The sequence below is a fragment of the Hipposideros armiger genome, unplaced genomic scaffold (genome assembly GCF_001890085.2).
Source record: "Hipposideros armiger isolate ML-2016 unplaced genomic scaffold, ASM189008v1 scaffold_240, whole genome shotgun sequence".
Taxonomy (NCBI): Eukaryota; Metazoa; Chordata; class Mammalia; order Chiroptera; family Hipposideridae; genus Hipposideros; species Hipposideros armiger.
The window spans coordinates 2,398,488-2,462,514 of NW_017731590.1; the positions used below are offsets into that span (position 1 = coordinate 2,398,488).

General features: G+C 41.4%; 1 protein-coding gene and 1 pseudogene across 1 annotated transcript; both read left to right on the plus strand.

Moving 5' to 3' along the window:
• The first annotated feature begins 30,345 nt into the window (after positions 1 to 30,345).
• LOC109389708 (cytochrome P450 2J2-like) lies at positions 30,346 to 60,431 on the plus strand. The gene is made up of 9 exons (XM_019655494.1): positions 30,346 to 30,646; positions 39,197 to 39,359; positions 42,854 to 43,003; positions 48,621 to 48,781; positions 49,943 to 50,119; positions 51,895 to 52,036; positions 54,494 to 54,681; positions 56,147 to 56,285; positions 59,918 to 60,431. Exons 1-9 carry the CDS (start codon positions 30,368 to 30,370, stop codon positions 60,094 to 60,096), a joined length of 1,578 nt encoding a protein of 525 aa, XP_019511039.1. The 5' UTR covers positions 30,346 to 30,367; the 3' UTR covers positions 60,097 to 60,431.
• LOC109389696 (oxysterol-binding protein-related protein 9 pseudogene) lies at positions 32,706 to 33,971 on the plus strand (annotated as a pseudogene).
• Positions 60,432 to 64,027: the final 3,596 nt, after the last annotated feature.

The window sequence follows — 64,027 nt, forward strand, 5'->3', positions numbered from 1 at the left end:
TATTAGTTACTATGTTAGGAGACAGTTTCAGGGATCTGGAAGAAGATCAAAAAGCGTGTGCTAGATACAAAGATGGAGAGAAAAGTCACATTGACTAAGCTCCCACCATACACATGACATCCTTCTCGGCACTGTACACACATAACCTGACCACTGCCACAACCCAAAAGGTAGATGTGATTATGTCCATCTGACAGGTGATGGAACTGAGGGTCAGAGGGGCTCAAAAACTTGCCTGAGATCACGTAATTTGTAAATATGAAACCTAAGACTGATTCCAAAATTCTGGTTCTTTCCACAGCACCAGAGATTCAAAAGAGCACTTTTTAGATGGAAAGTACATTGACCAGAGAATTGAGATTTTGTTTCTTTCAATAACTATGTTATATTTAATAGAAAAGTAAGTAGGAAGAGTAAGAGTAAGTACCCAGGAAGTAAAGGTAATCCAATTTTAGGTCCATCCATACAATGACATGAAGCTGGATAGAGGAAAAGAGCCTCTCATTGATATGATCAGAACACACTCCCATTTTATAAAGAACAGTGGACGATGAGTTAGAAAACTTGGACTCATATTTTGAATTCCCAATTTCTTATCTTAATGGCAAGGACAAATCAATGAACTGTCTCAGCCTTGGTCTCCTCAACTGGAAAGTGACAGTCTATCTTATGTTGCCTCTTCAGTAAGCTTCAAAAGGTCTGGAAAGGCACATCTATAAGAAGCATATAAGAATATAGAAGGGAGTACAATTTGTCAGTGGTAAAGTTCTGTGGTGTACTAGATGACATTTTCATTTCTGTGCCTGCTTACAACAAAATGCTTATCTGCAACAAGATAAGGAGCTTGTGTCAGTGTATAAATCTATGCAATGCTTCCTTCTTTGAGAATATCTGGCTACAAAAAAAATATTAGTGGAGCTAAATGCTGTGCTTAGTGATGTAGTTAATTTACTTCATCACAGACTATGGGCAAATGGACGCCAGTCTCTGACCCACACATTGAGTCCTGTTATCTAGAGTATTGAGGAGAACAGATGGTGTAAGTATTGAAGTCTCAGCTCAATGCTTATGAGCACTGTGTAACCTTGATCAAGTTATTTAATCTCTCTGAACCTCAGTTTCCTCTTCTATAAAATAGAGTTAACAATACCAAACTCACAGCGTGGTTGTGAAGATGAAGTGAGCATACATTTGATTGTGTAAAACAGGGCCTGGGACACAATAGGCAGTGAACAATATTATTCATTATCATCATCATCATCACCATCATCAACCTAAATCATCTGTCCTACTGGTCTACCACAGTATGTTCAGTCCCAACTAGAGGTTTTATTTTGGTCGTCACAACTCAAGGAGACTGGTGTTACTGGCATCTAGTGAGCACAAGCCAGCGACACTGCTAAACATCTTACAATTCACAAGACAACCCCCCACCACAAGGAATTATCCAACCCAAAATGTCAAGAGAATCTTGCCTTAGAGTCATTTCTTTGGATTGAGGTTCCCTGTCATCAGATCAAAATTTATTAACAGATTTGAAGCTTTACCTAAACTTATTTCTTAGCATGTCAGCCCTAAAGACCTTTGATATTGTTTGGTCTGAATACCTGTTTTACTAAAAGCAAGCCTCTGAGGAGCAAGGACTTGCCTTGTCCCTCTCCTGTCCAGGGGTGAAAATGGTATTTCTGTTTCTTCTGTCCTTCAGCCCTGCCTCCTGAAAGCACACTTCTGCAGATTGATTAGAGAGACACAGTGTCAATGTCACTAGGCTGCCAAGTGAGAGAGCTAAAATTGCACTCCATGTTTCCAGGTCCAGTGGCTGAGAATCTCAAGTAGGGAGAAGTCAGTATAGCTCAGGGCACCAGCAGCTCAGAGACAAGGCTTTTGCATCTCTTGACCCCTCAGCCCCACATTGCCTGCTGCAGAGGAGGGGGATGTGCAGGAAATAGTGTGGTAGTATAAAGCACTGGACTTGGAGTCAGACTTGGGACTGAGTCCTGCTCTCCAATACTTTCTCTGTGTTGTTAGCCAATCATATGAAGCCTAGAATATTAGCACTGAAAATGTCTTCAGAACACTTCAGGCCCAAAGTTTGCAAAGTTCATTCTCTCTCTCTCTCTCTCTCTCTCTCTCTCTCTCTCTCTCTCTCTCTCTCNCTCCCTCCCTCCCTTCCTCCCTCCCTTTTTCCTCCCTCAGATTCTCCACTAATAAAATAATGGGATCAAAAGTGTGAGTATCATCAGCAAGGCATTTTCCTAATGATGGTTAAGAGTACAATTATTAGCTGTATGACCTTGAGGAAGTCACTTAACATTACTATGCCTCACTTTCCTCATCTCCAAAATGGGCATAGTAATATTATTTCCTATCTCATGCTATTGTATACACATGACTTGCATTCATCTTTTGTTATTGGTATATGTTGTTACAATTTTAATACAGTTTTTTTCTTTCTTAAAATGTGTATAAATTTTTTTGGCACCCTCTCTCTATATATATTATAGAAGTTTGTCTTCTGCAATGACAAGAGGTGCTCAAAGTTGTTACCATCAGCATCCAGACATTTCTGATTATGGTGAACTACTGCTTGAGCATAGATAACATCTCTTAAAACATGTATGCATTTTTTGGCACCCCCAGTATGTGTGTGTGTGTGTGTGTGTGTAAATATATATATATATATATATATATATATATATATATATATTACTTAGAACACTACCTGGCACATAGCTAGCTTTATGCAGAGTGTTAGCTAAGACTATAATTAACCATCCTTTGCACTTCTGGTTCTTCCTAGTGAAATCTAAGAGCCAACCAAATACAATGTTACTAAGTAAATCATGGAACTCTACAACAGCCAACAAGAAAGCAAGTTTCTTCCAAACTCCATGATATTCACCTTCCTGCCAAATCTATATTTCAAGATTAGGAGACAACGGCTCCCTCCATTGCCCAGAATTGAAACAGCACCATCATCCCCCCTGACAGCTTCATTAATATTCTGTCCTTCCTGCCCTGCCAATCCTGCCTCTTGAAAATGTGCTTCCCAGACTGATGAAATTGCTGCTATGTACTAATATCATCAGTAAGGCATTTTCCTAAGCAGCTGACTCACGACTTTTTTTCAATCAAAAGGAACCATCCTTCTAGGCTCCAGTTAGAATTTGAATAGCTGCCTGTTCTCCAGTTCCCATTAGGAAGCAACGCTCTGGAGCCTCAGTCACTGAAGAGGGTATTCTCCCCACTGGGAAGGAAGCAGCGGAATTGGAGCGTTATAACAAATCGTTCCCATCCAGCAATCACTTTGTAATGTGACTGTTTTCAAGGTAAACTCATTCGTCTTGTTGAACAGATGGCAAAAGAAAAGAAAAGAAATAAAAAAAAAGCTCCACTGTTGCATTTCTGACTCCCTTCAGACAAACTATCCCAGAGTCAGATGTGCACAAACAGGCTTTCCTCACATGGGTCCCCTGGTCTGAGTAAAATGGGACAGGATGCTCGTATTTCCTCAGAAAGAAGGCTAGTGTTCATTGAAAATCTACTATGCTAGACAATTTTATGTTTTATCTTTCAACAGCCTTGTAAGCTAAACTTTACCATGCCCAGTCATAGATGCAGGAACTAAGGCTTTTAGAGGTTCCGGAATGTGGGTCTGAGGTCACTTGACTGGTATATGCTAGAGTCAAGGATTTGAGCTATTTTCACTATATCACACTATCTCTCAAAGACTCAAAATCATTCTTGGAAAACTGTAGCCTGCAAGTTGGTGAGATAACACCAGAAGCGGTCGGGAAAGAGGCGCTCTCCAGGTGTGGTTTGGAGGGGGTTCCCCTATTCCTCTAGTCACAAGGAGTTCTCCAGGGCTTCAGGTGGTTCACCCCTCCCAAACCCCCCAAAATGAACCTCATTTATCCTGGGGCTGCCTACAATACGAAAAACCTTTAAAATGATGGAGTCTATTGGAAAAGTCTACCAAACATTTAAGCAAGCAATAATATCAATTTACATAAATTCTTCTAGAATATAGAAGAGGAGAGAACACTGTCCAATTCATTTTTAAGATTATTCAGATACCAAAATTAAAGACATTACAAGCAAAGAAATCTACAGACCAATATCCCTCATGAATATAAACTCAAAAATCCTTCACAAAACACTAGCAAATCAAATCCAACAATATGTTAAAAGCATAACACCAAGTGAGTTTTATCTTGGGAATGCAAGGCTGGCTCAACAATCAAAAACGCAATCAATGCAATTCATCCTATCAACAGACTAATAAAGAAAAACTATACATTCACCTGAACAGACATAGAAAAGGAAGGGGTCCAACCCTGGTGTTCTCCAGAGGAGAAGCTTCAGGCCCAGAATGGAGAAAACACATTCCCAGTGTTATGTTACTGACAAATCCGGATTTAGAATCCAGCTCTCCAGACCTCCGCTGTGTGGGGCTATCATCCCATGCTGAGATGCAGAGATGTCCTTCAAGTGTAAAGAGGCAGTAACCCAGATACTTCATTCACAGTTCTCACGTGACTAACTGAAGTGGGAGAGGGAACAAGCTAACTCCAGCCCACTCCACACAGGAAACTGCCTGAGGTTCATATTCATAAGCACAGAATCATGGGAGCACTGGGTTGGTGGGGAGGGATTATGTGTCCCCTGGAACTTTCCAAAAGAGGTTGAAATTGTAACTGTTGAAAATGTGATATATATATATATATATATATATATATATATATATATATATATATATATATAAAATCCACTTTATAATTTGAGAAGTATGAGACATAGTTATATTTCTTTTGAAACAGAGTTTGTTAAATCACCAATTTTCATTAAGATAGAAAAAAAGGCTCCGGACACTTTGGTGGAACTGAAATGACAAGAACCCTTTAATTGTACCATTCCCACCCAGCTGGGGTTAGCTCAGTGACCATCACCAATGCTCACCTTTTTTCAATATCCTCCATCAAATCATTTGGTAAAAACTTTCTTATTCTTCTTCAGTAATTTAATGTCTTGGTCACAGTCACAAAGCTGGTAGTTTCTTTACAACAGGTTGTGATTATTTGAAAATAATGTCAAAACCAAAGTGTCTTTTTTTTTTTCTCCAGGTAAATTCTCAGTTGTTCTGTCCCTGGAAAATCCTCTATCTGTCTGCCATTCTCCTCTCGAAAATACACACACACAATACACACACACACACACACACACACACACACACACACACACACACACACATACATATGTATCTCCCATCTCTGCCTCTTTCTCTACCTGGTCCAGAACCCATGGGTGAGGTTAATACAAAACACTCGTGTCACCAGGGCAATGATCAACAGCAAACTAGCCTCAGTCTCAGCTCTTTAAAGTGAAACAGAAATTGGATGTGCCTTTGCTCTTGGCATTTCCTCTCATGTGAGACCCTTTAAGTTGATTTGGGTTGTTTTTGAGCTTTAAAATGTAATGCTCACAGTTATCTCATAACCCCAATTTACAGACAAGGCAAGTGGAGCTCAGTGGGGAAGGCAAGTTTCCCCCATTTTCCCAGTTGTGTATGACAGGAGCCATGAGCTCGCACCACACTGCTGGGTATACACAGGTACTATGGCACTGACCTCACGGAGCACACAGTTTCCTTGGTGGCATCAGGCAAGTATATAAATAGTGACTTTAATAACAGCAACCATTTAATGAGTTCTTACTGTGTTCCGTGCACTGGGCTATACATTTTTTTCCTCAGTATCTCATTTCATCCACACGGCTGCCCAGTGGAGTATGTAGATGTCACCATACTCATTTCAATAATGGATGAAATGAAGCTAGGAGCTCAATTATTGGGTTGTCAGAAAAGTTATGACGCATTTTTGCAAGGAAAAACAGAAAAAGTACGTCATGACTTTCCCGACAACCCAATAATACATAACAAGTCCAAAGTTATACATAACAAGTAAATGGCAAACTCAGGACGTGAACTTGGGCCTAAGGCCAAAGCCCAGGCTCGCCACTGCACTTGGCTGCCTCTTGCAAAGTCAAGGGTTTCAAAAGAGATGCAAACAGTTATGTTGTAGGGTTGAGTGTTCATGGGAAGTGGGCGTGTTATGGAAAGGGTTTATGATTGAGAAGCAATCGCATTTACTTGGGGGAGGGTATATCAGAGAAAATTACATGACAGCTAAGAGCTGTGTTGATTATTAACCAGATTTGAAAAGGTAGAAACAAATGAGAGGACATCAGGCTTCTAGACAGATGCAATGCTGCAAACAAAGGCTCAGAGGTACGAAATGTGTGCCTTGTATGTAGATAATAATAATCCTGCTTGGAGGGAGGGCACTTGCTGCCCTTACCATGCGTGGGGGTGTTTTGCAAAAAGTGTGATACCAATAGTAAGGTATGGACATTCTATTTCATGTAATTTTTATATAAATTATAGTCAAAATCATACCTGTAAATATCATGGTTCTCGCACTTGAGAAACATGCCTCCTGTTGGGGAGATAAACAGCTAAAAATTCAATTACAGCACAGAGTGGTCCTGCCAACTCGGACTTCACGAAGGCATGCTAGAGTGTGAGGTCCAGGCTGAGAACTGAGGGATGTGTGGGCATTACCCACACGACAAAGGAGGGTTCCGGACAGAGGTCACAGCTGGTGTGAAGGCACATAGCTTGTGTGGGAGGCTGCAGGTGTTGAACAAAGCCGAAGAGGAGAGAGCAGGTGGGAACTGATAACATGTGAGACCAGAGGGGCCTACAAGGGGTCAGCTCATGATGAGACCATGTGCTGTGTTAGAGAGAGTATGGGGTAAGGTGCCCTGGCCCAGCGCGGGCATGGGCTGGCTTCCCAATTCAGTCAGCAAATCAATTACGCCCTCCACCGACTTTCGCCTTGTGTATTTAGAATGCATGGAGTTAGCCTGCCAAACATCTGCTCTCGCTATTAAGTATGCCATGGTAACCATTGCACTCCCGTGCGTCAGCACCACCAGGATTGGTAATAATCACAAGTGTCAAAAATGAGAAAGAATGGAGAAGGAAAGCTGTGCAAAACCCAGCGGCAAGATGATTGGGCTGGCGGCTCCACTCTGGGGCCCCGCCAGCTGCACCTTCTGCTGCCCTTGTTGGGGGCAGGGGAATTGATGCGGCTCTGGCCTCCTCTTGCCCCTTCTGTTGATCCCTCTCCCTGTATTATTCATCCACTGCTTCTACCCACATTGGAAAATACGCCTTGTCTTTGCCAGAACAACATATGTGCCCCTGCGTCATTGTGTGTGATAGATAAACCCGCCAACAGTGCGCCAGACCCTGGGACCCTCTGGGTGAAGACCCCACATTGACACAGGCAGGCAGCATGGTGTCCTGGCAGGAGTACAGCTCGGAAGACAGACAGACCTGGCTTAGAATTGCAGTGTTCCGACTTCATAGTCTTGAGAACTTGGGCAACTCTCTAGTACTCCCTCTATACCCTGCTTGCCTCTTTTGTACAATCAGAGTAAGAATGCTCACCTCGAAGGGTTGTTTGGGGGCTTCGAGATAATGGATGGGAGATGGCACAATGCCTTTCACAGAATAAGCATTCAAGGTTAGCTGCTACAATTTTTGTAAGTTGAGCTCTCAAAAAAAAAGAAAAAAAGAAAAAATGCTAGGCACAACGCTGAGCACTTTATTCAAATTCTTGGCTCTCTACAACAACCCTGTAAGGCAGACATCATTAGCCCCGTTTTGCAGATAAGAGGACTAAGGCTAAGAGAGGTTATGCGATTTATCCAAGTCATACAGCTAGGGAGGGCAGGCCAGAGGGTAACTCAGGGCTTCCTCCACAACCCACACTCTTCCTGCTTAAACCATGCTGCCTTTCACATGCACGGAGATCTTCATGTGTTGAGCTGAAATCTTTTTCTTGATAAATATTATTTGTATATACCAGTTCCACTACTAAAGCCACATACAATAAACCTCATCTCTCTTCCAAACAAAAGCCTTTCGGAAATGCAGAGCCAGCTGCCGTCACTCCCCAATCTTCTTTTCTCCAATCTGAAAGGTCCCGGGCCTCTCAGCCAGTTTTCATACAGCCTGGTTCGCATTTGGTCTTTTTCCATGCTGGCCACTGCCTCTCTCAAAGGTGGGCCCAGACCCCAAGCTCCGGGGGGCCCACATGGAGTTTATATCCTCCCTAAGAGTCCCTGCATATAGAGGTATACACGGAGTACCTGAACCTAGAGCTGGCAAGGCTAGTGCCATCATCTGGAACACACCCAGATCGCTTTTTTGCCTTTCCCTGCATCCTAGTCTCCATCCAGCCGACAGCCCAGTAACATGGGCTCCAGCGCCCTCTTGTGTAAAGGGAGAGAAATCTGCAGGAGATGAACACAGGATCCAGGAGGAAGAGGCTGTAAAAAATAAAATAAAAATTTTTAAAGCTGCCTAGCCCACCCCCGCAGCTGCTATATGTTTGTGTCTCTGGCTTGAATGTCCCACCAGGTTACTGTGAGATGGGGAATTACCCAGCAGGGGTCCTTACATAAGCCTAACTCCTCTGATGATGCCAATCTATCAGGAAAGAGGCAAGTGTGTCCCCCATGTTCCCTGTCTTTAGTACAATTTCATTCAAACCCCTACCCGCAGTGTCCTCTCAGCTATGCTAAGGGACGTGTGGCCACACGTGGGCCCAAGCATCTGAAGTGGAGAGACCCACCTACCTGGGAAGTAGCAGCAGTAAGAGATTTGGGCCTGAGGAAAGGTATATCTGAGGCAGTAATGGGGAGTAATTAAGAGCAATGGGGAGCTCAGGTAGCTCCTGGAGCTGGCTCTCTTAGTTGCTGATCCCAGCAACTGTTCCTGTCTCCTGTTTTCTGTAAATGTTATCTGGAAAGGTTTGCCTAGTAAATGAAGCAACCATTTCTTTCTCTACCAAAATCTCACTGAGGGTCATTGGGCAAGTCACTTCTCACCCTCTGGGCAAGGTGGTGTCAGAAGTTCCTCAGTTCTAATATTCCACAAGCACTAACAGAATCATCATCAGATCAATTACAGCCATCTAACAGATTCCTGAGAGATGGCATCCCAGGATTACTTGGTTTTTACAGTGAAATAAAAAGTATAGAACACATTTCCATTGCACACAAACTATCATCCAATATTTCTTGAGCAACAGTACTCAATAGATACAGTGTTGATGGCATGATTTTCTGCCTTCAGAACCTCTCAGTCTTCAACAAGCTGAAAATGAAGAACAACAACAACAGAAGAAAATGAAGTTCTTTTTATGGCTTTCTTTCAGCATCCTTGACCCAAAGGTGCTTACATACAGAAATCGAATTCAGTCATTACAGTTGTCTTAACTCTCATACAGAGGGTTAGAGAACATCAGCTTTTCCTGATTAAAGCTTTCTAATGGTTATAATACTTTTTTTAAAAAAGATTTTATTGGGGAACAGCGTTGGGGAATCAGGGAAGGGGAACAGACAAGTTGCTGTCCTTTTGTTCTTCAGTCTAGTTGTGGAGGACGTTGCTCACTGGCCCATGTTGGCACCATCATTGCGCTCTTCCCAGGTGAGGCAGATCAGTCGCTGGCCATTGGATGGCAGCTCACGGCGGCTCATGGCAGCTCACAAAAACGCATGCCAGCTGCCGGCCAGCCTCACTGCAGCATACACTGTCGCTGGTGACTGATGGCAGCCCAGCTCCAGGTCAAGCTGTTGTTCACCATCTTAGCTGTAGAGGGCGCAGTGTCACTGGCCCTAATGGGGATCTGAACCAGGACCCTGCTGCTCAGAGCTGGCGTCCCAAGCCAACTCCTAACCAACATGCCACTCGACCAGCCCATGGTTATAATACTTTATAAACATAGCTAACCCCACTGAGATACAGCCTTGGATGAAGTGGCTGGGAGAGGCCCATTACAAAGATGGCACAGAACTGCTGTCTTAGTAATTTACATGCACTGGCCCCCCTAGTTGTGCCCCTCAGACTTGTTCCCCATCCCCATAGCTGCTTTCTGACTGGTGCTGTCACTGTCCATGGAACCACACTCACTGGCCTTGTCCATGCAGCCAATGGCGACAAGATGAACTGGGGCGCCCTGTGGTTCTGCTAGGTATCTCCATGAAGAAGACATCTGGAGTGACAACTAGCACCCAGCTGACCCGCTCAGGCTGTGCCACTCCCCCCATCTCTCCTCCTTGGGACTCCAGGCTTTCCAAGCACCCCTCCAGCTGGCCTCTGCTAGGAGGACCCACACGCTTACTTGTAGGGGACAACTGGAACCAAGAGGAGAAAGGAGTGAAGTGGGGATGGGAAGACAGAAAAGAGAGAGAAGAGCAACAAAGGAAAGGAGAAAGGGGATCATGAAAAGGCTGTGTTATAAAATAATTCCAAAGTGTCATCAGATTCCACTCGAATAATCCCACCTCTTATTTGATAAGTTTGAAGATCTTTTTTAAACAAACTTTTTTTGGAGGAAAGAGGGGTAGGCGCCACAGGTTTTTATTGAGAGCTACAGCATTGGTTTCAAATAAGCCATTTCTGATTCTTCACCATTTCCTTTAATGTTATCATCTGCAGGTGGAAATCTCAGGGAGTGCAGACTTAACCTGCATCACTTTTAGTTCACATTCCACTCATTGAGGAGGGCAGAAAAGAATTATTCTTGCAATAGGTTTGTGATGCCACAACCCAGGGGCTTCCTGGGAATGTGAGACACACAGAGCTGGCCTGGCTGCTAGAGTGTCCAGCAATTTATCTTTTCACATACAACGAAGAAGACTGAGTCTTTGATCTTGAGCTCTAGACACAAATAATTCAAATTTCAGATTTATAAAAATACTAATAAAACGGTATTATACTATCCCAAAAGGCCAGTATTACATTACTTAAAAATAGCAATGGTATGGCATAATCCCAGCATGCCTACACCCACTACAGCCCATTATTCTCATGTGATAAGAAAATAAAATGAACCTTGCCCTATTACTTAGACACAGGAGGCAGAGCCTGTGTTGACTGTGTTTCCATCTCATTCAGGATTAAAGCTCAGAAAACCAGCCTCCCTCACAGATACATGCTCCAAGATGGCACACACAAAGGCAGGTCTCCTCTGCAGGAGACAGATAACAAGGCAGGTGCAGGCAAGCAGAGGCCACTGCAGCCTGGGAAGGAAACGCCAGCCCACAGAACACGCTGGTATCAGAATCCCAGTCTCTGTGGCTCCATTAGCCCATGTTACCGCAGCTAAGGGTTCTTTTCTCCTTTAAAGAATAGGTCAGAGTTTCAAAGCTCATCTTCTTCTAGCCTGCAGGCTCATGTTTCCCCAAGCTCTGGTAAACACTGACTCATTGGAAAGGAACAGCCCTTTCAAAGAGGAACTTGGGTGTATATGTGGGTAAAGCCCCTTTAAAAAGAGGTTTGCATAAGCCCCTTGTGATTACAGGGCCTGGAGGTTTGTTCCTGGCTTTGTGGCTCCTCAGCAAGAGCTCTCTTTAGTGGTAATCTCAGCTCCTTCTTGAAACTTGTGTCAGCTTTTCTATTTGGAGTTCTCAACCTCAACTGTGAAACTACATCTGTTCAAAGGCTACCTGGTTCCAACACAGGGGCAAAGGTCATCTTTCAACAGGAGAAAAAGGTGGGGGTGGGGAAGCTTGGAGGTACATTATAAATGCAAAAGGAATGGTTTGGGGAGTTGTTTTGCCTCAAGAGATTAGATTCCTCTGATCTAAACAATTCATTGTGCCTTTCAACCACCCACCAACAAGCTATCTGAGCCATAAAGCCCATGATTTCATGATGCATAAACAAACACCCAGAAAGTAAAACACTGAATGATAGGTGTTAGATTTGGTGATATGGGGGAAAATGTATAATATTTACCTTTTTCCTCCAAAGTGAATTCAACCACATTTGGGTTTTTTTTTGTTTGTTTGTTTGTTTTTTAGCTGAGCCATCCTGCCACCTGTTGGCAGCTCAATGGCTGCTCAGCTCAGGCTGGGCCTCAAACCGCTGTTGCTCAGAGCTCAAACTCTTGAGCGAGCTCTTAACCAACTGAGCCACTCGGCCGGCCCTCAACCACATTTGTTGGTGTGGATAGATACTCACACCTGGGGTCTTCATCTGTCATCATCACCACTCGTGTTTTTGCAAAGATGTTTCTACTAAAGAATTGCAACTCTTATTTTAGGTTTTGTTTTTTTCCTGTTTGTTTGTGTTTTGTTTTGTATTTATCAGCTCCACCTACATATTTCCTGGAAAAATATTCAGTCATCGCCAGCAACCTTTAGCAGGTTTGTTCTGTATTTGTACTTAATATATAAGATATGTCATTAGGCAAAAGGCAGTGTGATGAAACAGAAAGAATCTGGACTTTGGAGTCAAACAGGCCTCTGTTTGGCTCTCCATTCTGCATTTACCAGCTGCATGATCTAATTCAGCCTGTTTTCTCATCTGTCAACTGGGAATAGTAGGAATGAAAAAAAATTTTCTATATCATAGCATTGCTCTGATGATGCAATGAAATGAAAGAATAAATACTTCTGCGGTACCCAGGATGTAGCAAGTCTTTCGTACATGTCTTCATGAAAGGCTATAACTAAAGACTCTGCAGGAAAGCCTTTGGACAGAGGTGAAGATGAGCATGGAGAAGAGTGCTCTAATGACATGTTGAGGCATCATCATATGAAGACTGGGCTGAGCTTCCATGGCCACAAGGCTGAGAGTCAGGCTTATCAATATTATTTCTATCTGCCACCATATTGCCTCTGGGCCAACTAATGACAAGACATGGAAGGATTCACTGTATAAATCAGAAGGTAACATCAGATCTTCAACAACCCAATGCTTCCAAAATAAACAACCCTACCATGCAACAAAGACATAGGAGCTTACCCATGATTTTACAACTTACCCATCTAACACAAAATCCTAATACCTGTGATCATCAGAATTCACATACACCCAAGTAACACTGTAACACCACGTTCACCACAGTTCTCTGCCATTATTACACTGAGATGCTGATCCCAGGACAACCATGCAACCATGCAGCAGACGCACAAAAGGGGTACTTGGGGAGTCCATGCTGCCAAAAAGGCAGTGGATGACCACCCACGGTATCTCTTATACCCTGTGTTTTTTCTCACAGAAGTTGTAAACCTCTTTTTGTGTTATTGGCTCAGAGATAGAGTAGCCCAGGCTCAGCCCTCTGAACTCGGCTCTACTCCACCTACTCACTCTCTCGTTGATTTCACTCCACCCATGTCTTTATTGTCCACCTACGTCCAATGTTTCCTAATTTATATTTCCAGCCTGGCCCTCTCCTCCAAACTGCAGGCATCTGGCTTCTCAATATCTTTCCTTCAATGTGTAAGTAACTCTTATCGCAAATTTAGCAGTTCCAAAATGAATCCTAATTCTGCACACATCACCACTCCAAACTTGCTCCACCCTCTTTCAGAAAATAACAACTCAGCTAATCAAGCCAAAACTTTAGAATCACCCTTGGCTCCTCTATTTTTCATATATTTCTTATTCATGCTATCGGGAAATCCTATAAACTGTTATCATTAAATATATCCTCAATCTGACTATTGTAGTGACCTTACAAATATCACACTGGCCAAAATTACCATCATCTTTCATGAAGACTATTAAAATAGACCCTAACTGATCCTGCGTTTCATTTGCGCCCCCTCCTCATACAAATCTTTCTACAGCGTGAAGAGTTATTTTTTTTAAATGTAAGCCAAATCATGTCATTTCTCTGCTCAAAACCCTCCATTGGCTTCCCATGACATTCAGAATGAAAAGCAATCGCTTCACCATCTTTATCATCGCTCAAGTTTTATGGAATTTATCAGACTATAATTTTTAAGTAAATTCATTACATGGAATATTTATTCATAGTTTCGAGAGGAAGAAATTCAGGATTACAATAAGCATAAGTCCAATGAATAGCCAACTTTGGATTTATTTTTTCTATTTGGGGACCTCCCTGTATTAGGCATGCCATCTCCTCAAAGCAGAAGCCAAAATTCGTATTTTCCAGTCTCCCTTACACCTAGGATATAGGCACGTGACTTAGGCTGTGCCCATAGTTGCAGCCTTAACGAGAATTTCACTCACAATTTAAAATATGAGGAAGCAAATACTGGTTAAATCTGGCCTTAGACTAGGTGACAAACAGGGGTGATGGTGAACTTACGGATATCAGTGCCAGAAGTCCTTGCAGTGGTATTCACATTCTCAATCTCCACCTGCCAGTGCCTGGTAGAGGTGAGCTTGCAATTAAAGGCATTCCAGAAAGGTGACTGGGTATTATTCTGGCTGTGACGTACTCCAAACCCTATTCTCTATCTAACCTGGAGGTTCTTTTACTTGCCTACATCTTTTCATGCATTTTGCTTTAACCAGCTTAAAAGGGTTTTGTTTCTAGCCATGAATAATCAGAGACCAAATCTCTCAGAACATCAGAAAATTTAGGAGGATTTTCTTGTGCTTTCAGAAAGAGACACATCAATGGGCCAAATAAATACTATCATCAATAATCTCTGAGTTTATTTCTTGCATATCAAAATAGCATGCATTATAGTCATTGTTGTGTATTACAAATTTAAATTTATGAAATATATTTGTACTAATAGAATATAATTTTTATCTGTTTATTTTTCAAGTGAAATCTAATGTGAAATCCCAACATCTAAAAGTGCTCTAATAAAATTTTTAAAAGCTGTGTCATTTAGACATGAGAAACCTGAGCCCAGACAGAGAGAAAGTTACTGCCCAGGACCTCACAGTTACTCATAGACAGATCCAGGGCTACACTTGAGGACCCATGACCCCAAATTCCATGTATTTTGTACTCCAAGATGGTGTCTCAGTTGTGAGCAGGGATTCGAACAGGTGCTTGTACACCCATGTTCATAGCAGCATTAAACACAATAGCCAAAACGTAGAAACAACCCAAATGTCCATCAACAGATGAATGCTTAATAAAAATGTAGTCTATACATACAATCAACTATGATTCAGTCTTCAAAAGGAATGAACTTCTAATACAGGCTAAAATAGGGATATACCCTGAAAACATTATGCTAAGTGAAATGCGCCAGACACCAAATGACAAATATTACATAATCCCCCTTATATGAAACAATTAGAACAGGCAAAATTTTAAAGAAAGAAGGTATAATAGCGATTATTAGGGATTGGGCAAGTAGTGATGAGGAAGTTATTGCTTAATGGGCACAGAGTTTCTGTTTGGGGTGCTGAATAACTTTTGGAATTAGATAGTGGTGACGGTTGCAAAGTAACAAATGCAATGAACGCCTCTGAACTGTATGGTTAAAATGAATGGTTAAAATGGCAAATTTTATATTGTATATATTTTACAATGACTTAAAAAATTTGATAATGTAATACTAAAAACCATTGAATTTTGTGCTATAAATGAATGGGTAAATTATAAATCTCAGTGTGAGTTTATACATATATAGGTATATGCATTATACCTAAACTAATCTGTTTAAAAACAGAATTTTTTTTCTAATTAAAGTTTATTGGGGTGACAATTGTTAGTAAAGTTACATAGGTTTCAGGTGTACAATTCTGTAATACATCATCTATAGATCACATTGTGTGTTCACCATCCAAAGTCAGTTCTCCTTCCATCACCATATATTTGATGCCTTTTACCCTCATCTACCACCCCCTCCACCACCCCCGATGATAACCACTAAACTATTGTCTGTGTCTGAGTTTTGTTTCTTCGTTTGTCTTGTTCCTTTATTGTTTTCAGTTTTATATACCACATATCAGTGAAATCATATGGTTCTCGACTTTTTCTGAGGCTATAATCCTAAGAGAAATAAGTCAGACAGAAAAACAAAATTCTTTATTAAAAACTGTCTCCTCAGTTCTCACTGACTGCAGCCACTTTTCCCATTGTTTATTGGGAAAAACAAAAGAGTATTCAAAAGCTGAATAGTTGCAAAAAGTTGGAATAAACTTTTCTCAGAGATTGATGAGATAGTTTGTGTGTTTAAATACCCTAGATTGGAGCCAAATTCACTTTTAAACTTGTGAAATTGAGTGTCAGTGTGGTGTTCCAGCAGACACTGAACTCTGAGACCCGAGTTCCATTATCAAGTCCACCATTACTTGGTGTGTTGCACTGGCTGTTGTCAACAGGGAAGCATCAGTTGTAACATTTTGACCATGTAAATGTTGTTCACAATTGAGCCTAATAGTTTATTCTCATTACATTTCTTGTTCAATTTTTAGTCCTTCCATAATTAACAAGAAACTTTTTTCTGTTTGCTTAGTTTTCTACATCACCAGCTTTAATTCTTCCTTAACTCTTCAAAAGTCAGCTCTACATAATATTTTTTGCAAGGTCACACCTATCATATAACCCATAATATCTTTTTATTTTCCTGGAGACATCCCTATTGGCACTCTTCTCCTCCAGTTCCTGTTTAGAATTATTGTTCTCAGGCCCTCTTCATGGCTGCCCTCCTGGGATTGTCTTTGCTGCTGTCTCATATTACAGTTCCAGTATTATAAGACATGTGGATTATATCGGTTTACATCTTTCTGAATTTATCCAATTAACTCAGTGCAACATATCCTCCAGTAACCTTCTAGGCAGGGGTTTTTTGAAGTAATTTTTTTTTTACATTTATTTCTAAAAAGTCTACATTCTCTCTTTATTCTTTTTTATAAAACAGCATTGAAATATAATTTAATTTACCCATTTAAAGTACATAATTCAATGGTTTTTGGTGTATTTATGAACTTGTGCAACCTTTGCCATAATCTGTATTTAGAATGTTTCATCACTGCAAAATAGAAACCCCATTCTCATTAGCATCACTCCCTATTCTTCACCTCACTCCATCCCAATCTCTGTGAACTTGCCTATTCTGGACATTTCATAAAAAAACGCATCCATGCAATATGTGAACTTTTGTATCTGGCTTCGTTCAGAAAGCCCAGAGTTTATGACATGTATCCATCCTGTAGCATGTATCAGTCCATAATTTTGATTATTATGAAGAATGCCACTATAAAAATTCATGTACAAGTTTTCATGTGAACCTATGTTTTCATTTTTCATCGAAATACACCTAGGATTCAAACTGCTATATGATATGATAACTCTATTTTTAACATTTTGAAGAACTACCAAACTTTTTCCCAAATTTGCAGCACCATTTTTAATCCCAACCAGCAATGTTTAAGGATTTCATTTTGTCAACATCGTCACCAATACTTCAATTGTATGTCTTTTTTATTATAGCCATTCTGCTAGGTGTGAAGTAATATCTCACTGTGGTTTTGATCTACATTTCCCTAATGACTAAGGATGTTAAGCATGTTTTCATGGGCTTATGGGCCACTTATATATCTCCTTTGGTGAAATGACTGTTTAAATCCTTTGCTTATTTTTAATGGAGTTATTTGCTTTTCTGTTATTGAGTTGTAAGATTTCTTTTTGGATAGGAATCCTTTATCAAGGATATGATTTGCAAATATTTTCTCCTATGTTATAGACTTTGTGACTTGCTTAATGGTTCATTGAAAACACTAAGTTTTCAATTTGGATGAAGTTGAATTGATCAGATTATTTATTTTATTGCTTGTGCTTTAGGTGTTGTCACTAAGAAATCATTGCATAACCCAAGATCATGAAGATTTACTCCCCTATTTTCCTCTAAGAATTTTCTAGATTTAGTATTGGATATGACCCACTTTGAACTAATTTTTGGGTATGGTGTGAGGTAGAGGTCCAAAACTCATCTTTTTCTATACAGATACCTAGTTATCCTTGCATCATTTGTTTAAAAGACCATTGTTTCACCTATTGAATTGCCCTGGCACCTTTGACAAATCTATTTTTATTCTTGATTGGTACTTCGGCTGGGTATTAATTTGAAAAAGAGTTATTGAGCCCCTATTAATTTTCAGGCATGTTCTAGTCTCCGGGTATGCAGCAGCCAAAACCTTGATAAGGTTCCTATGTATCAGACAGAATCAGTGCTTTGGACCTTTCAGAGTGCCCCAGAGTAATTCTCACTGCCACTGCTGCATGTATTATAGAAAGCTGATACCCTATTATATAGGATATCAACACCTTCTGGTAGTACCCTCACCAATGATGGAGATTAGTTTATTTTAAAATTATCCCTGTTCTCTGGGGCCTGGTGCACAATTATGGCCTGAACACATATTTGTTGAATTGATGAATATGTGAATAAATGGTGGGTCCTGTTTTATAATTCCTGTGCATTGACTGTGCACCTATATGTGCAATACACACTACCAGATATTGTGTATTCATAAAAGAACTAGTCTCTATACTGGATCCATTCCTGATTTCTGTTGCCTTTCCCTTCTCTGGGTCGGCCTGGTTCCGATTAGCAGTCTCCACCTTCTAGGAAGGGTTCTTCCGAATACCCCTCTCAGCTCTCTTCACTGTCTCCAACACCAATTAGAAAATGCCTATAACTTCACCTGGCATTCTGTGTGTTGGCATCTGGACTCCCCACCCCTAACAAGCCCCATGCCTCCTCTTGAATCTGCCACTGCTAAGCACCAGCTGATGATTGCCCAGACTGAAGCCATCTGCTGATTAAGGAAAGTTAGATTAGCAAAGGAGCTTCAGGGAAGTTTAGCAAAAAAGAGCACCATATGCGTAGAGAACAGGCAACCGGTTGGCCCTCCTGACATGTGGTTCACCATGGCTTCATGAGATTACTCCTTGTGTTGGCTCATGGGAAGCCCTTCTGATGAAGCCTGGCCTCCTGCTCCTCCCTGGTGCAAAGGCAGCCCCAGAGCACTTCACTGTATACCAGTGTCATTCACTAGCTGAACCAGTCTCATTAGGGGACCGGGATAGGCCTGGCTAAGGACACCACTTCACTTCAATCTATATAATGCTTTTTGAACTTTGTATCGAGGAGCCAATGGTGAGCAAAACAGACACCATCCCTGTTCTCTGCAGATTCGAATGGAGGGGTCAAAGCCATGGTCAGGATGGCAGACCATTCCAAAGCAAGGTAAGAGGTCCAATGCAAAGTGGTTCTCAGAGGGCAATAAGGATCAGAACTGATAGTGCAGAAGATAACACTTACAAACTGAGCTACAGCTATAATACTAAGCCAAGGGCTGTAAGTTAACTACACATGGATGGAAAAGAACAAGGTCAGGACAGAAGCCAAGAGGGTCCTCAGTGACTAATAAGATGAATGTTGAAGCTCTTAGAGCTCACTTTTAATGGCCACACATTTCCTGGTGCACAGAGAAGTCAGAAAAGGTTTTTGAGAACCAAGGTAGGCTCATTCGTATGTTCATTCATTATTTGTCAATTAACTACTATGCACTATATCTTATGCTAAATGATCCAAGACATGGAGAGACAAATAAGACCCAAACCAGTTACAAGGTTCTTGCAGACTTAGGTGAAAATAAAGACCCCATACATTAACTAAAATATTAAGACACTCGGAGAACATTCTGAGTTAGCTGTCTGAAATAGAAACAAGATTTTTTGCTTTAGTTTTTAATGTGGAGGGCCTTAAGAGAAAGTCTAGGGAAGGTAAAGTTTGCAGACTATTTATTTCAGTGTTAGAATAATAGGGAAGGTAGCATTTTTTCTGGGCCTTCAAACCCATGTGAGAATTACACATACAAATAAGTAGTCGGGAAAAGGTTTAGCGATAAATAAAAAGGAAGTCCTAAGGCAGTAGGGTATAGTGGCAAAAAACATGAACATGAAAGTCAAATTGATCCGAGTTCAGTCTTGGCCCTGCCACTTAGCAGTTGAGTGGTTTTGGGCAAGTTATTTAACCTCTCCATGCTTCACGTTCCTCCTCTGGTATGGAGATTATTTTCTAATGCGGCTGCAACATTCCCTCCCATACACATTGTAAAGTGGCATTGCCACTCGTCCCTTCATAAGGAGAACTCTGGGTCCCCTCCCTTCAACTTGTGCTGGTTACTTGTTTTGACCAAAAGAATGTGGCAAAAACTGGTGGATAGAACACCCATCCCAAGTCGCAATTCATTCATTGATAGAAAGTCTTGATTCTCCTGTTCAGTTTCTTCAATTTGACCATGCCCTTCTTCTAACTTCCACCTTAAAAATATATATATATATAGTCAGGACATTCATAGAGAACGAGAAAAAAAATGTCTGTGGGACATTCCCCCTTTCTTCCTTAAGTGTTAGCACAGACAGTAACAGCAGTCCTCAGGCAGAATGGATGGTGCAGAGCAGAATAATCCCAGGTGACTAGGCCATTAAGAAAAATCTGTCGCAAGAAGTCTCCTGCAAAAGAGGAGTAAAAATATCCTCCATCACAGGAGATTGAGGTGTCCCTCCGCAGGGATTAGGACCTGTCCCTCTAGGGACTGAGGGTGACTGGGGTTTACTCATGCAGACTTAATAGTAGGTATTGACGCTCACTTATTCACTCCACAAACATTTTTTGAAGTCCATCCATGAACTGGGAAGGTTCTCAAAGACAGTTTCTTTCCTCAAGTCTCATAGAAAATAGGACAAGTGAATTAAAAATCTTCAATACACTAAAACAAAAATTACAGTTCTGGGCAATGTAAAGACATTATCCAAGCACCAAATGTGGAAGCAATGGAGCCTAGGGGGTCAAGGGTGGGGTTTGGAAAAGCCCAAAGACAAATGGTTTCTGTATGCATATTTTTTAAAAATGACTAGAAATTCACAGCAGATAAATGAGGTCAAAGACATTCTATGCGTGTGCAAAGGGACAAAACTATGAAAGCATATGGTGCAGCCAGGGGCCCATAAGTTGTGCAGTAGGTCTGAGGTCAAGGATGTCAGGCATAGAGGACAGTGCTCAGAGACCATGTAGCAGGGGAGTGTGGTTTGGGCTGTAAAGGCTCCTTAATGCCACTGTGGAGAGTTCAGATCCTGTTTTACAAGCCTATCATTTCCACAGTGGATTTAAATTTGCACCAAGGGTTGCACAAGAGTCCACTGGCATGATGGGAAAAAAAATGAACTTCTATTATTATTGCTACAACAGCCATGAAGATGAAGTACCCAAAAAACAGTGTTGAACAAAGATTTTAAAAATTATTCAAGTACATCCAATCCCACTGCTCTCACCATAGAACATGATTTAGTGCAATAAGGTTTTACACTCTTAATAACAACATTTTAAATACTGTTCTTATTTATAATTCTTTAATTTTTATTTTATGTGTTTTATAACAAACACAATTCATAACTACAGTAACACATATACATGGTCTATAAATATCTAAATAAATCTATGTTGTGGGTGCATGATGGAAAATAGCTCCTAATACATGTGCATCATGTACATAATCAAAACATTTGAAGGCCACTCCACAAGTCAGGGAAAGCCATCAAAGGGTACTACATAAAAACAGTGGCTTATTAATGTCTATTTTTTTTTTTAAGATTTTGTTGGGGAATTGGGGAAGGGGAATGGCGTTGGGGAATCAGGGAAGGGGAACAGACAAGTTGCTGTCATTTTGTTCTTCAGTCTAGTTCTGGAGGACGTCGCTTCGCTGGCCCAAGTTGGCACCATCATTGAGCTCTTCCCGGGTGAGGCAGTCGCTCGCTGGCCATTGGACGGCCAGTCACTGCAGCTCACGGCAGCTCACAGCAGCTCATGAAAGCTCACACCAACTGCCGGCCAGACCCACTGCAGCCTATGCCATCACCGGTGACTCACGGCAGCCCAGCTCCAGGTCAAGCTGTTGTTCACCATCTTAGTTGTAGAGAGTGCAGGGTCACTGGCCCTCATGTGGGATCCGAACTGGGGCCCTGCTGCTCAGAGCTGGCGTCCCAAGCACTCTTAATCAATGCACCACTTGGTCAGCCCCATTAATGTCTATTTTTTAACATATCACTCTGACAACTGTTCTGAGAATGATTGAAGGAGAAAAGGAATGGAGGCAGGGAAACCATTTAAGAGGATGTTTCAGTAGTGGGTGGGAAATACGAGTGCCTAAACTAATTGTTTTCTGTTATTTACAACTCTTAGGATAAAATGCATTTAAGAATATTTGAAAGCAAAGGGAACCAGCTTGCTAGTGGGTTGCATGGTCCTAGAGTCTGGGGGATGCGAGGTCAAAAGAAACACTCCATTTCTCCCAATAAACTCCAGCTCTTGGTGGCAAGGAAAGGGGTCACACAGATATTTTTAACTGGGTTTTCAAAGATTATGGGGATTTCTTCTTGTAGAAAAGGAGGCAAAGGTGTTGCAGGCCACAGGATCATACCTGAAGCGCCCAGAGTGAGGAGTGTGCCTGGCATCAGGAGTCAGCAAACTTTTGAGACGGAAGAGCCTCCAGGGGTCAGCAAACTGTGGCTCGCGAACTGTGGCTCTGAAGTAAAATTGAAAATGAAAATAAAACTATCATAGTTTCATTTATAAAAATTTTAAAGGATATTATTCACATAATGGTGATTATATAAAAATACATTTATGGCTCTCGAATAATTTGTAAATTGTTGTGAGGGACAGGATTGGCTCTTCCAGGGGTCGGCAAACTTTTGAGATAGAACGTACCCAAAGAGCCACATGTGGCTCGCAAGCCGCAGTTTGCTGACCCCTGCCTGGCATGTCAGGAACAGAGAGGCGCCCTTAGATGGAACCAGAAATGGACAGGTTAACTGGCCCTATATGAGAAAGACCCAAGATGCCATGCTCGCTAAGGAATGTTTATTCTGTGATCAGTTTAAACAATGAATGCTCTCTATAAAAATGCTGACATGGCCAGAGTCTCATAAATCTCTCTAAGCCAGGGGACACAGTGGTTGTTGGCAGGAAACAAAGATATAACTTGCTTTTGTCATTTTACTGTGTGACCACATGGGGGCGGGCTCAACCCATCCCATCTCAAAGCTCTGGCTCAGCTCAGAACTTAATCAGATTTCAACTGAACTTTCCAAATTATCCCAGTCTGAGCTGCAGTTCTGTGTTGCCTGTCTTTGGAAGAACACACTTTTCAGAAATTAACAGTGTTTTATGGAGGGGGGGGGTCCTTGGGATTCCTCAGGTCAAATTTTAATCTGTTCTTTTAGTTTTCAAACTGCACCAATGACATAAAGGTCTTGTAAACACCATTTGCTTTAAAAAAATCCAACCCACCCTGCAGCCTAACCCCATTCCTTCAACTTTATAGATATGGATAATAAGCCTCAAGGAGGGGCGTGGCCACAGAAAACAGAACAATTGGGAAATTGAAGTAGCTAGGGAACAACAGGAGTGTTTGGGAGTGCAGCTCACCTGAGTCCAATCCTGTCTTTACACTTAATGGATAATAACCTCTGACCAGGTCCTTCACCTTTGTCTCAGCTGTCCCATCTCCTTACATTACATTAGTTTCTACAAATGCTTTTTATTTTTTGTATATGTGCTACCGAAGCGAGCACCAAAAATACTTTTTAAATGCTTCAAATGTTGCCAGTACTTAACAAGTACCACATACATTAGGTGTTATCATTATAATCCCAAGGATTATATTTTCATTTTCTAGAAATCTCTTGGTACTAATGTAAATATAGCAGTTATTTTCTAATATGTAAAATATTCCATTTGCACCTTACAAAACTAATCTTTTCATTATCATTTTGAATATTTGACCTACTTAATATCTCTTTCAGACTGCTTTATTTCCTGTATTTCCTAAAATATGAATTATTATTACTATTCTTTTTTGCATCTCCTGAAGCAGTCAACAAATATTTATTGAGCATCTACTACATGCTAGTCATTGTTCATAACACCAAGAACAAAACAGATTTGAAAACACACTCTGCCCTTGTGGGGCTTAACCTTCTTATGAGGATCAGAGGGAGAGAGAATAAACAAAAATCGGAGCACGTATTAAGCTGAATGAGAATTTATGCTGTAAAGGAAGCAAGAAGGGCAGCAGTTGCAGTTTGGCATAGGGTAGTCGGAAAAATTCTCCCTCAGAAGATAGTTTCTGAGCACAGATCGAAAGTGGTTATGCAGAGAACTAAGCAGGTCTTGGGGAAGAGTTTTGCAGGTAGAGGAAGCAGCAGGTGCAAACACTGGGAGTCAGGAATGTGCCTGGCATGTTCCAGGGCAGCAGCATGACTGTAGTAGACTGAAAGGCGGGGAGAGTATCAGATAGTCAGGGAGATTACAACACCCAAAATTAAAGAATCCAAGGAAAATGTCCAATATTGTATTATTGCAGTAAGGATGTTTTTTCTAAGCATGACACAAAACTGTGAAGCACTGAAAAAAAAAAAAAGGTAATTCTGGCTACATTAAAAAAATAATTTTTATTTTTTTATAGCAAAAAAATCTATATGGCAAAAATACTTTAATCAAAGTCAAAGGCCAGGAAAGATGTGAGGAGGATATTTGCAACATAAATAACAGATAAAAGTCTAGTTCCATCAATGTGTCATGGCGCATACAAATCAATAAGAAAATTACCAACTAACCAATAGAAAAAAACCAGGTGAAGGTCATGAATCCAAAGACAAATAAATGCAAATTGCTCTTAAAGAGTATGTACAACATCTCTTCTGAGCTTAAAGATGATGTAAAGTAATAAAAATAAAATTAAAATCAAATGCAATCATTTTTCATTCATCCAATTGGCAAATAATCATTGGCTCTGAATTGACAAGAATTGAGGAAACCAGTCCCCTTGTACACAGGTAGTAGAGGCTCTTTGTACAAAATTTGGTCATACTTAGCAGTATTTAAATGAGCACATTCTTTGACCCAATTGTTCTACTTTATAAATTTACCCTACTAACACAAGAATTTAAAAATGCAAGTACAAACATTCACCCTGACGCACTGTCTATAATATTAAACAGCTAGAAACAACATCAATGTTTATTGTAGAGGCATTATGTGCTGTCATTTTTGAAGCTGCATAAATTTATACATGCTTAAATGATTGTTGAGACATTTTATTAAGTGAAAATGGCAGGGTTTATACAAGCAACAATTTGTGCATTAAAAGGATGACTATGAATACAGATGCATATGCGTATGAAGCTACACTGAATGCTGAATGCTGTCTCCATTGCTCAGCTCCCATTCCTTTATCACACAACAATCAAACTTTCTCCTTCCTGCCTCTCAACTGAGTTACTCTGAGATCCCAGTGATTTCTGCATTGACAAGTCCAAGTGTCACTTCAGTGTTCTTATCTCACTTTATCTCCAAAACACACTGACCATTCTGTTCTTCCTGAAAATCTTTTCTCTTATGTCCTCCATGATGCCAGGTTCTCCTTTTTCTCCTCCTACCCCTGAGCAGGCTTCCTCCATTTCTTGCAACACTTTTTGCAAGGCCCTGCCAGCTTCTCTTGCTAAACTTGCAATCATGGCATGCACTTTTCTAGACTTGCGTAAATTCTCTGCTTTGTTGCCAAACCTCAACTTCTGAATGTACCTTCCAGACTTGTTACCCTTCCACCATCTCTTTTTGAGAACTATTGACTGACGTTTGCATTGCTCCAACCTCATGTCCTTCTGTTTTCTCTTCACCAATCTATTATACATGACTGTATAGCATCTGCTAGTCACTACTGCACTTTCAGACTCTCACCCCTGCTAGCAGGTACAAAGGCTTTCTCTCTGCTTCTCCAATGGGCTGGTCTTTATTTAAAGACTCTTGTTGGCTCCTTTTCTGTTCCACCTCTAAGTGCTAGCATTCCTGAGAGTCTCTTCTGGGACCACTTTACTCCCCCATAATACTCTTCCTAAGTGACATCACCCAACCCATGACTTAAAAATACTTCCCAGAACACCATACCTGAGCATTCGACTGTCTACTTGATATGTCCACTGGGATATCTAATAAATGCATCAAATTTAACATGGCCCAAAGAGCTATATTTTCTGACCCAAACCTGTTCTTCCTCTAGTTTTCCCCATCTCACCAAATAGTACCACGATCCACAGCAAAAACATTAACTTAGTTTTACTTAATTGTTAAACAGTCATGAAAGAAGACATCCTTGCCTTGTTTCTGATCTTATTGGAAACATATCTAGTTTGTCATCATTAAGTATGATATGAGCTATAGATTTTTTGTACATGTTGTTTATTAAATTAAGGAAATTCCCCTCTATTCCTCATTTGCTGAGGGTTTTTATCATAATGGTTGTTTGGTGTGAATGCTAATTTTATATGTCAATTTGACTATGCCATGAGGTGCCCAGATATTAGGTCAAACATTATCCTTTGTGCTTCTGTAAAACTGGATGAGTTTAAAATTTAAAACAATAAACTGAGTAAAGCAGAATTGCCTTCCCTGACATGGGTGGATCTTATCCACTTAGTTGAAGCCTGAATAGAACAAAAGACAGACGCATCCCTAAATAAGAGGGGATTCCTCCTGCCTCACTGCCTTGAGCTGGCGCATCGATCTTTTCCTGCCTTTGGACTTGAATTGACACATCAGCTCTTCCTAGAACTCAGATTGGAATATACCATCAGCCACTCTCCTGGTGTAGTTATATTCCAGCCTGCTGACTGCAGATCTTGGGGTTTGTTTGCCTCCATAATCATGTGAGCTGATTTCTTATAAGGTGGGTGTATACATATATTTCCTCAGGAGAACCCTAACTAATACAGTTGAAATTTATCAAATGCTTTTGCTGCATCTGTTTGATATAATCGTGTGATCTTTCTTCATTAGCCTTTTAATGTAAAGTATTACATTAATTGACTTTCAAATGTTCTACCAGCCCTGCATACCTGGGATAAATTCAACCTGGTCATGGCATATGGCTCTTTTTACACATTGTTATATTTGATTTGCTAACACTCTGTGATTAACATACAAGTACCTACCCTAACATAATTTTAATTGGGGTTAGCATAATATATCTCTCTCCATCCCTTTAATTTTATCAATCTATGTTTTCATATTTAAAGTGGATCTCTTGTAGGCAACCTACAGTTGGGTCTTGTTTTTTTATTGTGGTAAAAAAAATAACATGAGATCTACCTACTTCCTAAGCTTTTTGATTGTGCAGGTGTTGTTAATTATAAGCACAATGTTGTACAGAAGAACTCAAGAACTTTTCCATCTTCATGACTGAAACTCTGTACTCACTGAACAGAAATTTCTCTATTTTCTCTTCCTCCCAGTCACTGGCAACCACCATCCTATTTTCTTCTATTAGTTGGCTACTTTCGGTACCTCATGTAAGTGGGATCTTGCAATATTTGTCCTTCTGTGACAGGCTTATTTGACTTAGCTTAAGGTCTTCAAAGTTCATCTATGTTGTAGCATATGGCAGGATTTCTTCTTCATAGCTGAGTAATATCGCAGTGTATGTATATCCTACATTTTCATTATCCATTCATTCATTCATCCATTCATCAAACAAACTTAGTTTGTTTCTACCTCTTGGCTATAGTGAATAATGCTGCCATGAACATGAAAATGCACATATCACTTCAAGATCCTGATTTCAATACATTTAGATAAATAACCAAAAGTGAGATTGCTGGATCATATGTTAGTTCAATTTTTAGTTTTTTGAGGAACCTCATACTGTGTTTTTAGAGTTGCTGCACCATTTTACATTCACATCATGGTGGACAATGGTTCAAATCTCTGTACCTCCTCACCAACATTTGTTATTTTCTGGGGTGTGTGTGTGTGTGTGTGTGTGTGTGTGTGTGTGTGTGTTTAAATAATGACCACCATTATTGACTTATGGAAGCAGAAAGAAACAATATTTAAGTAGGGAAGCTTATACTGATCATAATAAGCTTTTAAAGTTAAAAATGTCTTCCTTTCCTTTTTTTACTTACCCAAGAATGTCCTGAGAGTATTCATTATGAGAAAAAAATGCAATCAGTTTTAAGACCTTACTTTGGAAGGAACTAATGAGAAAGCAAACTAAAAGGTAAGGCTTCCTCTTTGTTTTCAAATAAGAGGTATTAATTTTTCTTCTTATAGAAGATGTTTAAATCAGTTTGTTATAAATATATCTATACCATTAATTTTTTCAGCTTCCAGGTAAAGTCTAGCACTGCACTTATACAAAGTCTATGAGAAGAGGTCAATAGGCTTCATCAAATCTTAAATGTGACATCATCCACTGAAGTTCATGGCACAATTTCTTACCTGCAGTACTATTATAATGGAAAAAAAAACTGTAAAGAAAAGCAGGGAGAAAACTATCTTAAATGTTCATTGATATGGAAATGGGTAAATAAATTATGCTGTAATAATAGAACTACCATATGACCCAAAAATTCCACTTCTGGGTAGTTATCTGAAGAAAACAAACACAATAACTTGAAAGGATATATGCACCCACATTTCTTTGAACCATTATTTACAATAGCCAAGATATGAAAACAACCTAAATGCCCACTGAGGGACGAAAGAATAATAAAAAAAAATATGTGGCATACACACACACACACACACACACAGGAATATTATTCAGCCATAAAATAGAATGATCTTGTCATTTGTGACAACATAAGTATATCTCAAGGGCATTAGGTTAAGTGAATTAAGTCAGACAGAGAAAGACAAATAACATACAATCTCACTTATATGTGGAATCTTTACAAATTAAAAAAAAAGCTCATGGATACAGTGAACAGGTTAGTGGTTGTCATAGACAGGGCATGGAAGACTGGCAAAAATGAATAAAGAGATTCAAGTTTCCACTTATAAGTCCTGGGGATGTGATACACAGCACAGTGACTATGGTTAATAATGCTGCATATTTGAAAATTGCTAACAGCCTAGATCTTAGAAGTTCTCATCACAAGAAAAATTTTTGTAACTATACATGGTGACACAGATTAACTAGACTTATTATGGTGATCATTTTGCAATGTACAGAAATATCAAATCATGATGTTATATACTTTAAGCTAATATAATATTATATGTCAGTTACACCTCAATTTTAAAAAACTGTGGTGTAATGATAGAATAGTACTTAGCTATCAAGTAAATGAACTAAAGCCACATGCATCCAACTGGAGAGATCTCAAACACAATACTGAAGTGTTTTTGTTTGTTTTTTTAAAACAGTTGTATCATAATTCCTTAAAAAGAACATTTATATAAATATTAGTAACACTGTATGGATGCATAACAACTGGAGTAAAATGGAACCATGTAGGGTGGAAGGCTAAAAGCTAAGCTCTGACCAGTGTCTCCCTCTGGACTTTGGAAAGAAGCCTCCCTTCAGCGTTAATTAGCGCCTACTAACGACTAGGGTCAGCTGCAGGGAGCTTTGCTGTAATGCTTCTTAATCTACAAAACAGTTACAAATAGAGTGCCTCTTTTACATGTTTTGCAGACCAGTGGATTCATTCATTCACCACATATTTGGTGCTTAACCTCTGTTTCCTCAACTGCAAGATGGGACTAAGAAGAGCATCTGCCTAATTTTGTTAGAATGAAGCAATTCATGTAAAGAAGCGAGTGAGCTGCCTGGAGTATAATGAGCGCACAAGAAATGCCGGGTTGGGCCTGCTGAGCGGCGCGATGGTTAAGAGCTGGTTTGGGACACCAGAGGCCCCCGGTTCGGATCCCACATATGAGGGCCAGTGACACTGCCCTCCACAGCTAAGATACTGAACAACAGCTCAACCTGGAGCTGGGCTGCCTGGTGTCCCCTGCAACAGGGTAGGTTGTAGCCCCTGCTGCAGTGGTTGCCCTGGGCTACCGTATGTAGCCAGCGGCCAGCATTAGCGGCCAGCAGCCACAGTGAACGGCCGTCCAGAAGCCAGCGACTGATCTGCCTCGTCGGGGAAGAGCGCAATGATGGTGCCAACTTGGGTCAGTGAAGCAACATCCTCCACAACTAGACTGAAGAACAAAACGACAGCAACTTGTGTGTTCCCCTTCCCCCAATTCCCCAGGGCTGTTCACACCCCCCAATTCCCCAATAAAAATCTTTAAAAAAAAAAAAAAGAAATGCCAGGTGCTTCTGATAGCGTGACTTTTCACCAGGCACGGTTCAGATCCTTGATCCCTGGGCAAGAAGGAGATTGAAAAACTCGGGGGTCAAATGTCTGTGGTGCTGAGATGCATTGAAACCACCAGCCCAAGAGCCCAAATGGTCTCAGAGAAAGACTTTCCAAGAACTTGCGGGCTCTCCTGGGAATCTAGCGCCTGTCATCTGTCGGGCGGAACGGGTTGCTGGGGGACAGAGGGACAGGCGGAGATGTGCTGAGAAGGACAGAAGCGACGGGAGGGGGAATTCCCGGGCGGCCGAGGGCGGGGCAGGGCGAAGTTCAAGGACTTGTTGTGACAGGAAAAGGGTTCCTGGAATGAGGAACTGGGCGGGGCGTGGAAAGCAGGCGATGCTGCGATGCCAGAGACAGAGAGGCGGAGATTGTCACCAGTTCACACCGCAGTGCAGCTAGTGGACGTCCGAGCCATCCTCGCGGCGATGGGCTGCCTAGTGGCTGCCGTCTGGTCACTACTCAACCCCCGCACCCTCCTGCTGGGTGCTGTCGTCTTTCTGTTCCTTGCCAATTTCTTCAAAAGGCGGCGTCCAAACAACTACCCGCCTGGACCCCTGATTCTGCCTATCTTTGGAAACTTCTTCCAGATGGACTTTGAGCAGCCGCACCTCTCGATTCAACAGGTAGGAGCGGGCAGCGGTGCTGAGCTGCGCCCTAACCCTGACTTGTGGCACAAGGGCCATCCTGGGGACTGAGGGCAGGAGGACGGGTGGCTCTGTCGCTAAAGCCATTGCCCTGGTTAAACCCACTTTGAGTCGTGTTTGCTTCACCGTCAACTGGCATGATTCTGAAACTTTCCCTTCCTAGAGGAGAAATATTGCTAACTGTTGACGATTTCAGTGTGCTTGGCTAGTTACATCCTTTAACTCATTTAACCGTATCATGCTAAATATTATCGGAGCATCCCATGGTAATATGATCTCCTTGTCGTCCTTAATATTATTATCCTTCCCAAAAGCTGCACTTTCCCGCTGGGAGGTTCCATTTCCCATGTGTAAAATGACAATACTACTAAATCCTCACCACTTTGAACTGAATTGCTGCCACCACCACAATAACTGAGCCCCTCACATGCAGCCTTTTCTCCCTGCAGTCCACGCTCCCTAATCATTTAAAACCGTCTTTCCCCAGCTTGTCTTTGCCCTCCTGGCTGCTAAGACCCCTTAGCACAGTTCAGACTCCTTAGGGAGCCGCTTGGAACCTTTATGACCCAGCCTCTTTCCAATTCTTTATAATCATCTCCCATCAGGGCTCCCTAACCTGTAACCATTTTGAATTCCTTTAACATTTTCTCCAACATCCAACACTTTCTCAAGAATCCTTAGCTGGTTTCCTGCCTCTCCATGCAGGTACCTTGCTGAGAGACAAGACTGTGACAGGTGGTTGTGAAGATTAAATAAACCGGTGACTGGTCAATAGAGCATGGCTTATAGGAGGTGCACAGAAAGTATTAGCTCCCCTTCCCTAGAAATGCCTGGAGCACTTTAAACACATGCCCGTGTGCTCAAGTTCAGGTGGAGAAGGTTTTGTCACTTTCTGGGAGACACACCCAATTGGTAACACTAAGTTACAGGATTAGTCATAGAACGTTAAAGCTAAGCTCCTAAACCTATTCCCTTGCTTAAGAAATGTGTCATTTAATTACAAGTATTAGGACATTTTTCTGTTTTCTTTCTGGTAATGATTTCCAGTTTGATTGCATTATGGTCAGAGGACATACTTCGTATAATTTCAATTTTTAAAAATATGTTAAGTTTGGCATTGACTCAAGTTACAATCCCATGCATGCTTGAAAAAAATGTGCACTAGTTATACACAGATTTTTGACTGAGCAGGAGGTCCTGGCCTCTAGCCCTGGGTCATCTGTATTCTGCTGTTGCTGGGCAGAGTGTTCCTGTAAGTCAGCTAGATCTTATTGGATGTTGATGTTAATTCTTCTATACCCTTAGACTTCTTATCTACTGATTATATCAGTTACAAAGGAAGTCATGTTGAAATCCAACTATAATTACAGGTTTATTTGTCTAGTCAATAGTGGTAGTATTTCCTGAATGTACTTGGCAGCTCCTTTATTTGGTGCATATGCATTAAAATTGTTAGGTCATCTTGGTGAATAGATTCTAATTATTATGTAGTATCCCTCTTTATCCCTATGATTTTCTTTTCCTAAACTTTTTCTGATATAATATAATGATACCAGCTCTCTTTTGGTTAGTATTTGCTTGGTGTATGCTTCTCCAGTATTTCGCTTTTAACCTACTTATATCGTTATATTTGAAATGAGTTTCTTGTAGATAGGTGGGTCATTTTTTTTAATTCTGCCAATCTCTTTTAATTGGTGAATTTAGATCATTTATATTTAATGTAGTTATTGATATGTTAAGACTTGGCGGCCCCATGGCTTGGCAGGGATAGGTCAAGGGTAGGTGTAAGAGGGTGTCCCGGGAACCCACTGAATCTGACAGGACCGTCTGTGCTGCAGCCCGTTGATCTGGATGAGGCAGGAGTTAAAGGGGTGCTCAGAAGTGGCCCCGGCTCCATTCTCTGGAGGCACAGTAGCTGAGGGCCTTGGCGAATGGCTTTTTTACTGGCTAGTTTCAGAATGAGTAGACCCCAAGGGTCTGGTTGAAGGACTGGCCTCTACCCCTAAGTCCCCAAGGCCCCTGCTGACTTCCCAGAGTCATGGGCGCGAATGTCACTATCTCCTTGACTCCTTCCCACCTCTCTCTGGGGGTTTGGATTCAGGCAGGACTTGTTTCTAGTGTCCAAGAAATTGATAAGAAACTTACAGAGGCTGATGCTTACCTACAAACCTTGATAGAACAATTAAAATTTTTTTATGACAAACTTCAAAACCGCAAAGACGATGAACAGAGCAAGAAAATCAAAACTCTCAAAGAGAGAACGAAAACGTAGTAGAATCAATTAAACACGGCATTGTGTCGCTGCAAATTGCTACAAGTACTATTCATACTGTAGATGCAGTATATCAACCTGGTCCCCTGGAACCTGTGATGAACACAGGTTGATCCCAGACTGTCTTACCTCCAGAACATGCTCCGTTTTGTAAGTCAGAGCAGCATCCATCTTCCCTACCAGTTCAACACCTGTATCAGCTACCTTGAGATATCATCAGACTCCAACACCAAATAGTACAGGCAGTGGGCACTCACCACCTAGTAGGAGTCTAACTTCCTCAAGTCATGTCAGCTTGTCTCCAAATACAGTCCCAGAGTTCTCTTATTCTAGCAGTAAAGGTGAATTCACTGATGCTGATGAATTTCATCAAAGTGGTTCATCCCCAAAGCACTTAATAGATTCCCCTGGATCTGCCTCAGCCTTGATCCACAGCAGCTCAGGAAATAGTCTAAAAGCACCTAGATACTACAGAATCCCTGCATTCTTCCATGTCCAATGGAACAAGTGATGCTGACCTTTCAATTCATGTGACAATAGAGATGATGAAGGGGAGGCGGGGTCAGTGAAAGAGCACAAGAGCGTTATCATGCATCTCTTGCCACAGGATCTTACTAAGGTAGTTCTTCCAACATTTATTCTTGAAAGAAGATCTCTTTTAGACATCTGTGCAGACTTTTTTGCACATCCGGACCTGTTTGTGAGCATTAGTGGACAGAAGGATGCCAGAGACCAAATGGTTCAGGTTGTGAAATAATATCTCTCAGCCTTTCATTCAGGAAGGAAAGGATTGGTTGCCAAAAAGCCATACAACCCCGTTTTGGGCGAGATCTTTCAGTGTCACTGGGCATTTACCAAATGATAACTCTGTTATTTTATTATTTGCTTTCTATTTTTTTTCTCTTGTTTTTTATTCCTGTTTCTTCTTTCCTGTCTTCCTGTGGGTAACCTGAACATTTTTCTAAGAATTCAATTTTAATTAAGTGTTTTTGAGTAAATCTCTTTGTATTTTGTTTTAAGCGGTCACACTAAAGAGAGCAATATGCATACATAGCTTAATGCAATCTATTAGTTTCAGTATGTTGCCACTTCAAGTGGAATATAGGTACCTAATGATCATTTAGGTTCCTTTACTTTCCCACTTTATAATATTATATCTTAAATATTATCTCTACCAACATTGAAAACCATTTCAAACAATATTATAATTTTGCTTTTAACTGTCAAACACATTTTCCTTTATCGTTTTTCAGTTACAGTTGACATTCAATATTATTTTATATTAGTTTCAGGTGTACATCATAGTGGTTTGACATTTTTATAATTTATACAGTGATCTCCCGATTAGCCTAGTACCCACCTGGCACTATACATAGTTCTTTCAGCATTACTGACTATATTCTCTAGACTGTGCTTTACATCTCTGTGACTATTTTATAACTACCAATTTCTTAATCCCTTCACCTTTTCCACCCAGCTCCCCAACACCCCTACTCACTGGCAACTATCCATTTGTTCTTTGTATCTATGAGTCTATTTCTGTTTTGTCTGTTTGTTTATTTTGTTCTTTAGATTCCACATATACGTGAGATCATATGGTCTGTGTCTTTCTCAGTCTGACCTATTTCACTTAGCATAATGCCTTCTAAGTCCATCCATGTTGTCAAAAAGAGTAAGATTTCATTCTTTTTTATGGTTGAGTAATATTCCATTGTATATATGTACCACTTCTTCTTAGCCAATCATCTATTGATGAGTACTCAGGTGGATTCTATATCTTGGCTACTGTAAATAGTACTGCAGTGAACATTGGGGTGCATATATCTTTTTGAAACAGTGTCAAACACATTTTTTTTTAATTGGGGAATTGGGGGGATGGGAACAGAGCGGGAGAATTGGGGGGAAGGGGAACAGACAAGTTGCTGTCATTTTGTTCTTTAGTCTAGTTGTGGAGGATGTTGCTTCACTGGTCCAAGTTGGCACCATCATTGTGCTCTTCCCAGGCAAGGCAGATCAGCCGCCGGTTTCTGTATAGCCACTCACTGCGGCTGCTGGCCGCTCACTGCGGCTGCTGGCCACTCACTGCGGCTGCTGGCTACATACGGTAGCCCAGGGCAACCCACTGCCACAGGGGCTGCAGCCTACACCGTCGCCAGCGATTCATGGCAGCCCAGCTCCTGGTTGAGTTGTTGTTCGGCATGTTAGCTGTGGAGGGCAGTGTCACTGGCCCTCATATGTGTGATCCAAACCGGGGCCCTCTGGCATCCTAAGCCAGTTCTTAACCATCGCACCACTCAGCTGGCCCTCAAACACATTTTTTAACAAGCGGAAGCTGAATTCAGATGGACTTGTATGACTTAAAAATCCAATCTTTTAAGCACTCACATCAGCTGTCTTAATCAAACATCTTCAACTCATAATTGCAAACAAAACAAGATCCAAAATATTTCATTGAATGTTAAGACTTTTCTTAGTCTCAAGCTCAAGTTACTTTGCCAGCCTTGTCTCCTATCTTCCTACTCACATGAAAATATTCTTTTCCCAGGAACTTATCTCAGCCCCTGGTCTCCTTATGTGCTTCCTAGCTTTCCCGCCAAAAAAAAAATAACTTATTGTACAGAATGGTAATAATAACATTGAATACATGCACCATGAGATTGTAAGCTTCTTGAAGTTAAGGAATTGTTGTAACCCTAGCACCTGGCCTTGACCTGCCACATGGTCAGTGCCCTTTAATGAGCCCTACACTCCAATCAGACAGGCTAGCTCACTCGTTCCTGAACATCCATATTTTCCTGCCTTTGCATTTGCATATACTATTCCCACAGCCTAGAATGTCTTTGCCTTCTCACTGCATGTCATTGCTGACACCTTTGTTTAAGATCTGACTCAAATACCATCGCCTCTTAGAAGTGCTCCCAAATTATGGGTGGAAATTCACCTCTTCTTTCAATAACTTCACATCCCTTTTCTACCAGTATCAAAGCATATATAATCTTCTGCTATGCATTCGTTTTTGTTTTTTTTCTGCAGTCAGCCTCCCCCAACAGACTTTGACATTATAGAAAAACACCATAGCATATTGGTCTTTGTACTGCACACAACATAGCAATGTCTGACGGTGCCTGACAACACTTCAACATTTCATAAAAATCTGTTGGATTGAACTTGAATTTGATTTCCACAGACCATTCTCAGAAACCTAGCATAGACCCAAGAACTACCTGTGAGACCAGGATTCTTCGCAGGAGTTCATGGGCCCCAGGGCACCTGCGAACCACTGAATCTGCATGCATAACTGGAGTTATATGTACAGAGATTTACTGGAGAGCAAATGCATGACATACACTAGAGTTTCAAGACATTCTATGACTCAGTAAAGTTAAGAAACACTATTATAAAGTTTTAGACCTTATTTCCTTAGGTTTCTTTTTGTCTTTTTTGCTTTATTGGATAGGAATACATTTTAACTATAAAAGAAGTACATACACATTGAGACACTTTAAAATATAGTTTAGTAAATGAGAGAGAATCTTACCTCTTCTTGCACATACCTATCCCAACACACAAACACACACACACACACACACACACACACACACACACACACACACACAGCTCAGTGCTGGTGAGAGTTCAGAGGACAGACCCTCTCACCTATGGCCAGTAGGAGTAAGAATCAGTACACCCACATGCTTCCTTTTCCTTTTTCTTTCTTTGACTCTTTGTTCTGTTGGTTCTTGAGGTTAATGACTTAAATTAAGCAGAATCTCCCTCAATTTTATATCTCTTGATGATCATGGTTCAATCTCTTTTCTTACTCAGCCTCCAACTTTAATTGTTCTTTATTGTAAACATTTACTTTGCTCCACCATTATTTACTTAATCCTACATTTAAAATTTTTATCTCTCATATTAAATATCTTGTGTCCTATTACTTTTGTTTGCCTTTTAGGCTCCTATGCTAATCCTTTTCTCTTTATTTTTCTATCTTCATTTTGGTTTTAAGTCTGTTTTAGCCCAATGAACCATCTTATTTTTAATTACTTTCATTCCCTTACTGTCTGTTTTTTTTAATGACTTGTTTAATGTTTTACACTGAAAAGTATGCCCTACCTTACAAAGACTTCTCTGATTTCTGAGAGTCATACATTTATTTCTACATAAAGCATTTGGCACAGAGCCTGGTACAGTACACTTAAGAATTATAATATAATATAGAACTATAGTCAATACCAGGGTTTCAGATCATTTGACCTATCCATGTTTACATAGCTGATAATACCATAAAGATTTTATCCAGCTCTATTGGTCTAGAAATATGCAGGGGCAGAGAGCAGGTAGAGATGGAACTGTGAAGAAATTCTATTTATAAATGCTATGGAGTACAGAGTCCCTTCAAAGTACAGACTGAAATTCTAGGTAGTGCTCATAATCAGGTAGGAGTCATTTGGCTTAACCTGAGATTTTCAGCTGTTCTTAAAACATCCTTATTGAATATCCTAGCGTAATCCTTTTGTGAACCCTGTACAGTTCGTCCTGGCATTCAGCAAGATGAAATTAAAAACCTGCTTGATTTATATGGACCCATTCCCAGCTGTTTCTTAGACGCAAACACATGTACTTTAGAGGCAGGCCAGCTCAAGATGGAATCTTGGCTCAACCCTTCTAGCCAGACATGCCATACTGTGCTAGAGATGAACAAAGATTGATGGAAGTCTCTGGGCCCAAAGAACAATGGAAAGATTGAGTCCAGGCTTGGTGTTTTGACCTGGGAGCAGGGTGGTAGAATGAGACTGAACCCACTGTATTTGCTCTGATGGGGTGGTGGGGTCCCGGGCACTAAGGATGACATGGGGGAGCATAAGTGCATGGGAATCAGGGATAAGGGGCCACAGACATCTGGAGGAAAAGAAGCCCTTCAATTTGATCCAGTGCCCACAGAATGACACAGCTTAGCAGATAAGAGGCAGGGGTCAATCTTCTGAGAGTTGTCTCTTGAATAGGCAGGTCGAGAAAGACTTTGATTGGTGACCATTCACTGTTATTCAACCCATCTTACACATACCTGCACATTGTGCATACTCATGACACACCCACACACTTTTCCATCTCCTCCCCGCACCCCCTCTCTAGTCTCAGTTTCACTCTCTGACTCATACTAAATTCTAACATCCTGGCACCAACTCGGGTTCTTGTTCTCGAATATTACATAATGGCTGACAAATTCCTTGCACCACTCAATAGCTTTGTCACCTTGGCTTCCTTACTCCAGCTATGACTCATTTTCCTTTTGTGAAAGACGCAGAAAATAATTACTACCTTAGTTAGGGTGGTTGTGAGATGGACTATGATAAAACGTGAAAGGGGTTTGACATGGAACCCAGGAATGTGGCCATCTGTGACCATGTTGCCTTCCCCCCCACACACATCGTGTGCTCTGGTCCTCCCTGTCGCCATGATCACGCATCCACATCCCTTTGCACACAGAGCCCGTTCATTCCTCAGAGACTACAGTGGCTGGGTGCCAGGTCCCAGAAAACAAAGCGCCTTTCATATTGCTGCTGTCATTCTTCCTCACAGAACCCTTTGAGGGAGGAATCATTTTTTTTCCCCTTTTATAGCTGGGGAGCTGAGGTTCAAAAAAGGGAAACAACTTTCTGAAGAGCCCATAGCTTATGAGGCATAGAGCTAAGATTCACACACAGCTCTGTAGCTAGACTGTGTTGCTCTACACCTGACCTCAGGCCTGTATTGAGTTTTCCATCTTCTAGCACAGTGAGGAGGGGGGCATTCTCTTTTGGGTAAACCGATATGAGTTATTAAGTCCATGCTTGCTACACCAGACTTACACTAAACAGATGTCAGCCTTCTTTGGTAAGTAACAAGTGCTCAAACCCCTCCCTTCACTAGACTCTAAGATGCTTGTGTTTAGAGACCCGTTTATTTCATTATAGTTATAGCTTCATAACTTGTTCTCGGGAAAATGGTAGATGTTTGCTCAATCTGTGTAGGTTGACTATATAAATGAATGTTTCATAAGGTATGTCCATGTCCTGTAGTGAATTAAATCCAAGTCTGGTTGACAGGAGGAGAAAAGGAAACAGGGAGAGACATTCCCCTCAGGCCAAGCAGAGCACACACGCATGCTCACACAGACAGACCCCAACACAAGCCCCTCAGCTACACACACTCCTTTCTCTCCTGGACACAGAGACATGTGCATATTCATCTGTGACTATTTAACTATTTTTCAGTATGTGAAGAAATATGGGAACATTTTTAGCATGGAGATTAGTGCCTTCTCTACAGTCATTATAACGGGATTGCCCTTAATCAAAGAAGCCCTTGTTCACCAGGACCAAAAGTTTGTGAACCGCCCCGTATCCCCTATCCGAGACCGTATCTTTAAGAACAATGGTAAGTTTCTTGACCAATGTAAAATGTGTATGTTTAATATTTTTAAGATCTGTTAAGGTGCCTCTGTGACTATAATTCTCCAACACTCCCCAGAGACAAGCCCATTATAAAATTTCTGCCATTAAAAACATTTGGGTGCTCCCATTTCTCTATGTAAGGTACCCTGTGACAGAATTTGGCAAGCTGAGCTTTAATGTCAGGGATTTGGGGAAAGCTGCATCTTCTTCTTTTTTTTTTTTTTAAGATTTTATTGGGGAGTTGGGGGAGGGGAACAGCGTTGGGGAATTGGGGAAGGGGAATAGACAAGTTGCTTTCCTTTTCTTTATTCTTCAGTCTAGTTGTGGAGGAAGTCGCTTCACTGGCCCATGTTGGTATTATCATTGTGCTCTTCCCAGCTGAGGCAGATCGGTCGCCATTGGATGGCCACTTATGGCAGCTCACAGCAGCTCACGAAAGCGCACGCGAGCTGCCGGCCAGCCCCACTGCAGCCTATGCCATCGTTGGCGACTCACAGCAGCCCAGCTCCAGGTCGAGCTATTGTTCACCATCTTAGCTATAGAGGGCATAGCATCACTGTCCCTCATATGGGATCCGAACCGAGGCCCTGCTGCTTCGAGCTGGCGTCCCAAGCCAACTCTTATCCAATGCGCCACTCGGCCAGCCCAGAAGCTGCATCTTCTGCATAAACTCACTTTAGATGCTACGATTGACCAGTAACCCATCATTCAATGATAGCAGAGAAAGAGGCAAAACAGTCACTCTTTCTGGTTTCCATCCGAATCTCTTCCCCTAGGAAAACGGGTGTGGATCTGCTTCCTTCTGCTGTTATTAGTTCCTTCTTCCTGCCTACAGTTCCGCATGCTTTTTCATTAAGGTGTGTCTCACAGAGTATCTCAAGCCTTCCTGTCCATGTTAGACCAGTTTGGCATGAGTACTTTAAATTATCATTAAATAAACTTAAACATTTAAAATTCTAAATGAAACACTCAAGTCCGTTACTCTACCAAAGCACCATTTCTATCAGGTGCTTCCCAATTCCTCTTTGAAATATTTTATCCATTAACTCTACATCCTTTCCCTCTAGTTTTTTTTTTTTTAAGATTTTTATTGGGGAATTGGGGGGATGGGAACAGCGCTGGGGAATTGGGGAAGGGGAACAGATAAGTTGCTGTCGTTTTGTTCTTCAGTCTAGTTGTGGAGGATGTTGCTTCACTGGCCCAAGTTGGCACCATCATTGCGCTCTTCCTGGGTGAGGCAGATCAGTCGCCGGCTTCTGGATGGCCGCTCACAGTGGCTACTGGCCACTGCATGCTGGCTGCTGGCTACATACGGTAGCCCATGGCAACCCACTGCCACAGGGGCTGCAGCCTATGCCGTCGCCGTTGACTCACGGCAGCCCAGCTCCAGGTTGAGCTGTTGTTCAGCATCTTAGCTGTGGAGGGCAGTGTCACTGGCCCTCATATGTGGGATCTGAACCGGGGCCCTCTGGCGTCCCAAGCCAGTTCTTAACCATCGCGCCACTCGGCTGGCCCCTTTCCCTCTAGTTTTTATCTTCCATGAGAAGCACAGTGCTAGGCATCAGTGATATAACAGTGAACAACTGATGAAATTTATGTCTTTATGTAATTCCAGTTCTAGTCAGAGAAAAAGACAGTGTCAATTAACTATAATAATGTAAAGCCTTGTCTTATGAAGATCAGTGTAGAATGCACTTACTAGGGATATCCAATCTACTCCTGAGATTCAGGAAAAACTTATATAAGTAAATAACAACAAATTTAATAAAGTGAAAAAACAGTCAGGAAGAGGGAATAGAATATAAAAAGCCCATGAGGTGGGAAAAAGGACAGTGAACTTGAGGAATTGAAAAAGTGGCCAATGGAGATAATTAAATGGAGATGAAGCTGCTGAGTTTGGCCAGGAATAGTTTGTGCAAGTAAGTGCTTATTAAAGAAGTTTGTTTTTATCCTAATAACAGTGATGAACTTGAATAGTTTTCAGTAAAGAATGGAATCATCATATTTACCCTGCACACTTTAAAAATATTTGGGCTGCAATGCAGATAAAGGAATAATGGAAATGCGAGACCACTTTAGCATTTTAGGTTTGGGAAGGCTGCAGCTTGGATGAGGGAGGTGGCAAGAAATGACACCACAGTAGGTTAAAAGAGGACAGTGGCAGTGAAGATGCATGGATTGAAGATATTCAGGAGGCAAATCCAGTAAGACATGATAACCTAGTTGGAGGGAGAGTGGACGGAGAATGCTGTGTTGAGATGGTCATCCAAATGAGTAAATGATGGAAAGAAGGAACATTTGGAGGAGCACAAGGTGTTTGGTTTGGGTTTGGGTTGAATTGTATTAAGAAAAGCATGAATTCAATCATGGACATGCTGAGCCTTTACATTGGCAAAGTCAAGTAGACAATTGTATGTATGTGTCTGGGGCTCAGAGACAGAAATAGATGGTCACTATCAACAGATGTTATTTAAAATTTTAGAATTTGATGAGATTTCCCAGAAAGGAGTATAGAGTAAGAAGAAAAGACCTTATTTGGAAGAATGCCATCATTTCAGAATTTGATGGGAGAAGATGAAATAGCAAAAGATAGGGGAAGTTCTCTACTGTCAGAGAATTAGGAAGAAAACCTGGAGAGTGTGGCATCCTGAGCATCACTGGTAGTGAGTATTTCAAGAAAGAAGTATCTCAAGCTGCTGAAAGACCAAGTAAGGTGAGGTCACAAAGTATCCCTGGATTTGACAGCAAAGAGATTCATTTCACTGAGATGGTGGAGGCCAAAGGCAAATATTAAAAAGAGTAAAACAGTGCTCTGAAAGTGAAGAACTGAAACGGAATGTGGTCTTACTTGTGTTATAAAACCAATGATAGCCTGTTGAACACACCAAGATATATATATATTTTTTTCCCCTTTGACTACATAAAATATTCATTCCTCCTTGCTTTCTTCAGTCATTTCTTTATCTATTAACGTCCAGCTGAGATAGGAACTCTCCTATAAAACTCACAAATGGCTTGTCTCTTTATAAGTATGGATTTTGTCTTACTTATGAGTGCATTGTTAGTATGTAGCATAACATAGATATGTAAATACACCTATGTGACTATAATCAAAGTATGGGCTTTGGAGTCAGGCAGTCTTCAAATTAAATGCCTGTTCAGCTTCTTACTAAATCTGTGACCTTGTAAAGTTGACTTTATCCCTCGTGCCTCAGTTTTCTCATCAGCAAAATCGGAAAAGTGGTAATAATTGTATCTACCTCATAGAGTTTCTGTGAGTACTAAATTATATAATGCATAAAAAATACTAAAGTGCCTGGCATTGCAAACAGTCAGTACATGCTAGCAATTTTATCCATTGCTTTGGGGTGATTTCTCTGAAAAGTTTTCAAATGCCTTATCTGTCCCACCATCTGATACAAACATCAATGCCATTTGCTTGCTTTCTTTTTATAATATTGGCTCTCTTTTTCCCAGGATTGATCATGTCCAATGGCCAGATATGGAAGGAACAAAGAAGGTTCACCCTGACAACACTAAGGAACTTTGGTTTAGGAAAGAGGACCTTAGAGGAACGCATACAGGAGGAGGCCCACCACCTCAACCAGACAATAGAAGAGGAGAATGGTGAGTGTTTCCTAGGACGGGTGCAGAAGGCTGTGGCCCATTCATTCACTGATCAGGTGTTTATGAAGTACGTAAGTGCCTGTCCTATGCCCAGCACTGTGTTAGGCACTGAGAATACAACTGTGAACAACTAATCATGACCCTGCCCTCATGGATGTCTAAAATTAAGTAGAAGAAGATGAGGATTGAAGACATAACTGATTTGATTTTCATTCAAGATGGTGAAGTAGGAAAACACTGTGCTTACCTCCTCTCAGAACCACATCAGTTATAACTAAACCACAGAACAATCATTACTCAGAATTGCCTGAAGTCTAGCTGAACCAAAGCCCTACAACTACAGGCATACAGAAGAAGCCACATTAAGACTGGTAGGAAGGGCAGAGACACAAAACAAGCTGGTCCCCCACCCGCATGTGACCATTAAAAACTAGGAGGGATATCTTGGCTGTGGAGGCCCATTCTGAGGAGTGATTGGCACAGTCCCTCTCCATCCCAATGTTACAATGCCAGGAAGAAAAGTCCCCATAACTTCTGGCTATGTAAACCAGCAGAGACTGTGGGTGAGTGACATAGAGGTGGGCTGTACTTCCTCTTAAAGGGAACACACAAAGCTTTACTTACTCACTAATGGACTCACTCATTCTGAGCTCCAGCACTGGGGCAGCAGATCAAAAGGCAAAAGGTACCAGGGAGGGGCTGGCCAAGGGGCTCACTTGGTTAAGAGTGTGAGCTCTGAGTAACAGGGTGGCCAGTTAATTTCCCACATGGGCCAGTGAGCTGAGCCTGAACTGAGCTGCCACTGAGCTGCCAGCAGGTAGCAGGATGGCTCAGCTGGTGGGAGCATGTGCTCCTAACAACAAGGTTGCCAATTCAACTCCCACATGGGATGGTGGGCTATACCCACCCCCAACTAAGACTGAACATGGCACCTTGAGCTCAGCAGCCATGAGCTGCTGATAGGCAGCTGGATGGCGACTGGAGTTGGAGCTGAGCTAGCTGTGCCCTTCACAACTAAGATTGAAGGACATCAACTTGGCTGTTCCCCTTCCCCAAATCCCCAACACTGTTTCACTTCCCCAATTGCCCAGTAAAATCTTTTTAAAAGAAGGCACCAGGGACATACGGGGAGGAACTGAATTGTCTAGCTTCAGGGTGACGGCTGGAGGGACAGGATTCTCCTGGATAGAGGAGCTGGCAGAAGCCTTTGTTTCCTTGTTGAGCCCGCCCCCTTCCTGCGTGCAGGGGAACGCAGACACATGCAGATGCAGGCGTACACCATCTCTGAGTCTCCATCAAACTGGTTGTCACCTTTCTGCGGCCCCACCCTGGTGATTCCCTGAGAACACATCCCACCCACAATTTAGGTACACCCTACCCATTTCCAGTGATTTTAACATACAAATGGCCTGCCTTGGGTCATGCTGCAGACATTCCTAAAATCTCTCAAAAGTTCACAAAACCCAAACAAGCAGCATCTGGCTTCCTTATGTCCCTTACCTTTGGCTGTGCAGCCCTAAGCCCAGAACAAGTGGCAGCCAGCCTTTATTCACAGATTGGCCTCTCAAGGCACCTCCAAGCACAGCACAGGTGGCACACATCTTGGGATTGCTTTGGGGCTCATGTCAATTGGCCCCACGCAGGATACAGCCTGTGGCTGAACTTAGTCTGCAGTGGGTCTCCTCCCAAAAGGCCACCGGGCAGGCAGGCCCAGTTGCCAGCATCAGACTGGGCCAGAGCATCATCCAACCACTTCCAAGGAATACAAACCCAAAAGGCATACTGGGCAGGCACCAGAGCACTGCTAAAGTGAACCCTGCTCTTTAGGGTCCGCCCCTGCACAACAGCTCCTCCACAGTAATCACAGCAAGTCCTCACAACCAATCATCCTGAGGGTCAATCACTCCCATTGAGGTGAGAACAGCAATCAAGTCTGTACAACAGGAGGGCATACACAACCCACAAAAGGGACATACCTAGAGCACCTGGCTCTGGTGACAAGGAAGATTGCACCACTGCATCCCCAGGACTCCTACTACATAAGACCACTCTACTAACTGGGAGGCATAGCAGCCCTACCTAGAAACAAATAAACAATTCCCAAATAAAAGAACAGAACAACACTCCAAAAAAAACCTAAACAAAATGGAGACAAGCAATCTATCAGACACACAAGCAATCTTTTAAACACTACTTAGAAGAATGCTCAATGATCTCAGGGAAAACTTCAACAAAGACATATGAATCATAAAAATGGAGATAGAAAACATCAAAAGAAACTAAGAAGCAAAGACTACAATAACTGAAGAATACTTTAGAGGGAATCAATGATAGACTAGATGAAGCAGAGGATTGAAACAATGATTTAGAAGAGAAGGTAGCATAACACACCCAATCAGAATATCATGAAGAAAAATAATTAAAAAAATGAGGAGAGTTTATTGGGCCTCCAGGACAATATCAAGCGTACCAACATTCACATCATAGGAGTAGCAGAAAGAGAATAGAGAGAGCAAGGAATTGAAAATCCATTTGAAGAAATAATGACTGAAAACTTCTCTAACCTGAAGAAAGTAATAGATATAAAAGCCCAGGAAGTGTGGAGTCACAAACATAATGACATAAAGAGGCCCACACAAAGACACATCATTATAAGAATGTCAGCGTTTAAAGACAAAGAGAGAACCTTAAAAGCAGCAAGAGAAAAGCAGTTAGCTACCTACAAGGGAGCTCCCATAAGACTGTGAACTGATTTCTCAACAGAAACTTTGCAGGCCAGAGGGATTGGAAGGGAATAATCAAAGTGACAAAAAGGAAGAACCTACAACAAATATTTCTCTACCCAGCAAAGCTATCATTTTTAAAATTAAAGGACAGATAAAGAGCTTCCCAGAGAAGAAAAAGCTACAGGAATTCCTCAACACCAAACTAATATTACAAGGATGTTAGAGGGATCTGTAAGACAAAAAAAAAAAAAAAAAAGAGAGAAAAAGAAAGAAAGAAAAAGAAAGGGATGAATAATAAAATGGCAATAACTACATATCTATCAACAATTATTTTAAATGTAAATGGATTAAATGCTCCAATCAAAAGACAGGGTGGCTGGCCGGCTGAGTGGAACATTGGTTAAGAGTTGACTTGGGACACCAGCTCTGAGCAGTAGGGCCCCAGTTCAGATCCCACATGAGGGACAGTGACGCTGTGCCCTCTACAGCTAAGATAGTGAACAGCAACTCAACCTAGAGCTGGGCTGCCGGTGAGTCACTGGCGACAATGGAGGCTGCAGCGCTTGCTGCAGTGGGCTGCTGTAAGCTACTGTGAGTGCCTGGCAGCCAGTGGGAATGGCCAGCAGCCAGCATGAGCTGCTGTGAGCCACAGTGAGTGGCCATCCAATGGCTGGCGACCGATCTGCCTCAGGCAGGAAGAGCGCAATGATAATACCAACATGGGCCAGTGAAGCAACATGCTCCACAACTAGACTGAAGAACGAAAGGACAGCAACTTGTCTGTTCCCCTTCCCTGATTCCTCAACAGTTATCCCCTCCCCCAATTCCCCAATAAAATCTAAAAAAAAAAAAAAAAAAGACAGGGTGGCTGAATGGATAAGAAAACAAGACCCTTGCATATACTGCCTACAAGACACCCACTTCAGATCAAAAGACACACACAGACTGAAGGTAAAAGGATGGGAAAATGATATTTCATGAAAATGGAAATGAAAAAAAAAAAGCTGTGGAAGCAATACTTATACCAGACAAAATAGACTTTAAAACAAAGGCTATAACAATGACAAAGAAGGACCCAGTAATCCCACTTCTGAGTAATTAATCAAAGGAAAAGAAAACAATACTTTGAGGGGACATGTGCATTCATATGTTCATTGCAGCATTGTTTACCATGGCCAAAAAGAGGAGGCAACCTGGGTGGCCGTTGATTAATGAAGGGATAAAGAGGAGGTGCTACATGTATACAACGGAATAATGCTCAGCCATGGAAGGGAATGGGTTCTCACCATCTGCTGTTGCATGGATGGACCTGAAGGGTTTGCACTGAGTGGAATATGCCAGAAAGCAAAAGGCAAATGCAATGTGATTTCGCTTATATGTGACATCTAAAGGAGAAAATTTTAAAAAATAAAATAAAAACCGGAATAAACTCATACATACAGAGAACATTTTGATGGTTGCCAGGTGGGATGGAGGATGGGAATGGATGAAAAGGGGGAAGGGACTTAGAAGTACAAATTGGTTGTCACAAAGTAGTCATGGGGATGTAGGTGTAGCATAAGGAATACAGTCAATAATATTGTAATAACTATGTATGGTGTCAGATGGGTACTAGATTGGTTGGAGTGATAGATGGGAGGGGTTTGGAGGGCAGGGTGAAAAAGGTGAAGGCATTAACAAGTATAAATTGGTGGATACTTTACATCATGGAGATAGAAAGTAAAGCATAGGGAATACAGTCAATAATATGGTACCGTATTTGCCGGCGTATAAGACGACTGGGCATATAAGACGACCCCCTAACATTTCCACTCAAAATACAGAGTTTGTTATATACTCGCCGTATAAGACTACCCCCTCTTCCGCACACCTTCCACACACCAAATAAAAGGTAAAACAATATCAGATTTGATTTCAACATTTATATTTATATTCAAATGCTTATGACATGCAGGAAAACTGTCACAAGGCTGTATGTAATCAAACATATACATAAATCGCGATTCGCGATTTTGCGCTATCATACTGGGTGTATGGTCGGCTGTGTGCGATTTTGCAAGTGTGGTAAAATCGCATAACAGCAAAATCGCATAACAGCCGAGCATACACCCAGCAGCGCTGCTGATGCCTGAACGGTATGTGGAATGAAGTGGGCGGGCATCGGGAGGCCACTATGGCATGGGGCAAGCTCTATGGGCAGTCTATCTGAAGTGTACCTGGCGTATAAGACGACCCCCCACTTGGAGGCATATTTTTCAGGGCCAAAAAATCATCTTATACGCCAGCAAATACGGTAATAACTATGTGTAGTGCCAGGTGAATACTAGACCAGTAAGGGGGATCACTTCTTAAATTATACAAATGTCTAAATGCTGTGCTGTACACCTGAAATTAATATAAAATAATATTGAACATCAACTGTAGTTGAAAAATTACAAAAGGAGGGAAAACGTGAAGCAGAATAAGATTCAAATTTCCAGGTATAAAACAAATAAGTCATGGGGACGTAATGTACAGCATGGGGAGTATAGTCAATAATATTCTGAGGACATGGCATGGTGTCAGATGGTTGCTGGACTTATGGTGATCACTTCTTTTTATATATATAAATGTTGAATAACTATTGTATATCCCTGAAACTAATATAATATTGTATGCTAGCTATATTTTTTTTTAATATTTTTTAAAAACACATTACTGATTTTGAACCCTGGTCATCAGTTTGACTTCCCGGCATTGCCTGAGTACATGCTACATGTCAGACCCCGTGTAGGGTGCTGTGGCCAGAGCCTCACGTGTTTCCCTACTCGGTATGTCACATGTCATATAGAATCTCAGTAGAAAACAGAAACAAACCAATCTGAAGGATCCATCTTTTCTTCCACCTGCAGGACAGCCTTTTAACCCTCATTTCAAGATCAACAGTGCAGTTTCCAATATTATTTGCTCCATCACCTTTGGGGAACGCTTTGAGTACCAGGATCATCAGTTCCAAGAAATGCTGAAGTTGCTGGATGAGGTCACACGTCTGGAGGTGTCAATCTGGTGTCATGTAAGGGGTTCTCTTTTTATATCTTGGTTAAGGACTTTGGGGCTAATGTTGGACACAGATGGGCTTATTTAAGCTGAAATATAACCTTTTAAAATTGACTTCAACACAAACTTATCGGAAATCAATCTGTGACTCTAGTGTCTTTGATGATATTGTTAAATTGTTACGGTATGCCATGCACTTACGAACCTATGTTGTTTTATTTAAAAAATGCAATAGTGCCATTGCCTTTGAGTCTCTCCTCTCCACGTCGCTCCCTAAACCAGCCATCTCCCGCCTCTCCCAGAGGTACCCCTCTGTGCCTGGCTTCTCCCTTGGCGGATTGCTTTCAGATTCCACTGTGTTAGTGGCTTATTTTTAAAATCCTGATTGTATTCCATTTTATGACTATGTCACTCTTGGTTACTCTATTCTCTACAGATGGACACCTGAGCGGTTTCCAGGTCTCAGGAGTTAGAATAAAGCTGCCACAAACATTCTAGTACAACTGTTCCTGTGGATACATCCACTCATTTCTCTTACATATAGGTATATACCAGGACATTAAAGATGCCTAAGGTTCCTAACGCAGTTACAGTATTTACCTGTCCATCAACAGGGTATATCAATCCCTAATTTGGAAGGATAAAGGCATTTAGGCTTCAAATCTCACCCCTCCATTAGTGGGCCCTGCATTTCATTGATAAGACAGTTGTGTGCAGGGACCAGCTCAAGTAGAACTTATACGCTCAGAGAATGATGTAGAAGTGTATCTGTGTGTCATGGGAAGTCATTGAAGAATTGAGAACCAAAATGTGAAATGATCTGATTAAACTGTTAAATGATCACTTTGGCAGTTCTGTGGAAAATAAATGGGGAATGGGGTTAAGAATGGAATCAGCAAAACTATGGGAGGGTTTTACAGCAGCCAGGTAAGAAATGATGGTTTGGACTACGATGACAAAGCTGTTGAGGTGGTAAAAATGGGTCTGAAACTGGACATATTTTGGATGGGGGGCTGAAATGCTTTGCTGGAGAGATGAGACGAGGGATGAGACTGATGACAAGAGTGAAGATCTAAGTGTAAGCAAAGAAAAGATAGTGAGAGAACACTGGGCTTGTCTTAAAAAGTGGAAACGGATACCATGTTGTCTTCATGATTGTTTTGTTTTTCTCAATTAGCTCTATAATATATTTCCATGGATAATGAAATTCATTCCTGGACCCCACCAAGCAGTCTTTGACAAATGGGAGAAACTGAAATTGTTTATTGCCCGTGTGATTGAAAACCACAGGAGAGATTGGAAACCTGACGAAACAAGGGACTTTATTGATGTATACCTGAATGAAATAGAAAAGGTGAGGAAACCAAAGTTTTGCTTTTAAAAAACAAGTGTGGGGGGGGGGAGGTACACTAGTTTCCTATTGATGCTGTGATGAATTAACTTAGTGGCTCACAACAACATAAATGTATTCTCTTACAGCGCTGGAGGTCAGAAGTCTGAAAGTAGTTAGACTGGGCTAAAGTCAAAGGGCTGGCAGGGCTGGCTCCATGGAAAGCTCTAGAGGAGAATCTGTTTCCTTGACTTTTCCAGCTTCTAGAGCTTATATTGCTTGGCTCACGGCCCCCTCCTGCATTATCAAAGCCAACAATGTAACATCTTCTCGGCTAATATCCTTCCATCTGCTCTTTACTACCTCCTTGCCTCTTGTGATTATATTGGGCCCACTGGGATTCTCCAGGATAATCTAACCATATCTAGATCTTTAACTTAATCTATAAAGTCCCTTTTCCCATATGAGATAACATTCACAGGTTCCAGAAATTAGACATGGACATCTTTGTGGGTCATTATTCAGCCTCCCACTGGGAGTAAATATAGAGGCAGTATATCAAAGAGTATAAGAGTAGCATTAACTCAGGATGGATGAGGTAATTAGAAATAAAGGCAGGGTTTCCATGGTGTTGGCCTTGAGGCTTTGGAAATGCCCAAAGACTGCCTTTTCACCTTCTATTCTCTGCCCTCTACCCATATCTGAAGGAGCTGTATGAAAGAGGAAAAATAAGAACTGAGCTTCAGAGCACTGTTTCATTATTAGTTGAACCTGTGCCAGTGTCCTACCCCTTCCTTCAGGCCCCGGCGCAGAAGACAAAGAAAGCTGAGTCGGAGGCCAGGGTTAATCCTCGGTGCCTAAGTGGGACCCCGTATCATCCACTTCCCAACATTATAGGAAAGAAACAGCAGAAAAAGCCAAATTGGCTGTGTAGCTTTGAACACACTAACCCTTCTGATGAATACACATCATCGCGTTTTTGACTCATCACACTATCTATTCCTACTGTGGAAGTTGGCAGAATGGTGGATTTCTTTCCCGTCTCCTGCCCTATTTCAGCATATTGGCATAATATTAATAGAAGCATTGATTTCTGCTCAGAGAAGGGACTTCACTTGCTATGTGGTGTGCAGATATGGGACCACACATGCAGGGAAATCAACAAATTGAAGCTTTTCAAGAAAGGTGGGTAAAGGTGATGAAATGCCATGAGGATTGCTTTGTGAATCATAGAAGTTCCACGTAGAAGGAAAAGATTAACTTAAACATGTATATAATAAATTACTGTATATAAAAGGAATTCAGTTTATTCTAGCATCAGTGTAAATATTTGATGGGTATTTGCCATGTGCCCTTTGCATCTTACATGATTCCAAATGTCATTTTCAGGATGTGTGTTATTTCTATTTATGAAACAAGAAACTGATGCACAGAGAGGTTAAGTCACTTGCCCTGGTCATAGAGATAGTGACTTATGTGGCTAATATTGGAAACCAAGCCTGTCTCTCGACTGTAATAATAGCTTCTCTTTCCACTGTACAAATAGCTTCCCCCAAATGAGAGACATAAAAAAATAGTTGTCTTGATTTTCATCTACCCAAACTAATAAAACTAGCAGTTGGGCAGGATGATCCTAATGATGATATTGCTGTAATAAAACTCTGCCTCCTGGGGAGACCAAGGGAAAGCCGTTTCTCCTGGGGATCTTCCCTTCCATATTCCCTCCCTTGGATGAAGCCTCTGTGTGCTGTGGCAACTGAGAACCCTGTGAATAAACTAATAAACATGGTACTTTCTAGCATGCAGACAAACCTACTTCAAGTTTCAATGATGAAAACCTCATCATCAGTACCCTGGACCTGTTCTTTGCTGGAACGGAGACAACTTCGACGACGCTGCGCTGGGGTCTGCTTTACATGGCCCTCTACCCAGAAATCCAAGGTGAGCATGTCAGTGAGTATGCCTGGGCCAAGACAGAATGGTGCCTCCTGAACACAATGCCCCAAAGTTGGGGCAGAAGCTAGCATGGTGGAATGGAAAGCTAGGTAGGAGGCAAAGTGGACTTGAGAATGGGCACCTCCTTCAGTTTTTCTGTCAGGGTTGTGATGGATCCACATAATACAAATATAGCAGAGACCCTGCCATCAGGAATCTCAGAGTCTAGTGGGGAAAACCGTGAAGCTAATTGAAGCTAATTGTGGTGCGGTCCAGGAAAGAGTCACATTCTCACATGAAATCTGGTCCTCAAGGAAGTAGTCATCAGACCACACAAAAAAATGAAGGAAGGAAGAAAGGAAGGGATGAAGGGAGGGAGGGAGGAAGGGAGGAATAGAGAGAGAAGGAGGGAGGAAGAAAGAAAGAGAGAAAGATAAAGAAATCTAGTCCAAGCCTTCCCTCCTTTTAAGTCATGTCTTCCATTGCCATGCGGATGAAGTTCAAACTCCTTAGTCAGGTATATCACACCCTTGGATGTGCCTCTTTGCCTGTGTAGCCCCAGCTTTGCCTACCCTACATGGTGCTTTACTAAATGACATGTCTTTTTCTTTGCACAGTCATTATTCATGCCTCTGTGTCATCACACATGTTCTTCCCTCTACAAGAATGTATTCCCCTAATTTCTCTACATGGTAAACTACTACCTAGCTCTGTTTGAAGAATCTACTAAATACTTCCCCTCATAAGATGTTTCCTTACTCATCTAAGAATTCACTAGCATTTTCCTCCTCTAGAGATGGTCTAAAGCACCTCCATTACTGTGCCTATCTCACATTAGTTATGTATCTTCTCAGATTGTCTATCTTCCCCATTCAATGACAGTGAGTGTTATCATCATTTTCCTTTCTCCAGGTCCCAGAGCAGTTTGAGTACATGAGGGATCAGAGCTGTTATGATACATTTTTCAAAAATGCGGGTAATGGTTTGTTAACAGGACATGAAATCAACTTACTGGATCAAGACCAACTTTTTTCCCTAAAATAAAAATAGACTAGAAAAGATCACAAAGCTTCTCATGTATTAAGGACAAGTTTCTTCAGAAAAACATTATATATATCCTGAGTCATGATGCCTTTGTAACTGTGAATTACATTTTTTAAAAAGTTTAAAAGCTGCCTAGTTAGGATATAGACTTGGCTTCTACAATCAAGGCTCCAAAATAATAATGGCTTAAGATGATAAAAGTTTACACCCATGTTCATAGCAGCATTATTCACAAGAGCCAGGAGATGGCAGTACCCAAATGGCCACTGATGGACGAATGGATAAACAAAATGTAGGGTAATGGAATCTCATTCAGCCTTTAAAAGGAAGGAAATTCTGATATTTGTGACAACATGGATGAACCCTTAGAGCATTATGTTAAGTTGAATAATCCAGTCACTAAAACCCAAATACTGTATGAGCCCACTTATATGAAGTATCAAGAGTACTCATTCATAGAAAGAGAAAGTAGAATGGTAGTTGCCAGAGGCTGGGGAAAATGGAAAGTTATTGTTTAATGAATGTACAGTATCAGTTTTGCATCATAAAAAAAGTTCTGAAGATTGGTTGCATAATAATGTAAATATAATTAACACTATTAAACTCTATGCTTAACAAACATTGAGATGATATATTTTATGTTATAGATATTTTACCACTATTAAATTTTTTTAAGTGGACAGTAAAACTAAAAAGATAGAAGTTTATTTCTCTCTCAGGTAAAAACTTTAAAGAGGACTCTGCAGAGCCATTTGGGTTCCAAGCTCTTTCCAATGTGTTTTTCTCTTGTATCTAAAATGTTGCCACTCTCAAAGATGGCTCCACTACAGCTGCTTATCCACCAATAGGAAGGGAAGAACAAGAAGGAAGCATATACAGTTCTTTAAGGGCATGTTCCAAGTATTAAACATCCCTCCTACCTACATTCTATTGGTCAGGACTCAGTCACATGGTCACATTTGGTTACAAGAGAATCTGAGATACATAGTCTTTGGCTGGGCAAGCCAGGTTCCCAACTAAATCTCTATTATTGTAGTTAAAAAAAAAAACCAGATATTGGAGTACAGTTACCAGTTTCTATTATTTGTTGGGTGCTCACCTAAATCTGTTCATACAAATCTCAAAGTATCCTTAAGAGGAAAGTAGATTTAGCCTCACATAATAAGAAGAGGAAACTGAGGATCGAACATTTTAAGTAATATGCAGCAGTAATGGTTAGAGCAAACGTCTGCAACCAGAATTGTCTTACACCAGGGCCTTCTTTCCACTCCTATAATATACTTCCTTGACAAACATAATTACAGTAGGCTAAATTTTGAAATTTATAATTCTGACTCCAGTTATTCCATTCCTTAGCTAAACCAGGCTCAAGGAAAGTTGTGGCATAATCAAGTAATAGAACTTTTTCCTCTTTTCCAGAAAAAGTACAAGCTGAGATCGACACAGTGATTGGCCCGTCACAGCCGCCGAGCATGGCTGCTCGAGAGTCCATGCCCTACACCAATGCCGTCATCCATGAGGTGCAGAGAATGGGAAATATCATCCCCCTGAACGTGCCCAGGGAAGTGGCAGCTGATACCACCCTGGCTGGATACCACCTGCCCAAGGTAATTGCGACTCCAGCCGCAGATCTTCAAGAGCATCTTTTTAAATGGTCGGAACCTGAACTTGAAAAGTGACATTGTATTCTTGTCCTAGGGAATCTCTTAAATAGGAAGAGAGGTATTATATGTTATACCTGATTTAATACTAGTTTTTTTCCCCCTTGTTTCGCCTCTAGAGTATTAATTCAATTAGATATTGATAGTATGAAGAAGAAGGGGTTTACGAGGTCAAATACATTTAGACAAAGATTGGCTTTTCATTGATGTAGGATTTCTCACTGTTTTTACTATGTAATGTGTATTTTGAATCTTTGAGGAGATACAGCAGGCAGAATTTCTTAGTCAGACTTTGTCACTGAATCTTTTTAGAGCATCTCACAGGACTAGGGACTTATCAGATTTACTTTGGAAAATTCTGCCTCACAATCCTGGGCTTACCGTGACAAGGTAAGGAGGAAAAACATTCCAGACACTGTAAACACGATTTAAAAAGGCATGGGAATGAGTGGGACACAGCATATTTGAGAAACTGAAACAAGGCCAAGGTAATAGGAGAGAGAGTGCAGGCAGACTGTGGCCAAACAGGGGTCAGGCAATGAATCTGTCACCTTAGAGTGATGGGAAGGTATAGAAGGTATCTTGAAACAAGTTCAAGTTGTGGTTTGATGGGTAGATGGGTGTGAAATGATTAAATGATCAAAGATCACTCTGCTTTCAGAGTGTAGAGCAGATTGAAAGGGGAAATAGGATATGAGGCATAGTTAGCCAGCTATTATAAGAGTATAGACAAGCAAGATTGGTAGCCTGGACTAAGATGGCAACAGTGAACATAGCATGGAGGTGACAAAATCAAAAGAAATTTTAAGTAAAATTGGCCAGCCTCGCTGAAGGACCAGGTGAAAGCACAGTGAGGGGAAGGCAGGCGTTAAGGAGGACTCGGGTTTCTTTCTGTATACCTTCAGGGATAATGGTTCCTTCTACGGGGCGACCTGATTGTACTATTAAACCTCTTGTGCAGTGTAGTAGACATTGGAGGGAAGAGAATGGGAGAAACAGGAGAATGAGACACCCTTTACCATGGTAGATCTGCCATAGTTATCACTTCACTGAGCAAACGGGCTGATTTTGGTACAGTACTGACTGGCAAGCTGTGATGTTCTTCTTCTATTGATGCATACGTGTTCCCGCCCAAGTCCTACACCAACTTGTCCCTATGGATAAGATTTATACTGCAGTAAAGAGGACACAAGCTTCCCTAGTACAATTTCCAGCACACAATTCCAGTCTATCACTTCAAATTATCCCCTGCAAAGAGCAGGGTCCTGCGTGGGGTGGGTGGCTCAAAGGGGGTGGGTGGGGGAGGGGGAGAATGTGGTCACGCCCTGGTTCAGAGCAGGGGACTGCCATCCCTCTGCAGAGGTGTGTTGTGTGTGTCAAGTCTTGCCTGAGTCTTTTCTGCCTTCTCTAGGGGACCATGATCCTGACGAATCTGACTGCACTGCACAGGGACCCCACAGAGTGGGCCACCCCCGAAACATTCAATCCAGAGCATTTTCTGGAGAATGGGCAGTTTAAGAAAAGGGAAGCCTTTCTGCCTTTCTCAATAGGTGAGTTGTAAAGATGAGTGTGTGAGCCCAGAGTTCCTCTCTCAGCCCCTCCCTGCTCTCCTCCCTGCAGTCTTTTGTCTTAGTTTCACCAGCTCCAGATAGCCCTGCCCACAGGACTCCCTGTGGCTGTGGTTGCACCATGAGACTCTCTAGGCAACATTGCCTCAGGCTGTGCTGACTTCTAAGCCCTCACTGACATCTGATGGAGATTTTAGCTTCACTTTGTTCTGTCCCCAGACTCAGACCTCACCTCTTGCTCACAAAGAAGGATGGACACTGGTCGTCTTTATGGAATTTTTATATGTCCCCAGTTCTTCTTAAGAGCCACCCACTCACACAGAACTAGAGACAACGCTCAACAAGACGATGGGGGATCAAGGAAAGGGGCTGCTTGCTTATCATTATGGGACCAGGAGGCACTCTGATTACCACGGCTTGACTAGATGGGCTTCTACAGTGTAAACACTCGCGAAGGGGTCCTTTTGCCTTTTCCAATCTTATTATGAGTTTAAAATCTAGTTAGTACCTTTACATGGGAGATAACAAGTAAGGAGCAAAAGAGGATGCTGTGAAAACTCTCATGTTGCCAGGCCAGTCAATTCCAAAAGGGTGTTTAACTCATAACATTGTAAAATGAATAACGAAAATTCTTAGTATATTTCTTAGTTTTGAGTAAGGTATGTTTCATAGATTATTGCAAGTAATTTCCCAATTCCTTAGTTCTGTAAATATTTTCTGAGCATCTATTACGTGCCAAGTACTTAGCCCTGAGGATATATGAATGAATGAAGTAGGAAAAAAAGGAAACTCTTCCCATGCAGCGTGTTCTAGTGTAACCTCACAAGGTTCAAATTGCTATGGCCACATAGAGATAATGAAACTGAGGCTTAGAGCGCTTGACTATGGCATTTGTACATCTTTTATTGTCTTTTTTTTATACTATGCTTTTTCACATTTTTTTCTTTTTGCATTGAATATGTATTATTCAGGTAGAAAATAAGTTAAAAACATGCAAAATAGATGGTGACCAATGTGGGGTGTTGTAGCCAAACTGGAGTTTGAGAAAGTAATCCTCAAAGGGGATGGGACAACAGAAGTCTAGAGTAGGTGTCAGAGCAGGATCAAGATGAGGTGGGATCTGCACAAGGTGCTTGTGGCAGTGATGGAAGATAAGTTATATAAACGGGGTTCTGATCCAATAAGTGAACATATCCAGGATAACAGGAGGAAGTTACAAATAGAGAAACGGGGATAATAGAATGAACTCTGTGTTGTTGGTTTCAGATTGGGGATGATGAATATGAACTCTAGTTTTGATAGATAGGAAGGTAGATAGATGTAGAAATAAATGTAGATGTAAATGTGGGTGTGTATATACATATAACTGTATACTCACAATAAATACACACATTGGTTCCCCAGCTCTACCCACTGAGATGCCCTGAGAGCAACACCACCTTGACACCAATGAGCATGTCTAATGCCCAGACCATGGTTTCCACAATAGATATCATTATGCATGAGAAGGAACCAGGACTTCTGGGGAAAATGGCTGATTCCAGGCTGAGGAAGGGAAGCATAAGATGAGCCTAGACATTTTTTTCTGCCCAAAAGTAAGAAACTACCAGCTTGAATGGGCATTTACTCGCCAAATCTGGAATATCTTGAGAGTCAAGACAATTTAACAACACAACAAACAGATTTAAACTTTTTGAATAAAAATAGGAATGCATGTATTCATACTGATATAAACAAATAAGTGCATAAATAAAATGAGGAAGAGAGAAAGCATTTCATATCCTATAATGCTAACTAAGAAATGTGGAGGGAACGATGTAATTTTGAAACTCATGATTTGGCAGCCATTAGAGTAAAAAATAATTTGGCCAAATAATATTGGGTTGTCGGGCAAGTCATGACGCATTTTTGCATTGAAAAACATAGAAAACTATGTCATGACTTTCCCAACGACCCAATAGCAATGGATACTAGTTCAATGGGGAATGGTTTATTAACATAGTCTCAAGTAGTATTTATAGATGCAAAGAAAAAATAATTTTACAGGGGACAATTTGTAGACACCACTGTAATGAAGTGATCAAAGTTAGCATCACCAATAATGGAACCAATCAAAATTGTGTACCACCTGATAGGGTGAAAAGAGAGGAACACAGCCTCGTTTTGGTAATATTCCCACCAGAAATGCATGACCTCATGACCTGAATCTAATCATGAGGAAACATGAGAGACATTTACCAAATAATTGGTCTGTCACTTTCAAAAATGCCAGTCAAAGCTGAGGATTCCATTGCATGACAGCCTAATGTAATTGGCCATACTAAACAGGATCATTTACAATAAAGGACATTATTGGGACAACTGGCAAAACCCGCATGGGATTTGAGAAGATGGTGGTGATTTTCTGATTTGATGGTTATATTATGGTTATGTTGGAGAATGTCCTCATTTGAGGGAATTCATACTGAGTATTTTAGGGGTGCTCAATACAATTTAGACTAAATAACCAAGAAAAATCAGTTTCCATATTATTCTTCCAACTTTCCTGTACATTTGAAATTATTTTTGAATAAAAGGCATGATACAGAAAGGATCTCAGTAAAGGAGTGTTATATTTTAGTAATGTTACCACCCAAAAAGCTTTATTTAAAGGTAGTCTTTTAAATTGTATTTTTCATTTTTTTCTTTACAATTAACCAGATGAAGTTACGGATAAACTATTTTATAGCTAAAATTTTTATGATTATCCAGATGTGTTAAAATACTTTGTTTTGCTGTATGCATTATTATTTGTATTTAGTGTGTAGCTCACACAATACATAAAATAAAGTTCCCATCTTAAACGCACAGATTTACACTATTCTCTAGAGAGGTTACTTAATTTGCCCCGAATCCCATGGCTATGAAGTAGAGGAGTTGAGTTGTATTCCTGTCCTTCTGCCTCCAGCTCTGGACTCAGACAAGGAGTGGGATGTGTCCAGGGCAGGGCCAAGCACGAGCATCCGCCTGAAGGATCCAGCCTGGGGCCCACACCTTAGAAGCAAAGGCCCTGATGGGGAAGGACCGACATGTACAAGGACTGTTCAAGGAGGGAGGCTGGAGCAGCTGCAGTGTAGAATGGCACCCATGTCAGTGAGGTTCCCAATCATTAAGGAGGAAAACGTGATATAGGGGGAAAATGCCTTGTCCTTCAGAAGCCCTGGTCTGACATTTACTGGTTTAATTTTTGGACAGAATTTTTTTTTAATTGAAAAAAACTGAACACAGAGTTTTGTTTTCTGCTTTTGTCATTGTTGTTTGCTAATTGATTTCTGAAAGACTCTGTAGGCTAGACTTCCTTTCTAGGTCAGCCCAAGCTTCCCACTTCTATTATCTACGTGCTATACCTTCACCCTCTGCCTCACCTGCCAGATCATGAAAACACTGGAGTTTATGAGTCCAGACTTATGTTTTCTGTGCTTTGCTAAAGCCAGGTGGTTGTCAGATTGAAAGCCCCACAGCATAGCAGGCCCTTCCTCTGTTGAGATTTTGCGAGAAGTGGTAGAAGATTTCAATGGCTGCTGGGCATCGGCTCCAGCTGGGAAGATAACTGGTCTTATGTTCTTATGTTTCAGGAAAGCGGGCATGCCTTGGAGAACAGTTGGCCAAGACTGAGCTGTTTATTTTCTTCACTTCCCTTTTGCAAAAATTTACATTTAAGCCCCCACATAATGAGAAGCTGACTCTGAAACCCAGAATAGGCATCACCATCTCCCCAGCCAACCACCGCATCTGTGCTGTTCCTCGGACATGAAGGAGAAGAGAGGGAAAAGGAAAGCAAGAGGGGTCAGCATGTCCTCCACTCTGAAGGCATGGCGCCTGCTCAGAAGTGAGGGAACGGGATAAAAGTGGCCCTGAGGAAAGATTGTAGAGTTGGACTCAGAGAAAACTGGATCTAAATCCACTTTGTTACCTCCTCCAGTGTAGCCTTGAGCAAATCATGTGTCGTGATTTACCTTTTCATCTAGAAGATGAAAATAAGATAATGATTCCTTCTCTAAAGGAAGACTTGCTGTAAGAATGACAGAAAATAATGGACTTTGCATGATTTGAAAACCATGAATCACATCATAAAAGTTATCGCTGTAATCTGCTTCCTAATTGCCTCCTTCCTCCGATATAAAGTTACCTCTAGCCTGTTGAAATGGCTCAGGTCAAAGTTATGCCAAAGGGCTGATAAGAGTTGGAAGTGGACTCTGGTAGGGCCGCCACAGAGGTTCCCACACTTGGTAGCACTCTGCAAACTTTATCTTGCTTCTACCTCAGAATGGCCCTCCAGGAGTCAACATGGCAGATTATTCCTTATTTACAGGCAGGTTTTAAGGAAGAAGCAGTTTCTATGGTTTACCTGAGAAAATCCAACCTTGGTCTTGGACCGAGGGCCACGTAGGGTATGGCCAGAAGATTGTCAGCTTTTGCATGGCAAGCATTACCAGCCTACACTCAGCTGGGCCCTGGTAGTGTATTTTACAGCAGGGAACCAGAAATGCCAGCATCCTGCTCATTTCACAGCAGCCCATTATTCTCATGGGATAAGAAAATGAAATGAACTTTGCCCTATACTTACACACAGGCGGTAGAGCCTGTGTGGACTCTGCTTCCATCTCATTCAGAATTAAAGCTCAGAAACCCAGCCTCCCTCACAGATACATGCTCCAAGATGGCACACACAAAGGCAGGTCTCCTCTGCAGGAGACAGATAACAAGGCAGGTGCAGGCAAGCAGAGGCCACTGCAGCCTGGGAAGGAAACGCCAGCCCACAGAACACGCTGGTATCAGAATCCCAGTCTCTGTGGCTCCAGTAGCCCATGTTACCGCAGCTAAGGGTTCTTTTCTCCTTTAAAGAATAGGTCAGAGTTTCAAACCTCCTCTTCTTCTAGCCTGCAGGCTCATGTTTCCCCAAGCTCTGGTAAACACTGACTCATTGGAAAGGAACAGCCCTTTCAAAGAGGAACTTCGGTGTATATGTGTGTAAAGCCCCTTTAAGAGGTTTGCATAAACCCCTTGTGATTACAGGGCCTGGAGGTTTCTTCCTGGCTTTGTGGCTCCTCAGCAAGAGCTCTCTTTAGTGGTAATCTCAGATCCTTTTTGCAATTTGTGTCAGCTTTTCTATCTGGAGTTCTCAACCTCAACTGTGAAACTACATCTGTTCAAAGGCTACCTGGTTCCAACACAGGGGCAAAGGTCATCTTTCAACAGGAGAAAAAGGTGGGGGTGGGGAAGCTTGGAGGTACATTATAAATGCAAAAGGAATGGTTTGGGGAGTTGTTTTGCCTCAAGTAATAGATTCCTCTGATGTAAGTACCTTGTCCCTGAGAGAAAGCTGAATCCTAATTACTAGACCACCAGGGAACTTTACCTTGTCCCTTTCAACCATCTACCAACAAACGTATCTGAGCCATAAAGCCCATGTCCTTATGATGCATAAACAAACACCCAGCAAGTGAAACACTGAATCATAGGTGTTTGATTTGGTGATATGGGGGAAAATGTATAATATTTACCTGTTTCTTCCAAAGTGAATTCAGCCAAATTAGTTCTTCTGGATAGACACTCACACCTGTGGTCATTGTTGTCATTGCCCCTAACCTTTTTGGAAAGATATTTGTACTAAAGAATTGCAACTCTTATTTTAGGTTTGTTTTGGGGTTTTTTTGCTTCTGTGTATGGTTTTTTTGTTTTGTTTTGTCTTGTTTTGTTTTGTTTTTATCAGCTCCACCTACATATTTCCTGGTAAAATATATTCAATCCTCACCAGCAATCTTTAGCAGGTTTGTTCTGAATTTGTACTTAATATATAAGATATGTCATTAGGCAAAAGGCAGTATAATGAAACAGAAAGAATCTGGACTTTGGAGTCAAACAGGCCTCTGTTTGGTTCTCCGTTCTGCATTTACCAGCTGCATGATATAATTCAGTCTGTTTCCTCATCTGTAAACTGGGAATAGTAGGAATAAAAAAAAAAAATTCTACATCATAGCATTGCCCTGATGATGCAATGAAATGAAAGAATAAATACTTCTGTGGTACCCAGGATGTAGCAAGTCTTTCGTACATGTCTCCATGAAAGGTTATAACTAAAGACTCTGCAGGAAAGCCTTTGGACAGAGGTGAAGATGAGCATGGAGAAGAGTGCTCTAATGACATGTTGAGGCATCATCATATGAAGACTGGGCTGAGCTTCCATGGCCACAAGGCTGAGAGTCAGGCTTATCAATATTATTTCTATCTGCCACCATCTTGGCTCTGGGCCAACTAATGACAAGACATGGAAGGATTCACTGTATAAATCAGAAGGTAACATCAGATCTTCGACAACCCAATGCTTCCAAAATAAACAACCCTACCATGCAACAAAGACATAGGAGCTTACCCATGATTTTACAACTTACCCATCTAACACAAAATCCTAATACCTGTGATCATCAGAATTCACATACACCCAAGTAACACTGTAACACCACGCTCACCACAGTTCTCTGCCATTATTACACTGAGATGCTAATCCTGGGACAACCATGCAGCAGATGCAGAAAAGGGGTACTTGGAGAGACCGTGCTGCCAAAAAGACAGTGGATGACCACCCACAGTATCTCTTATACTCTGTGTCTTTTCTCACAGAAGTTATAAACCTCTGCTTGTGTTATTGGCTCAGAGTGAGAGTAGCCCAGGCTCAGCCCTCTGAACTCGGCTCTACTCCACCTACTCACTCTCTCGTTGATTTCACTCCACCCATCGCTTTATTGTCCACCTACATCCAATGTTTCCTAATTTATATTTCCAGCCTGGCCCTCTCCTCTAAACTGCAGGCATCTAATTCCTCAATATCTTCCCTTCAATGTCTAACAGTTATCTCAAATTTAACAGTTCCAAAATGAATCCTAATTCTGCACATATCAGCATTCCAAAATTGCTCCACGCTCTTTCAGAAAATGACAACTCAGTTAATTAAGCCAAAACTTTAGAATTACTCTTGGCTCCTCTATTTTTCATATATTTCTCATTCATGCTATCAGGAAATTCACTTTTAAACTTGTGAAACTGAGTGTCAGTGTGGTGTTCTGGCAGACACTGAACTCTGATACCCAAGTTCCACTCTCAAGTCCACCATTACTTGGTGTGTTGCACTGTCTATTGTCAACAAGGCAGCATGAGTTGTATCAAAATTCAACTATAGGGCTAGCCGATGGCTCAGTTAGTTAAGAGCTCGCTCAAGAGTTTGAGCTCTGAGCAACAGCGGTTCAACTCCTGGCCCAAGCAGAGCAGCCGCTGAGCTGCCAACAGGTGGCAGGATGGCTCAGCTTAAAAAAAATTCAATTAAAACATTTTGACCTCATAAATGTTGTTCACTATGGAGCCTAGCAATTTATTCTGATTACATTTCTTACTTGATTTATTACCTTCCATAATTAACAAGTACTTTTTTTTCTGTTTGCTTAGTTTTCTATATCACCAGTTTTAATTCTTCCTTAACTCTTCAAAAGTCAGCTCTATATAATATTTTTCACAAGGTCACCTATCATATAACCCATAATATCTTTTTATTTTCCTGGAGACAGCCCTATTGGCGCTCTTCGTCTTCCAGTTCCTGTTTAGAATTATTGTTCTCAGGCCCGCTTCATGGCTGCCATCCTGGGATTGTCTTTGCTGCTGTCTCATATTACAGTTCCAGTATTATAAGACAT

What these genes read in the sequence shown, in the direction of transcription:
- LOC109389708 (XM_019655494.1), top strand. Translation starts at nt 30,368, where the DNA reads ATGCCAGAGACAGAGAGGCGGAGATTGTCACCAGTTCACACCGCAGTG. An exon ending in CCGTATCTTTAAGAACAATG is followed by an intron (nt 39,360 to 42,853) that starts GTAAGTTTCTTG and finishes TCTTTTTCCCAG; the next exon opens with GATTGATCATGTCCAATGGC. An exon ending in CCTCTACCCAGAAATCCAAG is followed by an intron (nt 52,037 to 54,493) that starts GTGAGCATGTCA and finishes CCTCTTTTCCAG; the next exon opens with AAAAAGTACAAGCTGAGATC.